The sequence below is a fragment of the Chelonia mydas genome, chromosome 7 (genome assembly GCF_015237465.2).
Source record: "Chelonia mydas isolate rCheMyd1 chromosome 7, rCheMyd1.pri.v2, whole genome shotgun sequence".
In the NCBI taxonomy this organism is placed as follows: Eukaryota; Metazoa; Chordata; order Testudines; family Cheloniidae; genus Chelonia; species Chelonia mydas.
The window spans coordinates 107,805,730-107,877,818 of record NC_057853.1 but is presented as its reverse complement, the minus strand read 5'-3'; the positions used below and the strand labels follow the sequence as shown (position 1 = coordinate 107,877,818).

At 40.2% G+C, this 72,089-nt stretch overlaps 1 protein-coding gene across 3 annotated transcripts; it reads right to left on the bottom strand.

Moving 5' to 3' along the window:
- Positions 1–24,589: 24,589 nt before the first annotated feature.
- FAM204A (family with sequence similarity 204 member A) lies at positions 24,590–51,826 on the bottom strand. Of its 3 annotated transcripts, none has more exons than XM_037904090.2 (8): positions 51,757–51,826; positions 49,361–49,629; positions 48,253–48,343; positions 47,585–47,621; positions 46,867–46,966; positions 43,582–43,671; positions 27,880–27,986; positions 24,590–27,536 (listed from the first exon to the last, which is right to left on the bottom strand). In XM_037904090.2, exons 2-8 carry the CDS (start codon positions 49,619–49,621, stop codon positions 27,485–27,487), a joined length of 738 nt encoding a protein of 245 aa, XP_037760018.1. In that variant the 5' UTR covers positions 49,622–49,629; positions 51,757–51,826; the 3' UTR covers positions 24,590–27,484. The 3 variants fall into 3 exon arrangements, with proteins under 3 accessions (XP_037760018.1, XP_043406947.1, XP_037760019.1); XM_043551012.1 differs by having other exon boundaries at positions 51,770–51,807; XM_037904091.2 differs by having other exon boundaries at positions 51,625–51,757.
- Positions 51,827–72,089: the final 20,263 nt, after the last annotated feature.

Below are 72,089 nucleotides of genomic sequence, written 5' to 3'. Positions count from 1 at the left end.
GTTATGCTATCTGGTTAATTAATTCCTGAATGAGGGGAGACTTGTGCATTGTAGGCCTTTGGAAGAAGTCCAAAGAAATGACTTGAAGGTCACGGAGGATTACTTCTTCTCATGGATGCCATCCCAAATGTATAACTGAAAGTTTATCTTTCTTTCCTCCTCTTTCATTGTTGGAAACACAACTCTCCTCCAGTGCTTGCAACTTCGGTATCACTTTTTACGTTGTTGTCAGTCTCTCTCATGCTGTCCATCATGTACAGAAGCAAAACCTCATAAAAATCTGCAAAGCCAGCACATTGTCCTCCTTCCAATCTCTGTGACCGCTGCTTATCATGCTGATCATCTTCATGTTACTGTTACTTTGTGCTCCCTGCATCTGTTTGTTGAATCCACCTTTTGACTTATCTTAAACTTAGGCTGTAAGCTTTTAGGGACAAGGACCAGGATGCTCTTTTTGTTTTATGTTTATTCAGTGCCTAGCACAACAGGGCGATATAAATCCTAATAATGAGCTTTGGCCCCTCCTTCACTACACCCCACCCCTTTGGCACTAACTACTGTAATTTCTTCTTACATAATAAACATTTATTCTTTCCTCTCCATTTCTACTGGTAAAACCCTTATCCACACCTTAGTCATTTTTCACCTTGACTACCATGATCTCCTCGGCTCTGGTCTTCCTGCCTCTGTGCCCACAGCACCTCCTCCTGGAATCCTTTCATTGGCTTCCTTCTCTTTTCCCCACATCCAATTTAAAATCCGCCTCCTCATGGTCACAGCCCTACATAAACATGCTCCCATCTACATCTTATGTTGGCTCCTTTTATTCCCACTTTTTCACCCCGCAAATCTCTCCTGTTGCCACCCTTATCTCCTTCCCTCCATCTGCTTTGCATCTTCTACCATGCAACTCCCTACACTGGAAGTAGCATCTCACTGTTTACCACACACTCACTAATCCATAAACCTCCCTTTTCCAGAGTCCTTTCTCCTGGCTTTCCTCTCCAGGAATCTTTCCATACCCACCCTCCCCTGAATGATTGTCCTGCTTCTCATCTCCAATTATCATTTCTGTCTTAGATTGTAAAGTCTTCAGAGCCGAGAACACAGGTTAATCTACGTCCCTGTAAAGCTTCGTGTAAATTTTCAACACTCTGAGTGTGCAAGAGGGGAGGGCAATAGGCAGAAGAAAACAGCCTGCTCTAGGTAGAGGGAACAATGTGATAGAAGGGACAAGGCTGATATGGAGGCAGTTAAAAGATTTGGGAAGAGCAGCAGGAGGAGAAGAAATGGGAAATAGCAGCAGAGTGTAAAGGATTTGAACCCTTGCATTTAATGTGGTAAGAGAAGGGACAACAACAGAACAAATGGAAAATTGAATGAAACCTTTCTCTGTGAAAAAATGGCCTTTTTTTTCAAATTTGGACATTTTAATTTTTTTTAAAACGTTTCACTTTTTTTAAGTGAAACTTGAAAATAAAAAAATGTCGATTTTTTTTCCTCTTTTTTCAGTTTCTTTTTTTCCTCCCCAGCCTTTTCTCTGCCTTCTTCCCCACCCTCACAAACACACACTTTTTCACTACCAAAATGAAAAAAAAAGGCAGGGGAAAGGGAGGAGAGGGAAAGAGCAGGGGACACCGAACTTTTCAAATAAGAAAAATTAGAAAGTAAACAATGGCAACAACAATTTCTGTGAAAAATGCTGAATATACCAAAAATAATCAGTCTTTTACAACCCCGGTGGAATGAAAACAAACTGACATTTTTGGCAATTTTTTTCTTTCCAATTTCTGAAAAAAATCTCAGTTTTAGTAACTTTCTTAAATGGTGCACAGGACAGAGCAACCTTCTGGATTCAGTTCCTGAATATGCCATCAACTTCCCCTGTGACCTTGGCCATCATTAATTTTGCTAACCCTCAGTCTTATTTATTTACATCACTCACTCTTTGAAGTGATGACTCTCTCTCATCATGTACAGTGCCTAGTGTAATGGAACCCAGATCTTCGCTGGAGACTCTCAGTGCTACCATATACAAATTAATAACGATAATCACCAATTTGCTACTTCCAATGCACTGTCTGCAAGAATTGTGCACACCTGTATATTCTAGAAAGTTAAATTCTCTCAAGGGAAATAAATGGATTGGGATTCTCAGACTTCATTGCACCGCGACCTCCTTCTGACAACAAAAATTACCACATGACCCCAAGAGCAGGGACTAAAGCCTGAGCCTTCCCAAGCCCCATCGCTGCTGGCAGGGGGCGGGGGCTGGAGGGGAGAAAGCCCTGAGCCCCACTGCCTGAGGTGGTGGGGCTCGGGCTTCGACCCTGGGCCTCAGCAAGTCTAACACCAGCCCTGATGACCCCATTAAAATGCGACCCACTTTGGGGTGCCAACCCATAGTTTGAGAACCACTGGGTTAGAGCAGACCCTTCCTTTTTCACATTCGTGCTCTTTATATTGTATAAGTGCTTTTCAGGAATCACTTGTCTGTAACTCTTGTTATCTTTTTCTGCAAAAAAGTGAAAACTTCAACAAATAAAAACAAGGATTCTCTATGGCCTGTCTCTTCCCTCCCATCAGGTATTGCCACTCGGAATTGCAGCAAAATGTATCTACTGTAGTTATTTTCACAGCAATTTGTACACATGCCCGCTTCTGGCCATATGCTTAATCTACGAGGAATTATCTATGTTCTGTGCTGTCTGTGAATGTTTGTCTGTTTATGTATTTATGCTTTATTATGGCATATTATAAATCTAGCTAGCTTCACTTTTAGTTAGGATCCAAATCCTCTGGTTTTTTGTAGACCTTTGTGGAAAAATCCTATAGAAATTAATGGAATGAAACCGATAAGACTCTATAGGAATTACTCTAAAAACCTACAGCATTTTACTGAGAATGATATTCTTCCTATAGAGTTTTTAAAAAATATCCTATAGGATTTTATGACTGAGAGATAATCCTAGGCACTATAACAACACAGGTACCAGACAATAATAATTATAATTCTCTATTAAATTCCATAGGAAGGTCCAAAATTTCTGTCTGCTTAGTTATTTACCTGACTCCCACCACAGTCATAGTTGAGTGTCTCACAAACATTAAAGAATTTATACATTTCTCACCACCCTTGTGAGTTAGCAAATTATTTTTCACATTTACAATGAAGAAAGGCAGAGAATGATTAAGTGACTTGCCCATAGTCATAGAAGAAATTTGTGGCAGAGCTGAGAATTGAAACCCAGTTGCCCAACTCTCACACCAGAGCCTCAGCCACAAGGCTATAGTTTTTCTGTTGTAGTTGTAGACGTTTCCACATGAATAAAGTCAGATTTTATCATGTACCTCTGCACATACCCCTGTTACAATGATACACACTGCAGGACAGCTAGGCTTTAAATATTTTGGCAGCAGTGAATCCATGCCATGAAAACATTTTAAAATGCATTCTACGTACCAGGCTTGTTTTTCAGAGTGAAGGTACATTTCTCTTGGGGCTGAAGATTGTTTCCTTTGGATTCAACTTAAACATTCCCATGTGGTCAAATGAAGTGGGAGGATCCAGTGAGAGAAGTGCTCTTTTCTCATTTAATTTACTGCCTAATACTCAGCAGCCCAAGATTTATAAGACGCTACAGAACTGTCTACATGTTTTCCCTTGTGGCAGATAGCAGATAAGTGTTAATAGACTTGCTTATAAAGTTTATTTAAAGGGAGAACATAACTGTATTATTTTTCATGGAGGTGTGAACATTACTTAAGGAGCTTAAGTGTCTGTGTATAAGTATTATCAGATAGGTTCTCAAGGATCCTAATATACATTAATAGGAAACCCAGAAACCAGCTTTCACTGGGATATGTAGATAGGTCCATTTTGTAAATAATGCCCTTTCTGATATAGCTGAGTTCTGGGATTGCTGAATGTATAATTATTTCCAAGTATAAGAATATTAACATGTAATACACACCCTCCCCAGCCTCTTTCCTCCTCTCGTGTAAAATCAACAACAAAGTCACTGTGGTGGAAACCTATCTCCTCTGCAGTTGTATCTGGCTCCTTTATTTCTCTTCAGCCACCCTATATAGAACCATGCCCATGCTGTACAGATGTGAAGATGCTGGAGGGGCTTTCAAAGTAGTCTCATTTTTCACCTGTCAAAATGTTCCCAGACAAATTCAAATCCTGAAATGGTCCAAACTGAAACGGAGGCCCTGATTCTGCTCCCTTTGAAGTCAACGGCAAGGATCTCTGAGCGAAACAGAGATCCGATTGGGCCTTTCAATTGCGCTACATTTCAGTATAAGGCTTTGATCCTACAAGCTCTGAAAACCCCTTTGGCACCCACTCCCTTCAGTGGGAGTTGAAGGTACACAGCACATCACTATGCTGCTCAGCCACTTGAAGGACTGACCCTGAACTGCGCACATACTGTTAGGTTGGAAATATATTTAAAGGGATACACATTACATTATGCCCAGATACTATAGGGCTTGGGGGAGAAAGGTTATTAAAAAGCCCGATGTCAAGAGAAATGTTTTAACAAAATAAAGAAATCAGTGTCAACATATTTTTTTCTTTTTTGGTTTAGATTTAAGCATTCATCTAGTGCTTTTCAAACTGGGGTACATGTATCCCTAGGGGTATGCAAACTCTCATCAGGGGGCACAAGAAAAACCCTAGAATGACAGACAATATCCCTTACAGACCTTCTCCCCCGCCTCCGTTTTCATAGGTATATTATGACCCTATCTCAGGTGGGGATATGCGGTAGACCAGTAGTTCTCAACCAGGGGTACGCATATCCCTGGGGCTATGGAGAGGTCTTCCAGTGGCTACAGCAACTCATCTAGATATTTGCCTAGCTTTACAACAGGCTACAGAAAAAGCACTACTAAAGTCAGTACAAACTAAAATGTCATGCAGACAATGACTAGTTTATACTGCTCTATATGCTATACACTGAAATGTAAGTGCAATATTTATATTCCAATTGATTTATTTTATAATTATATGGTAAAAATAAGAACGCAAGCACATTTTCAGGAATAGTATCCTGTGACACTTTTGTATTTTTATGTCTGATTTTGCAAGCAAGTAGTTTTTAAGTGAGGTGAAACTTGGGAGTACACAAGACAAATCAGACACCTGAAAGGGGTACAGTAGTCCAGAAAGGTTGAGAGCCACTGCGGTTGACTACATCAATGGTTCTCAAAGCCGGTCCGCCACTTGTTCAGGGAAAGCCCCTGGCGGGCCAGACCAGTGTGTTTACCTGCTGCGTTCGCAGGTTTGGCCGATTGTGGCTCCCACCAGCCATGGTTCGCCGCTCCAGGCCAATGGGGGCTGCGGGAAGGGTGGCCAGCACGTCCCTTGGCCAGCGCCGCTTCCCACAACCCCATTGGCCTGGAGCGGTGAACCGCGGCCGGTGGGAGCCGCGATCGGCTGAACCTGCAGACGCAGCAGGTAAACAAACTGGTCCGGCCTGCCAAGGGCTTTCCCTGAACAAGCAGTGGACCAGCTTTGAGAACCACTGGACTACATTATTTGGAAAAGGATACGCAGCCTAAAAAGTTTGAAAACCACTGCTCTGGAGTGTTTACAGCCTAAAGCACAGCAGTATTGGGATGGCTAATAGGATCCAGACAAGGAAGAAAAATGAAATAGACTGTTATAGTTTCACCAGCCAAACTGAAGGGCAGTCAATGGTGAGAAAAATATTAGATGTTAAAAATTATTTCATTTTAAAAAATCTTAAGTTTGTTAATAACCCAGGTTAAAATAAAAACTAATTTCTTTAAAATAGATTTAATCTGAGAGCTCCCCATTAATTAAGGAGCAATTAAGATTTTACTGTGCCTCCACATACAAAGCATTAATAACACAGGAAAGCAGCAAAAGAAATCTGTGTGTGTTTCATGGCAGGGTGCAATAAATGATTTTCTGTTTAAATTCATAGAAAGTAGCTATACAAATATATAATATTGAGCAGAAGTATTATATGCCTTCTCCTTCCCCTCAACAGCATTACATTACTTAGGTAAAAAGTACATGTGAATGTAGGATTTCCTAGCTACCATGTTGAATATTCACTTCTAAACAAAGACAAACTTGGGAAATTACTCATATCTTAAAATGATAATTAACAGCAATTAAAAGGCCAGTGAATAAGCTTTGATGAATTCCAGTTTGTAGAATATGACAAATTAATTCAGATAGCATGTACGGCTATAACAGAATTACAGTATCCAAACCATACTCAAGTTGCTGGGGCAGAGGTGGTCATGCCATATTTCCTGTTCTCACAGCTGCTGGTCAGAAATAAATGCTGGGGGATGGAGTATTGAGAAAACATTTAATGCATGCTAGCACTTTTGGGGGCACAGCAATAACTTTAGGGGTGCGGTAGGCCAAAATTTTCATTTCTAATTTCAGTACTGAGATCAAGGCAATTTTTTAAGCAGAGTTTGGGCTTCATATATGTCCGCCCACCCTCATTAAAATCTACTGAACAATTGTGCCATACATCTACGTCAATTTTTTTACTATTTTACAATTTTATGACACTTTGTTCCTCTAAAAGAAAAACTTTCAGCTAAGGCTAGGACAGATCAACCTGAATTGTTCCCCTACCTATCCTCTCCACAAAGGGGTTATAACTTCATAGGTCTGGCCTAAAGCCCTCTCCCCCTTTATCCATCCTTGAAAATACTCCTTTCTAGGCATTATCTTTCTCTCAAGCCCTATCTGCTTGGTCCTGGCAATTCTAAGTGAAGATCCACAGTGTGGATAAGAGAACATTGCCCTGTAGATTTGTTCTGCGGCAGACACTGGAGAACTGGGTGGGATCAGCAATGGAAAATACAGCTTCAGTAATAAAGGATTTGTCCAAATTCCCACAAGTCTACAGCAGAGCTGCAAATAGAACCCAAATATCCTGATGTTTAGCCATGTGCTTTAACAACTAGCAGAACCAGCCTTAATATTTTGCGGCATGTCCCCTGGTATAACATGATCCAAAGACTGGAAATTGAAGCTAGACAAAATCAGACTGGAAATGAGGTATAATTTTTTAACGGTGAGAGTAATTAACCATTGGAACAATTTATCAATGGTCATAGTAGATTCTCCATCACTGATCGTTTTCAAATCAAGATGGGTGTTTTTTTCTGAAAGATATGCTACATGAATTTCTTCGGGGGAAGTTCTGTGTCGTACAGGAGGTCAGACTAGATGACCACATTGGTCCCTTCTGGCCTTGGAATCTATGAAACATACCATGTGAAGCAGTATTTTTGCAGAAAACCTTTATTCTTAGTCCCTTTGATTTGAAAGGTGGGAAGGATGTAAGCAAGGCAAAAGGATATTTTAGAAAATGGTGCAATTTGTGTATTTCACAGGCCCTGATATTGCTTCTCTGAAGTATTTTTATGAGGCTTAGGAATTATGGGCATTTCTGGTAAGGAAGTATTATCCAGAGAGCAGAATTCTAGCAGGGTGGACAAAATCATCCCAAGCCTTCCTTCAGCTTGGGTGAGGAATATTACCAAGGGGCTTCTAGTACCTCCCACCAGATCTACAATTCTAGTTCTTCTCACTTCACCATAATGGGAAAAGGTTCAGTAAAAAGGAGAGCTGCTTAGTGTTCTTTCTGTTTTACTTCCTTCTTAAACAGACGAACACCTAGAGTATTGCTTACTCTTAGCTTTAGACACATCTTTGCCTCAGATGCTTTATTCTCTTACATTAAACTATTTGAATGTATATCTTTATGTGCATAAAATAATTTCATTTTCATGCTTATCATGCAGCGTAACTACATAGTGTCAGTAATCTTTTTTAGACAAAGTTGTCTCCCAGGCTCAGAAGGAATAGCTAGAAAAAGCTGTACTTAAAGGATTACACTTTACAACCTTCATCTACTATATAATTATTTGCAGTTTGCATTATGCAGCATACCTAAAATAGTTCTGTTATAGTATGGCATGTTGTAGGTAGTAAAAATATTTGCAGGCATTTATTTCTATCTATTACAGCTGTGGTTTACGAATACTATGTAGATAATATGTAAAAGCCTCATATCCAAAATCCACAGAAGTCAGGAGGGACCTTTACATTGAGGTCCATGGGCTTTGGTCCAGGTCCTAGATTTGTCAGTTCCTATTATTGTAAAAACACAAAAAAAGTATAAAACGTCAGGTAAAACTAGCCTTTTCTAATGTCAATCTGTATTCCTGGTATCTCCAGCGAATATCTTCATATCTGGCAGCTTAGTTGCCTCAACAATGCCAGTGTAAAACTGAAAACCAGAACACAATGTATCTTGGAAATGTGCCTGAAAGGACTAGTGTTTAATAATCTTCCATCTTTTAACCTTACTCCAGTCCTCTTCAGTGATCTCTCCTAAATGATTACATCTCAGAAAAAAGTTCTTTTATTCTCACCCAAATGAGAGAAGCCAATGTTTTTATTCATGTTCCAAATTCAAAATAAAGAAAAGTTGGAGATTCAAGACTTATTGTACATTTGTTACCACTGTTAAATCTCTTCCTAAAAAAAGAAAGAATTCAGAGTGTTTAGTGCCCCTCTGTCTTTGCCTTCCTTCATAACAAAGATTGACTCTGTCCTTTTGCCTTTCAGATTCTGCACCGATTTGTCTTTACCATAGACTGTCTCTTAAATTCATGGTATAATCCATCACAAACTGCATCTGCCCTTTTAGCCTTATGCCCTCCTTTGATATTTACAACATACTAGACTGAGATGAGTAGCAACCCAGCATTTGTGGTGGAAAAAACAGAATTAAGCCTACTTACCAGCTAAAAGAATAGAGATGTAGCAAACAGCAGTCAGTTACAAAATGGCCACTTTAGGGCTGTAGCAATTTGGTTCTGCAAGATTTAAAGGGCCAGCCTCAGAAAGGCATTGTGGGAAAATGTCCCTATAAGAAGGCATCCAAAGGGAGAGATGGATTAGAAAGAACTAGGGTCAGATTTTAAAGCTATTTAGGTAGCTAAATATGCAGAGAGGCACCTAGTAGTGTTTTCAGAAGTACCTAGGTGTCTAACTCCTATTGAAATCAATGGGAGTTAGACACCTAGGATGGGATTCATGGCTGCTGCAATACCTAGTGGAATTCACAACCCTGAGTTAGGTGTCTAGGCTCCCTATGCAATGCATGGGCATGGTTGGAGGACTGAGAACCGGATTCACAAAAACCAGCTTGCTGAGCAGGGAACTATCTAAGGTAGCCAATCAGAAATACAGAGAAGAGCTTTGTGGCTTAAGCCCTGCCCTCTAAAAGGAATTATGTGCGTAAGTCTGGGCCAGACAGACATGTTGCTATCCGCTCAGGATTCACAGCCATGAACCCTCTCCTGGAGTTAGTTGCCTAAGCCAGGTCAACCCTTTCTCAAGAAAAGCTGAGGTGGCAGCATTCCCCCTCATAAAATTTAGCCCAGTGGTTAGAGCATTCACCCAGGATGTGAGAGGCCCAGGTTCAAATCCCCCTTCTGCGTGATGCGGAGCAGGGACTGGAGTCTCCCACCTGACAGGGGAATGCCTTAATCCGTTGGCCTAGGAGATATTCTAGGGTGAGGGGTTATCTCAATTTCTCCTATTGAGGCTCTTCCATTGTGTATAACTAATTAAATATTAATTAGCACAGGGGGACCAGAAGCTGAGTCTCCTTTGTCAGGGCCCGAATCCCTGGACTACAGAGTCATTCTCACACTCTCTGCCTCAGTGAATACATAAGTAGTTATACAGGGGAACAGCTTCAACATGAGAGATCTGCCCCAAAATACTCAGAGCCCAGTGGTTAGGGCATTCTCCTGAGAGGCGGGAGACCCAAGTTCCGAACCCTATAGTAGGCAGAGTGGGTAATTAAACTCAAGCCTCCCACATCCTGGGTGAATATTCAAACCACTGGGTTGAAGCCTATACGGAAGTACCATCACCACCATTTGCGTGGGGTTAGGCCTGCTCAGAGCACACCTGCCAGCAAGGTAGGCAGGGGAACACCTAACTTGTGAATCTTGCTGGAGTTTAGACATGATTTAGGTGCTGAACTGCTGGGCAGCTGTGTGCATGCCCAGTCACTAAAATTTATGGGTGTTTAATGGAGAAAACACAGACACCTGCAGGGTCAGGCAGCAGCTGAGCAATGGTTTTGTGAATGTCAGTGGTGCCTAAATGTTGAACTCAGGTGTCTAAAGTGGTAGTTTGGTGTCTAAGTCCCATTTGTGAATCTCATCTCTAAGGGCTTTTGAAAATCCCAATAGGCACTTATCTGCATCTTTAGGTGCCTAGTTACCATTAAAAATCCCACTCTAAGTGCCTTTTCTGTGGTCATACAGGGAATCTGTGATACAGCTGGGTATGGAATCCTTATCTTCTGAGTCCCAATCCATACCTTAACCACGAGACCTTTCTTTCTCTTAGTATACATAAGAGGTATTTCTTTTTTCTGATTGTTCTTTTTCCTTTTGTGAAGGTGGATTTTATTGTTAACAAGGCTGAATTTCTAGATGAAGAAAATTCTGCTCTTCACAAGTCTTCCTTGATCTTACTGTCACAAACTGTATATGTAATATGTTCCTTGAGTGCCACTTCTGTGTTCTCCTGCTCTTCGATCAGAGGTAAATGAACCAAATACAGCATGATGCCTGTTATCTAAAAAGATTCAGGTAGAACAAGTATTGTAGCACAATCATGGTACTTGGAAAATTGTATTCCCCAAAAAGGACTTTTTCCTAACCTTCTTGGATCATACACAGAGGAAGTCCATGGTCTAGCGGGAGAAAAATCTCTCAGTAACAGAATGTTTGAACATTCAAACAGGATTAATTACTTTGTTTTATTTTTCTTTAATTGTAAGTGCTTGTATTGATTTTGAAAATGAAGGACTAAAGACTCTGATCTCAGCCAGGCACAGTCCAAGCAAGGGGTGTATAAGTTTCCCCTATCTTTAGGAATTTCAGAGTGTACTACAAAGTGGGCCAAATCCTTTCCCTATGATAAACATGTGCAATTCCACTGAAGTTAACAGACCGCTCATTTCAATGGAGTCACACCAACTTAACCCAGGGGATATTTATGCAGTTAGTCTATTATTAGATGGGTGTTATCATCATAAAGAAGTCTATATGATTTAAGTGTCATGCAGTCACCTATAATCCACATTTTCCTAGCATAAATCAAAGTGGAATTAAATCTTTAAATGATGGGTTACACTGTGGAAATGGAATAGTGCATTTACATTTGCAATGCAAGTATTTTAGATGCTGATGGGAGTTTTCACATGTAATGTACCAGGTAATAGAATGGCTTCTTGTAGGAAGCTCTTTGTCCGATTTAGCACACTGAAGGTCTTCTGAGAGGCCAGCATAGCCTATGGCATATTGCACTAGGAAATCATCATCAATATGGTTAACAATCTTCTGATTATTCAGCAGCTCAATCCAACAGAGGCCACAATGGTAATTATTTAACTTTTTATTTACAGCAATAATTTGTTGGATAAAAATATTCACCCTGGGACAGAGATGAAGCCTGGAAAAGTGGCAACCTTAAAGGTTATGAAAACTGAGGCTTATAATAAAAATTGTTTTTACCTAGTAAAGGTTGCTATCAGGTGCTCAGTATATGAAAACAACAATAGCTAGAACAAAGAACTAGCAGTCAGAAAGTTCTATTCTTGGCTCTGCTAGACACATCATATGTCACCTTTAGAAAGTCATTTAACTATTTTGTGTTTTAATGGGGAAGCCACTTATCGAATTACTCTAATTCTTGAAGCTTTGAGAAGCTTACGTCCTGAATATGAGATCTTCAGATGAAAGATGCTATAGGAGTGCATTATACTAAAAGGCAACAGGAATGAATTCACACAGTCCTAGGAACAGACACTTTGGTCATGCTTTTTTGTGTTTGTACTGGCAGAGGGTATACTATCTACACTAGGGGAGATCAGGCAAGGAGAGTACAGATTTATACTGTAACATTATTTTCCACATTCCATACTAATAGGAGATATTTTCAAGACATTTAGGATTCCAAGAACATTTCCCTACTGGATTATATCAATAAATGAACGAATTAATTTGTATATTCTGAACTTTTTACATCTCTCTCCAAACCAAACAAAGGTGTATGTGTCCTCCAAGCAGCCCCCAGAGTTGTCCCTTAAATGTCTATCCCTGCTACTTCTCCCAGTCTGCACAACACCCCCTGCCCAAACAGCAACGAAGATGTTATGCCAGGGTCTAGCTCCCACTCTAGGTACCACTGTGATGATAATGAAAGGGATATGCCAGCTATGATATATTTAAATAAATCAAGGCAGAATATGCCCTGGGAAGGCCATTTTTTGCTGTTGCAACATTAGTCATGTTGAATTTACATGGTTCAAGTGCTGAAACATAGACAATGTCTATCTGACATTGGAGGGTATTGTTTAGCACCTCCCTGTATCTAAACAAAGTGTGCAATTAACTTTAAAGATGTGTAAATAATTTTTTGAATTAAAATAAAACTGTTCCAATATATTTACAGAGATTCTGGGACAGATCCTAAGCTGGGGAAAATTCTCATGGCTCCCTTGCCATCAAAGGAGCTATAACAATTTCCACCAGCTAAGCCTCTGCCTCCTTCTGCCTCTGTCTCTCTCCTTCTGGCTTTTTCTGCTCCTGATTCCTTTTCTGAGATTTTTTCCAACTTTTAATATTCTGTTTTCCTCCCACCACGGAAATCAGATCTGCAGCATGGATGCTTTACAATATTCTATTTTAGCTGTGAGTTCAAAACTCCTTACCAAATATCTATACTGGATATACTGGCAGTACGTAAGCCAATATTCCTGGAACGTTTTATGAACTAAGGCCCAGATCCTCAAAGAAATTAAGGCTTCTAACTTTCATTGATTTGCGTGGGTGAAGAATCAGAGGTTTTCAAGAAAATTAGAGAGGCTATAAAGAACTAACACAAGTCTGAATTGTGGTGGTGGAGAAGAGACCTTCATCACTTCACTCATCACATTAAGGATAGTCAAATTTTGGATTCAGAAGCCAGAAATTTCAAATTTATTAAAACCCCAGGCAATTTCATATATTTCTTGCCTTCTCCACTACTGCTAATTCCCAAGTTATGCTTGCAAACCGAAGTTGTCTTTGTTACATTTAGCCATCTCAGCCCAAACATCTAAGTCATTTAGAGTATGTCTATATTGCACAGTAAACCTGGGCTCTGACTCAGGTTTAAATGCAGCCCTCCACCCCCCTCTACACAAACGCACCGCCCGTCCCCTTTTCTGCTAGCCTGGAACAGAAGTTCTCACCTCCACAGGGGCCTTCATAAGAATAAATAAATAAATTGTTGAGATTTATATTTGATTTTAATTTATTTTGGTATCTTAACCATAAGAACATAAGAATGGCCTTATTGCATCAGACGAAAGGTCCATCTAGCCCAGTATCCTGTCTTCTGAGAGTGGCCAGTGCCAGGTGCCCCAGAAGGAATGAACAGAACAGGTAATCAAGTGATCTATCCCCTGTCGCTCATTCCCAAATGTCCTACCATAATGTCTTGCCTTGAAAGATGACTTGCTGAAGCTTCTGAATCAGCCATGAATAAAGTATAAATAAAATAAAAATACGTGATAAAAAGTATCATCCTGTAACCCTGAAGTGACATAGCCCCCGGAAAAGGATAGAAATCTCTTTTTTCCTGATGGTCAGACAATTGTGCTCTTTCATTTTTCTTAGCAGGCCCTCCCACTTCTGCTGGGCACAGACTAGGAAACAGGGGGAGTGGACTGTCAACTAACATGTGAGAATGAAGAAGTCAGGGACAAAATGATGCGGGATATCAGCCAAGGCTGATGAACAGCTTGATTACCAAGGAGAGATGGAGGAGAGGAGGTCATAGAGGGAGAATGAAACTGCTCAGCATGAGAACAGAATGGTCACACAGTTCCTGGAGCATGACAGGAGGTTGAGGAAGCACTGTGTAGCACAGCAGAAGGAGCTTTTCTCTCACTCTCATGACCACCAGGCTGCAGGCTCCCACGCCACATGCTGAGTCCCCTGCATGCTACCATGTCCTGCAGTCTATGCAGCCATTTGACAAGTCTGAGGTTGACTGTGGAGGTACATGAATAGTTTTCATAAAATTCCTAAACTGCATTAGCCTCAGAAATTGCTTGATAAATGTGGGATAATTTAAGTGCAACATAACTATATTATGTCATTCTTCCACATCCACATCACCCTGCAAATCCATTCTATGGGTGCACAAGGCATCCCTGATGCCCCAGTAATGTGCTTTTTGGTTGCATGCACCGTTCCTGTAATCCAGTGTTGTCTTGAATCCACTCCTGGTGAAATGGTTCACCTTTTGTCTCGCAGACATTGTGCAGTGCACAATAGTGCATATGGAAAAATGGACAGCATTGGCAATGGGGCATCCAAATGGTTCTGAAGGCAGTGTCATCTGGACTTCAACCTGCCAAATGTGCATTCCACCACCATCCTAGAGCTTCTGAGTGTGTAGCTGAACTTTCTTTTGCCAGGGTCTCTAAAATCAGGGTCCAAGTGTCATGACAGAACAGGGCATGCAGGGTCCCCTAGAATAGCAGTGGGGCCTCCACTTATAACAATAACACATGGAGAGAATAATGCCCCAGCTTGGCCATGAAGGTAAAATCCTGATCTCCAAGAAATCCTGGGATCATGCACCTTGCCAGTGTATCCCATGTTGTTGGCATACATGAACTTGCCTCTGTGGTCAACCAAGGCCTGCAGAATGATGGTATAGTATTCTTTGTGGTTCACGTGCTCATGTGCTCCTTGTGGAGATCAAATTACGAGCCATTGAGAGCCCTAGTGCAGGTTGGGAACCCCATTCTCTCCAAGACAGCAATTATTTCAGGAACATTGTTTATGCCAACCACCTTTGGGTAATCACAGTCCTGATAGCTTCAAATACCTCCACAACCTCCACAGTTGACTTACCAACACGATACTGGTTTGCCACAGACCTGTAACAGACTTGGGTAGCCAGCTTCCAGATAGCTATGGCGACCCACTTCTTGGAGTGGCATGGCCTCCCTCATGCATATGTCCTGTCATTGTAGCCAAGCTCCACGAACGTCTGCTTCTTCATGCAAAATTATTTTTGAGTGCACTTTTGGCCCTGCTCCAGAAGTGCCAGTCCGCCTATGGGGAATCTGCAGTGATGGCAACAGGCATGAGCTGCACCAACTGGGTCACAGATGCCAGGGCTGTACCCCCCTCTGAAAGACACCTTCAATATGACAAATACTGCCTCCAAAATATCCACCAGTGTCTCACCAGTGCTCTACCTGATGCCTGAAACAGCAGTGAAAGTGAGAACAGGTCTTCCACCAGTTGCAGAGAGCAGGTACATCGAAAAACAGCTCAACTTGATGTGTTGGTATTCTAAGAGCATTGCCAGTCAAGTGCCACAGACAAGTTCTCCCACAATACATCATGAACCAAGCCCTAGAGTGGCTACAGCTAGCAAGGATGCTAAGAATCCTGGATTACACACATAGAAATCACAGCATCTGACTCATATTTATGTACCACAGTATGGACATGCCAACACAGATCTGAGGCTCATGTAGCAATGCAGCATAGATGCTCACGTGCAAGCTTGGAAAGAACAGGTCTGCAGTTGTGGGTCACATGGACCCAGGTTTACTATGCAGTGCAGACATACCTTTAAGCTTTGCAATGCTGAGTAGACCAATGCCTAAATACCTTTAAAAATCTGGGCCCTTGTCTCCTGTCTTATTCTTTTAAAGCCAAATTTTGTCATCCTTGGCAATTCCAATGGGACTACTCAGAAGTAAGGGACTACTCAACATGAGTAAGAGCAGAAAAATCTGGCACTAAGTGATTTCACAAAGGCTAGATTATGGCATCACAGTCACTTTCATGGTGATGTATTCAGGCACCTAATGTGTCAGACAAATACGTTTTTTTAAAAAATATTTTTGTGTTTATCCATAATTAGTTACTGATCATTAATGCTGGTAATGTAGGGTAGGATTTTCAAAAGTGTCCAGCATTAGCTTCACCCTGCTCCTAATAAAGTCAGTGGAAGTTGACTTCCATGGGAGCAGAGTCAGACCAACACCGAGCTTTCTTGAAAATCCCACTCATAATACAGGAGAAGAACATAGCAGTATAATGGGATTTAGAAAAACATTTTTTAGCCATATGTGGCTAAATCCTTTATATGGGCTGCCCTTTAAAAAAATCGAACAGTGACCTAAAGCAAAGCTTAATGAAAATTTATCAAAATAAACACACTTAAAAATCATAGTAAAAAAACAAAGAAGCAGAAGTTGTATTTTTTTCCTCAACAAAAATGGAATGTCTGCGATGTCATGTCTATATTTCGGCAAGAAGCATCCCTGGCAGTGCCCTGGTAGGTGCAGAGGACATTTTATGAACATATTTCAGTGAAGAAAACAGAGTATTCACATTGGGAATGCCTGTTTTCTTGTGTGCTCCTCCAGTACATAACACAGAGAACACTTGCTAACAAGCTGCTTTTCAACATTCTGTCATTAACTCTGGGAAAAATGAAAGCTCCATGCTAAATTATTTGATGGTAATTAAAAACTGAATAATTCAATATGCCAATATTCTAATTTTCTGTGGATATTCACAGTTGTATATGGCATATTAGACCTACTTATTTCAAGGTTTTCTTGGAAACTTGTACCATTACAGAAAGAGAAGCTTCAGGAGCTGATTGTGATGCTACACCCCATATTCTTCATAAAAATATTATGATATGAATATAGCATAACTAAGATGTGTTTTATGCAAGATGGGTCATGTAAAGCATCATTGGAAAGGTTATGTTTTACTGAATATGATTATCCTATTTGTATACATATATCATTTCTGTATCTGAAGTTAGGAATATTGACTATGTAACAATTACAACTATGATTACACCTGTGAAACGCCACTAGACAGTATGCAATCAGCCTGGATGGGCCAGTAGGAAAGACAATGGGTCTTTGAAGATGCTGATCTCTCATCTTCCTGGAGTTCCTTCCTGTGGACGTTACAAATAAACTTTGTCTCATGGTTTCTTTAACACTGCAAGGTCACGTGATGATGTCACCTGGTACAGAGTACCACGTTGGACACTGCTGGTATTTTTCCACTGGAAACAGAGGATTCCTGCCTTATGTAAATCCTATTTAAGATTGGGAAATGAGTTAATCTTGGCTCTTCTCCACTGCTTCCCAGCCCAAGAAGGAAGACTGATGGAAACACCTGAAGAAACAAAGGAACTAAGCTGGGGAAAGGCAAGGGCTGAGTCCAGGCTGAGGCAATGGTCTAGCCTGTGAAGAGAAATAACTGGAACTCTGAGCTTCAAAAACTCTGCAACCTGCCTAAAACAACATTTATAGTGAGAAGTTATGATTTGTAACCTTTAGTGTATTAAGCTTTCTTTGTGTGGTTTGTTTTATTTGCTCAGTAGTCTGCTTTGTTCTGTTTGCTATCCCTTATAAACACTTAAAATTTACTTTTTGTAATTGTTAAACTTATTTTTTGTTTATTCCAAAACCCAGTTTGTGCAATTCATAACTGGGGGAGCGGGGACAAAGAGCTGTGCATATTGTCCTCCACATTGAGGGAGGGGGCAATTTTTATGAGCTTATGCTGTATAGATCTCTATATGGTACAAGACAATATAATTCTGGGTTTACATTCTAGAGGGTGTGTGCACATGAATGCTGGGCATTGCCCTAGCTGAGTCCTCCCACAGAGAGCTGATCGCAGACTGTGAGATTCTACAGCTAGGTGTCCCCCTACCTGTGGGCTTGAGAGCATGTCACAGCAGCACAGAATAAGGGAAACCCAGGCTGGTAGGACAGGCAGGCTCAGTGGGACCCCAGCATATCTGGTGGCACCCCAAAAGGAAGGGGGGTCCAACCTGTCACATGGATAACTTCTCCTTCTTCCCCTTTTACCAGCTAGGTTGGGTTGGATGACTGGATCAGTCTTTTCTAGGCCTGGTGGTACAACACTTGTTCCATATCCACTCCCCCACTCCATCCTCTTGTTCGCCGTCTATTCATCATTTTCTTGGCTGTACTCTTGTTCTTTGCCTGCAAACTTGAGTCTCAAATGACTCTCTAACAGAATCCCCTTCATCAATCTGTCGAACATGACCATACCATCTTGGACTTTTCTCTTGCAACTTCTCTCTGATACCACAGACCTTGTTCTTACTTTTGATTACATCATTCCACATGTGGTCTAGCAAAGTCATCCCCTCAGTACCCTAAACATCTCATTTCAATGGTTTCAACTCTTCTCAATTGCTTCTCTTTGGTTGCCCATGTCTCTGACCTGTACAGAAGTGGTCTTCATATGGTTTTGTATAGTTGTCTCTTAAGTAATCTGGACATCTGTTTACCATAAACCACTGCACCTGCCTTGTGCCAGACTTCCCCCACTCAGCAGCCTTGCTTGCAGTTCTCTGTTGATTTCTCCATTTGCTGCTAACCAGCCCCTAAGGCCCTTAAACATAGAAACCTGGTTTAGGAGCTGGCCCTTGATGTTGATGTTCATCTGTCTTGGCTCCATGCAAGTCACTCACATGACTTCAGTCTTTTCTTTACTTGTTTTGAGGCCACAGTTTGTTAGTTCCCTTCTGGAGTTGGTAACACACCTGGAATATCATTGTGAAAAAGGTAATTTAATTAGTTGCATAGGAGGGGAATAAGTGTAACATTCAAGTGAATTCATTGCTCTGGTTACCATAGGAATGTTTTCAGTTCACAAGAGGCATCAGGAATGTTGAGTTAGCAACTGATTATTGGTTCTCCAAAATCTTTCTAAAGTTCAGGTTAGTCTCAATAATCCAACAGGTGACAAAATTCCTAAAACAACTACAAAAATGTTCTCAAGCTCTTAAAATGAAGAACTTTTGTTTGCAATAACCCAAAGCAAAAAAGGGGACAATCTTCAATGGCAGCTGGATCTTCCTTGTTCAGCTGAGTAGTTCAAGTGGAGTCACATGGCTGGGGGTTAGCGGCTAGTGTTAGCAGCTAGTCGTTTGCCCTGGCGAGGGTCCACTAACATTTAGGGGCCAAGCATGGCTACACCTCCTCTCTGGGTCAGCAGCTAGTCCCCTAAATGAAAAGCCTGTTAAACTCTAATTGTAAATACCTTCTAGAATTAAAGATATCCCACAACTCCAACCCTGGGTAGAGAAGCTGTGTGTACTGAGGTTGTGTAAAATAGACTGCCAAAAAGGAAGAATGAAGATTCCTTATATTTTGCCATCACAGCTTGTTTTAAGAACTGATAAGAATCAAATGAATAAGCTGATTATTCTCACTAATTTTTCTGTCCTTCCACGTTATCCATGCAGTTACAGATAACATTGGGTTGTAGAAGAGTAGTTCACAATCTAATGCACATACTGCAGCAGTGTAAAAGAACATGGGGTTTCTGGGTAGAAGAGAAAAAGATAATTTCAGTGTACAATCATGTTACATTGGCCGAAGAGCTGGCCATTCTTGTAAGCTAAGCACTACCAGGCCTAGCCAGGAGACCTCCTAGGGAAATACACTTGCTGAAGAAGCAGATGATGAGTCAATACAGAACTAAACCAACATCCTGGTATCATGTTGCCTTCCTCAAAGAGTCTTCTCACTGTTAAAAGTGTAAAAACATCCCGGAGAAAGGTGACTGGAGAACCTGCATGATGAAGATATATGTAAAACCTGAGCCACTGACAAAGGTGGATTTTTTTATTCATTATTTAGCTGTTTGTTTTTGTTAGTATCTGTTTGACTCAGCAGAACAAACAGCTCGGGGAAACACTGATAGATGCAGGACTCTGGGAAAGCTCTAGTTCTCTGCAATTCCAAGGAAGCCTCCAGAAAATAGGGAAAATAAAACCTGAAAGTTGAAAAACAAGGTAAAATGTTAACATGTAACAATTTTGACCTTCTCAATGCATCATAAAGGGGCACAGCCGTCTGCCTTGTCTGGAAGGAAACTGGGACTTATGTTTTCTCCTGTCATCCTTGGAACGTTTCTTTTCAATTTCTAAGTTTTTAAGGCATTTTCAGCAAAAACAAAGATTTTCAAAACCAGAGATGGCAATTAGGCTCCTAACTCCCCATGACCTAAGTGCCATTTGTGTCTTTGAATATCTTTTATCAATGTAATTTCCGAATAAACAGTAGCATAGTCTATCGGTTAGAGTACAGGCCTTGGAGCTTGAAGACATAGGTGCTATTCTATGTGCTCTGTGGCTTGCTTGCTGTTTGACCTTGTGTAAATCACTTAATCTCTGTTTGCCTCTTTTCAGTCTCCCCATCTGTTAAATGAAGACAACCACTTCCTATTTCACAGCGGTGTTTGAGGTTTAATTGTTTGTGAGTGCTTTGAACACCTTGCACATAAAGTCCTATGTAAGTATAAAGTATACTATTATGTAGCGACAGATGCAGAGGTATCTGAAAAACAGTAGATTTACCGGTGAGTTATCTGTACATGTGTCATTTCAAGTGAGAACGTATTCTGGTTTTGCTTTGGTCATTCAGGACAGTACACTTCCCATCAAGTTAATAGTTTTGAATTTGAGGAATGCTCTGAGATTAAGCAATACATTAAAATTTCCTGATCAAATACCAAAAACCATACGTGAATAGGAAATAGATATCAGTAATTACAGTTCAGACTTCATCTATTTCAAAACCCCTTGCTTCAAAGAACAAGTATTAACTGAACAGACACTCCTTCACAAATTAGAGGTTGCAAAGGCTTATTAGACACCATATATATCTTTGAAATTTATCCAACAGAATCAAACCAAAAAAAGTTGCACTTTCTAATTTGAAAAAAATGTTACACATTATAGTCGCAGGCAAGAAACTATTAAATCTATTACATCTCTATATGCATTTTTTTTTAAATCTAACTGTCCCTGCAGCCACTAACTGAGTTTAGGAGCACAGGAATGTAGTGTTTTGAAATATTGCTATCTGTAGTAGTATGATGTTTAAGCTGATAAAATGCACCCTCTTTGAAGTCGCACTATTACTGGAATCAGGAAACAAAATTTTGTTCTTAATTATTAGACATCAGAACACAATGGAGATGAGATACATGGGTTTGGACTACTGCCAGGTGTATTTTGTGGGAGAAAATGGGTGGAGGAAGGACAATGATTTCCAAGGGGATGAGAAATTTATAAGGTGAGATGTGATTGAGGAGCCAATTGCAAAATCTCAGTACATTGGGAGTGAAGTAGTTGGAAAGGGGTCACACGTAGAGGGTCACCAGATCCCATCTTTAAGGTTGAGATACCCACAAGAGGTGAATGATTGAGAGGCTTCTTATCCTACAGTGTAAAATCTTTGGAGCAGGAATTAGCTATTGGGTATGTGCTTGCACAGTGATTAGCACAACAGTGCTATGATCCATGACTGGGTGCCCTGAGGCCTTACTGTAACACTAATAATGGTTCTAGTTTATCTGTGGAAGACTATTTCTATTTTCAAAATGATCTTTGCTGTTTATGCTGGACAGCCACACTTGGGAATGCAGCTACACCTTTTCAAATGACTCTCAGGGTATCAAAGAGGGCTTAGAGTCACTGTTGCAACTTAGGGATATGGAGTTTTGGTAGGGAAAAGGGTGCAAAATTGCTTCAGGGGCTTGGGTCCTTCAATACTTCTTGGGGTAAGTTGATTAGGGAGGAAGAGTTTGCTTCCTGCATGTTGGCCAGGCTCGAGGTATTTAGCACCAGTTCCTTTGGTTGCCCCTGAAGTATTACCTATACTATTATCTCTTACTGTCTATACAACAAAAATGGCACCAGTTTAATTCAAGATTTGAATATGACCCAATATAGTTAAACTAGTGCAAAAGGCTGTGCAGACACTTCTTTTTCAATTTCAGAGCAGCTTATTACAATTTAGCTCACTGATTAGGAAGAGGTATAAGCCAGATGGAAATAAGAATGTCCAAACAGCTTTGTACACCAATTTAACTAGCAGATTAAAAATTAATGTAAGTAAAACCAGTGGAGCTTTCTTATAGACAAGCCCTTGGAAGCACAGCGTTTCAGAGGTCAGGAACTCTTTGCTTCATGCTGTTTACTACAAGGTCAGTGGCTAAGAAGCTTAACAATCCATGTTTTTCCTAGCTGTTTCCAGATGCCCAGGTAGCAGCCAGCCAGAGCAACAACTACTTCTTTTCATCTGCGTGCACAGATGGTTGGGACCTTTTATTGTTGCTGCAGACCTCAGTACCATTAGCCACACTTTTGTAACCTTGACACTGGAGTCCTGCTATGCTCTGTGAGGGGTTACAGAAGACAACTCAAAAAGTTCAACTAGTGAAGTGTTTTGTGAATCACACATCTAGTGGCACATCATGCAGGAAACATTATACCAGTGCTCCAACCTTTGCACTGATAGCTAGTATGTTTGGGAAAGAATTAAAGGTGTTGGTTAGGATTTATAACTCTTTACATAACTTGGTCTCTGGCTATGACATCAACTCTCTTCCCCATCTGATATCACTACAATAGATAATACCTGAGCTGGTAGTCTCCTAAAGTAACTGAGAAGGAGCTGCTGGTTGGATGCTTTCAGCGAAGGGCCCTCAATTTTGAAATTCACATTGGTTCAACAAGAGCTCATTTGTTCTTCACATGGTATGTTTCATAGATTCCAAGGCCAGAAAGGACCAATGTGATCATCTAGTCTGACCTCCTGTACGACACAGAACTTCCCCCAAAGAAATTCATGTAGCATATCTTTCAGAAAAACACACCCATCTTGATTTGAAAACGATCAGTGATGGAGAATCTACTATGACCATTGATAAATTGTTCCAATAGTTAATTACTCTCACCGTTAAAAAATTATACCTTATTTCCAGTCTGATTTTGTCTAGCTTCAATTTCCAGTCTTTTGATCATGTTATACCAGGGGTTCCCAAACTTGTTCACTGCTTGTTCAGGGTAAGCCCCTGGAGGGCCATGAGACGCTTTGTTTAAGTGAGCATCCACAGGCACAGCCGCTCACAGCTCCCAGTGGCCGCAGTTCGCTGTTCCGCAGCTCCTACTAACCGGGGAAGCAGTGGCCTGGCCTGCGCCCCTTCCCGCAGCTCCCATGGGCCAGGAACAGTGAACCATGGCCACTGGGAGCTGCAAGTGGCCATGCCTGTGGACACTCAGGTAAACAAAGCATCTTGTGGCCCACCAGAGGCTTACCCTGGACAAGCCGCGAACCAAGTTTGGGAACCCTCGTGTTATACCTTTCTCTGCTAGACTGAAGAGACCATTATTAAATATTTGTTCCCTATGTAGGGACTTAAAGACTGTAATCAAGTCACCCCTTAACATTCTCTTTGTTAAGCTAAACAGATTGAGCTCCCTGAGTCCATCACAATAAGGCATGTAATGGTCACCTGTTTTCCCAGGCTTCTGAAAAGGTCAAAGGGCAGATGGATCTGGGATGTTTGGATATTAATAGTCCTGGTGGTTTTATTAGGGTGATTGACGAAATGATGGGCAACACACTTTTTTCTACTAATCTAACCTTAAATGAAACACACATTTTTTGTACATACACTTCATTTTAACAAGAGCAGGATTAAGGGTCTACATAAAAATGCTGCTCTACGTGTTTCTTCAGAGTCCTCCTATTATATTTGCTGCTGTATCCCAGGCTGATAGTGGTTGAAAACAAGACTTCAGAAATGTACAAGCAGTAAAGTGTTGCTCAAAACACAGAGTTTGTTTGGGAAAGGGAGTAAGAGAAAATGAACAGTGGAGAATGCAGTTTTGCCTGTTTGGCCAAAACACCGAGCTATATTGACAAAAAGACAAGGTGGGTAAAGTAATATCTTTTATTGGACCAGACAAGCTTTCAGGCTTCACAGAAGACTTGAAGAGCTCTGGGTGGCTCAAGAGCTCGCCTCTTCCACCAACAGAAGCTGGCCCAATAAAAGATATTACCTCACATGACTTGTGTGTCTCATATCCTAGGAACAACACTGGGAAAGAAAGTCAGCAATGTAAAATGCCTATGACTCACACCAGACATTTAGGAGGTTTTTTCCCCCCCATGAAAAAAAAGGTGCAATTCCCTGCTGAAGAGGATAGAGATCTGAATAAATACAATCTTGCGGTATGACGCTTTTCATATTTTTTCACTGTGTTCATTAAATCTTTAACATCTTTTTGAACAGAGTTTAATTCTGCTAATTTACAGACACTAATAAGCGAAGGCTTTAGGAACACCAAAATACTTAGAATGTGATTTTTAATTCATCACACGAGTAAGTTAAAGGAAATGTTCTGCATACTTCCTAAATAATTAATTACATTATTAATGGTCTAAAATAAAACTAATTAGTTATTTTAAAAGTGAAAAATATTACATGCAGAGAGCACTGTTGAGATGAATATAAAACAGTGATTTGTCAAACACAAAAACCCCCCTTACCTTTTATTTTTTGACTATTATATTTTCAGATCAAATAAGAGTACTGCTCCTTCTGGTGTGATGCACATATATCAACCATTTATTAACTAGATCAGTTACTATTAAGTGGACGTTTACACCATTTCTTTTTCAGTTATTAAAACAGAGGTAATTTTATTAAAGTACCAAAAATTGTAACATATTAATCTGTTTTCAGGGCACAGAATAATTAGCATCATTTGGCTTTTTCAGTGTATAGCACATAAAAAGGCCATCTTTTTCCTAACATTTATTTACCATCCGTTTAAAAAAATAAACAAGCTGTCAAGGTTTCTTCCCCTCTGAACTCTAGGGTACAGACGTGGGGACCTGCATGAAAAAACCCCTAAGCTTATTTTTACCAGCTTAGGTTAAAACTTACCCAAGGTACAAACTATTTTACCTTTTGTCCCTGGACTTTATTGCTGCCACCACCAAGCATCTAACAAAATATAACCGGGAAAGAGCCCGAAACGTCTTTCCCCACAAAATCCCCCCAAGCCCTACACCCCTTTTCCTGGGGAAGGCTTGATAAAAATCCTCACCAATTTGCATAGGTGAACACAGACCCAAACCCTTGGATCTTAAGAACAAGGAAAAAGCAATCAGGTTCTTAAAGGAAGAATTTTAATAGAAGAAAAAGTAAAAGAATCACCTCTGTAAAATCAGGATGGTAAATACCTTACAGGGTAATCAGATTCAAAACATAGAGAATCCCTCTAGGCAAAACTTTAAGTTACAAAAAGACACAAAAACCGGAATATACATTCCATTCAGCACAACTTATTTTATCAGCCATTTAAACAAAACAGAATCTAATGCATATCTAACTAGATTGCTTTCCCCCGCTCCAGCTTTGAAAGTATCTTGTCTCCTCATTGGTCATTTTGGTCAGGTGCCAGCGAGGTTATCTTTAGCTTCTTAACCCTTTACAGGTGAAAGGGTTTTTCCTCTGGCCAGGAGGGATTTAAAGGTGGTTAGCCTTCCCATTATATTTATGACACAAGCTATACACAGTAAAAATAATTTCACTTGAATTTTTAGATAGGAATTTTTATAGAATTCTGGTACATTTGAAATTCTTCATATAGTATTTTTCTAGGTTTGCCAAGGAACCACTAAGGCATTTTCCCATTTTCATAAGCCATAATGTCTTAAATATAATGTTATTCCATGTGGGAAAAATACAGATACATACACAAACTATACATTATGTATTTGTAAATTTAATGCATATATAAAATAAATAATATGAGGACTACATACCACTTGCTTCCTTTCCCCATGCCAATGGCTCTTCCAAAAAAAGGTACAGGTATTTAAAATACAGTTTGAATTTTATGATGTTCTGTTTCAGAATCCTGTTTACCCACTGGTTTACAGTCTTGGCAGTTGTCTTTAACTCTGTCATCATAACTAATTACAGCTAACTCTATGATTACAATATTGCAAACTCTCATCTTTATGAAAAGTACAATGTTCTGCTAGGGGAAAAAAAGAAGAAAAAAAAAAGATATATTCCACATCCCGAGGGCTACCAACAAACGCCCTATTCCTTAGGTCTTACAATTGGTGCCGTAAACCTTCAAAGTACTACTCTTTGGCAAGTTGTTTTAGCCTGAAGTGCTTAAATAGTAAATCACCATTATGTTAATACCAAACCTTTGGCCTGAAACATATTAATCTTGTTTAACAACAACTGACGTTTACATTCCCAATTCATTTCAGGCATTTTGGTGACTAAACATATAGGCAAAAACTTCAGGGAAAAAAGTTATTGCTAATCTTGAATGTGTCCTTACTTTTCACTGTGAATGATTTTAGAAAAACATTATTAACAGTGCTTGTTACTTACAACATAAGCATTCAAAGCATAATTCTTTTATAAAACATCTGGCACCGAATACGGTTTGCATTTGATATTCAAGTGTAAGTTGATCAACTCCACAACATAACAGATTTTAGATATTTTCAAAATTCATATTTCTACATTTTGTCCCATTGACAAGATAGGGATTTTAAAACTTGAACACATGTGAAGTAAGTGGGGAAGGATAAACTGGAAGGGTCTTCAAGATGCTGGTTCCAGGACATGGGGCATACTAGATCCACCCAATGAATCTAAGCATTGCGCTTCATGGACTCTCAGACTAAAATTTTCTGTTGCGATTTATCTAGCCACATAAATAAATAATACAAAGATAAGATTCTTTTAGTAGTATAGAGAATAGCTTAATTTAAAATTATTTTCATACTTAATACTACTAAATAAAAGGAGCATTGGGTTACGTCACAAAAGTCAATATTCTGGTATTCTTCAGGCATTTCATGATATACCTTGAACTCAACCAACTGATCTCTTGTGTCCAAATGATTCAAAGAGCAGCCTCAAAACAATACTGTGATAAGATCTGTACTACTTAGTAGATCAGATGTATAATTGATAAGATACTGATTTTTTTTAAACGAAGAACCTGTCCCTTTACCCACACCCATGTGTCACTGACATGAATATTTTATCGTTATAAAAGCCGTGGCCACCTAACAGAACCTTACTGCACTGAAAATTTGGGTCCAGATTTATGGGAATCTTGACCAGGCTCCACAATTCTTCAGAACTGAGATGTGTTATACAGAATTTTGTCCATCTGGAGAATGAGTGGAATGTTAAGTTTCTGTGTGCATTAAAAATAATCAAATATCTATTCCCACTACAATTTTAACAGGAATTTGAAACAAGATATAGAAATCTAAGAGCATTACGGGAAATAAGTAAACAAACAGTTTTTGCTTAGTTTTTTTAAACTACTATTAACCTTGCTTAGTTGTTCAAGATTTAGTTATGCAAGCATAAAAGAGGCAGCACATACTGCATTAAACCCACAATAATTATATTTTAAACAGCTTTACTTTCAGATGAGATCAAGACAGAACTACATGTATCCCATGTTGCTTTTTGTTTCCCATCTTTTCTTTGCTTCAAATCTGAAATGAAGCACAAAAACATGTTAGGTTCCACTACAGTGATATTTGGGAGTTTTCAAGAGAAGACATTTAACTTCAGTGAAAAAAAAAAATCAGAATTTGGTTTTTAGTAACCTACTAATTACAAAAAGGCAATATAAACATTAGAATAAGTTATCAGTTGTGGTACCAACTATATATTTAGTGTGATTCACTATTCAGGAAAAAAAAATCAAGTCAAACTAAACAAACAAGGATCAGCACAAGTCTATTTGAAGTAAGGAAACATTTAACTGAGATTCTATTGAATCCATTTAAAGCCAACAAAACCACAAATACTGAATATTGTACTCAAATGACGCACCCCCAGGCAAGCTTCTTTTTCTTTCGAGCTTCTTGGGAAGCCTCCGTATCTTGCTTGGCTTTTACAAAGTTGCGACAAGCAACAGCTTTAGCAATTTTCACGCCGAGCTAAGAAGGGGTGAGAAGGAACAGAAAGAAAAGTCAACAGAAGCAAATGGTTTACATCAAACATGAGGCCTACCAATGAGTTATTTAGTTTGATACTCTTTCCCATGGGCTAACATGAGTTACGATATCTTTTGAAAAATCAGATGGACCGATGTACGCATAGGACTGAACCGGACCAGATTTTCTATGGGAGAGACAGATGATCCATTTTACCCTGTGTGCTTTGGACCAAAAAGACAGCTAGAACTGAAGGAGCAATGATTCTGATCTGTTCCCACCTCCACACCTCATCAGCCAGAAAGATGGCAGTGTTAAGAATGATGGGCAAGAACAGTAGAGGTCCTCAAGGCTCTGAGTAATCCCACCCATCCAACGGATGGTATACCTGTACATTCAAAAAATTAACATTTCTTCACATACAGTACCTTTCATATATGGAATTTAAAGCACTTTAGAACTGGTGCAGGCTGGATTTTAATTGGCTAATCTCAATAACATGAGACAAGTGCAAGAGGAAAGATCTTATGTGTTGGGCATTAGTAGAGCATCAGCTACCCTCTTTGGTCTAGTTTTTTGTCTAATACATCATGTTAAAGAATGAAAATTATTTATATAATCACATGAACTAAGATGACAAGAAAGTTTTACATGTGTAAAGTTTGTAGCCAACCAACCTATACAGTTTTTTTTAAGTAATAAAAACTTGGCATGTCAGCCATTGCTTTGAGTGTTTCAGTATTCAGTAAAAAGAAAAGGAGTACTTGTGGCACCTTAGAGACTAACCAATTTATTTGAGCATGAGCTTTCGTGAGCTACAGCTCACTTGCATCGGATGCAAGTGAGCTGTAGCTCACGAAAGCTCATGCTCAAATAAATTGGTTAGTCTCTAAGGTGCCACAAGTACTCCTTTTCTTTTTGCGAATACAGACTAACACGGCTGTTACTCTGAAATCAGTATTCAGTGTATATTTCAAACTAAGGGCCAAATTCAGTAGTGATGGAAGTACCAGAAACATGTTAGATATATAAGTTGATCAGGAGAGAATAACTGACAACACTGTAATATGCACAAGTTTGGTATCCTACTATAAATGTGTCCAATTTCCAGTGACTCAATGGGAATTATTTCCACTAATCCTAGGGATGAATTTGGCTCAAGTGGTGTTTAAGATGGTGCAGGTGAAAGAGAAAGAAAGGAGCTGCTTTATTTTACAACTTGAGCTGGTCACAGAATGACAACTGCATTTCATGATAATTTGAGGTTTCAAAATGTGTTGTTTTTTTTTTACTCACTGGAACAAAATCTTTTGAACATTTTGCAAAATGGAACTGTGTTGAATCATCGGCTTCTGGATCAAGAAAATCAGGTATTTGGTTCATGTGTCTCCCTCTCTTGCCTACTGTGAACCTCAGAAGCCTCATTGTTTAACTTGATAAACAGCACTTTTTGATGAAAAAATGTTTTGAAAATGTTCTAACCAACTCTACTTTCATCTTGTTAGTTGCTTTCGTGACATACTCTGAGTCAGTAAAGACAAAAGAAAATTTCTTTCCGTGAACATATTGTGTTGTGCAGATCACGATTTTCAGAACGCATAGTATTATAGAAATCAACTTCAGAAACAGTTAGAGTGTGTAATTTGATCTTCAATAGATTTATCAGAACCAAACAATGTATTCCCATAACCCCTCAAGCTGATCTTCTCAGATAAGTAGTGTCAGGCCTTACCAATATCAAGTAGAAGACCTCCAGGGAAAACCCAGCATGCTGCAGGAAGTAGTAGTGATATGTTTCAGTAATCCCCTTTTTAGAACATTACTGAACCAGTGCTCCAGCTTGGCTCTAACTCTTGACCATGTGTGGAGATTAAAAACTTCCATAGAACTTTTTACAGGAAGGGAGGTAGTGAGGATATTACCAGCGTCCTGGCCAAAATATTAATTTAGAAAATTGTATCTGCCTACAGATCCAATTGTTGAAGTGTTCTTCACTTCCATCCTAAACTATCTAGAGCTACTACACACTGTTAAATGGTTGCCATGTTCTACTGAGAAGTTGACTGAAATAATGTATTTAGAGATCATTTGCAATAGGTTAAAATGATCTTCATATTATCAGACTCTAGATTATCATTGTTTAGGTAATAAACATGCATGTTATTCAAATAAGCTTTTCACAGGATGTAAATTGGATGCCATTTTATTTATGTATTTACAAACTTTTTCACCCAAGGGAAATTGAACTGATACCATGATATATGTCAGAGAAAAGACCAGATGGAATAATGCCACACAACAATTTTGAAATTGCCAATTTCAAAGATTTCCATTACTGAACATTACTAACTTTCTGCTCATTTTAATTGAATTTTGTGATATCTGTGCATGATGTTAAATACTGCCAGCAAAAATATAATGTCTTGAAAGAATTTCTTCTCAAAATTACTCCTATTCTTCCTGACAACCAGAAAACTCATTTGGCCAAGACTGGTAGAACACGTTAGAACAAGTTGCTGCTTCTTGCAGCAATAACTCACTCAAGGCGCTATTCAAAGCCTGAAGTCAATGATCATCTTTCCAGTTGAAGACTGCCTTACGCAACCCAGACTGCAAACAAAAGAATCCAAAAAAATACCAAGGTGCAAGGCCGAGGTAACAGAACAAGGGTCTCAGACTACTGAAAACATGACTGGAAATTGCATTCGTCATGGCAACACATATAGAGATCAGGTGAAAGAGAAAGAAAGGAGCTGCTTTATTTTACAACTTCAGCTGGTCAAAGAATGACAACTGCATTTCATGATAATTTGAGGTTTCAAAATTTGTCCCTATGCAGGTAGGGCTGCAATTTACTTCTGTGAAAATTGTACTTCTTAAGGCCATGGATCAAACCCCCAGAATGCAGCATTTTTAATGTAATCTGAAAAGGAAGGCTGACTGTGGCATACTGATCTTGTTTCACCAGTGAAATACTGGTATCTGTATGTTATAAAGACTTCATACAAAACACTAACAGCTAAGCAGCTGGTGAGTTGAATCTATTGCCTATTACTCAAGACATGTTTCTTTTATTTTTATCTTGTTTCCCACTCTCGCACCCACCCCGTTTCTCTGTTTCAATCACCCACCTGTTGTGTCTTCTCCTTAACCTAAATGGTGAGCTCTTTGAGGCAGGGACAGCCTGGTTATTTGTTTGTACAATGGGGTTCTTGATAATTGACTGAAGCCCTAGGCATTTCTATTATGGTTTTCAAGGTCAGGCTTGACAAAGCCCTGGCTGGGATGATTTAGTTGGGGATCGGTCCTGCTCTGAGCAGGGGGTTGGACTAGATGACCTCCTGAGGTCCCTTCCAACCCTGATATTCTATGATTCTACAAATAATAAATAGCTAAAATGTGAGCATTGATTATTACATTAATTCCTTAAAAAGGCTAAAGCTAAACATTTCTCTAATCTATCTTTTGTACCTTTTATGGGTCACAAATATGTCCTTAAGGAGTCCTCCTGATGCACCAAATCAATCATTTGATCAGCCAATATTTCTAAGTTTTACATCATTAGCCAAATAATGATGTTTTGATTATTAACAAAAATTAACATAATCCAGTAATTCCATAGACTGACATCTGAACTATAAAAACTGAAGTTAGTCACAAAGCATATCACATGAAAACTAACTAAAGCAGACCGTCCTGCCTGAGCTCCTGGCCCAGGAGGCTGTCTGCTGTCCCCCCTCCCCGACAGCCATGCTGCCATGTGGCACAACGCTCTGGGCGGCGGGGCTGCAGAGCCCGGCCTGACCCAGTGCTCTGTGCTGCGCGGCACAGCTGCCTGTCCTGGTGCAGCCGCGCTGCCAGCCACCGGTGCTCCAGGCAGCGCAGTAAGGGAGCAGGGAGCGGGGTGTGTGTGTTTTGGATAGAGGGCAGGGGAGTTCAGGGGGTGATCAGGGGCGTGGATAGGGGTCGGGGAGTTCAGAACGCGCGCGGAACGGGGGTTGAATAGGGGCAGAGGTCCTGGGAGGGTGGCAGTCAGGAAGGAGAGGAGGGGTTGGATGGGGCAGCGGGAAGCGGTCAGGGGACAGGGAGCAGAGGGGGTGGATGGGGCAGGGGTCCCGGAGGGGGCTGAATGGAGTGTGTGTGGGGGAATTGGGGGCAGTTAGGGGCAACGGGTCCAGGGGCGGTCAGGGAGAAAGGGTGGTTGGATGGGGCAGAGGTCCCGGGGGGCAGTCAGAAAGGGGGGGGGTGGTTGGATGGGGGCAGCGGGGGGCAGTTAGGGGCGGGGGGTCCGGGGACTGAGAGCAGGGGGTGGCGGATGGAGCAGGGGTCCCTGGGGGGTCGGGTGGGAGTGGGGGCCCGGCCATTCCTGGCTGTTTGGGGAGGCACAGCCTCCCCTAACTGGCCCTCCATACAATTTCAGAAACCCAATGTGGCCCTCAGGCCAAAAAGTTTGCCCGCTCCTGAACTAAAGTATAACATTCTGTTACTGACATACAGCCTTTTAATATTTAAGTGTATTTACAAGCATTATATTTTTTGCTATAAAAATTAAATTCCTTAAAATCCCAGCAACATTTAGAAATAATCCAGATTTAACGAATTACAAATTCCTGAAGTTACAGTAAAACTTAAAGGAATACAGTAGATTTTAATGCACTAAATGAGTATTTATGTGACAAAGCACAATAATTTTATTAACTTAATCAATAGAGCAATCAGAGGCCTAAGTGGACAATGAATTCACAGCATTCATATGTCATTTTTTGATTGAATTTTACATCCTGGTACAATGAATTAACTAATAGTTATTCCTTAAGTATATATTTGAAATATATTCTCGCAGGCCTATTTAACATCAGTATACACACAATCTTACATAACTGATGTCTATAAATGTACCGAAAAATATTTTAGTCTGTTTCTGTGAAGGCGGAATGAATACTTCCATCTTTGAAAGTATGGAAATAAAATGGGATAATAAGATCCTCTGTAGTATATGTGGAAAGAAGGGGAAATAAATGTTCTGCAGTATTAATGCTATCACTTTAGGGCTACATAAAACCTAGTCTGCAAAAAACAAATATGTTGTGTTTAAACATACACAAACATTCTATTCCAACTAAGCATCTTCTGCACCCATCCACACCCAGACATACATCTTCACTTCCCCTTCCAGAAGAAATCCTTAAAAGCTTGGTCAATGGATTTTACATTTAAAGGGGCGGGGGAGGGAGCACATTTCGGGTCATCAGATAACTCAACAAAATACAGTGTTGTAAGAAGTAAGAAAACATGAATAAAAATATATACAACAATTTCTTGTGTAGCCAAAGTATCAGCATTTTCCATATAGAACATCCAATATTTTGCTGCATTTTAATTAAGGTGTCTAAACATTATCACAAAGAACTGCAAATTGGTCAGAGCACGCAGTAAGGAAAATTAAGCTCTAAAGGCTTTTTATCACCATATTTCAGGAACCAAGGGTGTAAAATGTTCTAATTTGGGATATATTAAAAGCCATAAAAGGTCTTTCAAAAAGATTAATGGTACTTTGCTTGGATTTAAGATAAGGGCTTTAGCTGGTTGGAAAAGCAGGGCCCTGGCTAGACCCTTGAGGCATTCATCTTTACAGCCACTTGGAAGATTTGTAAAAGCGTCTGCATAACCTCAAGCAAACGCACTGCGACATTTTTTTTAAATTCCTTTCAATTTTACAGGTTTAAAGTGTGTAAATCATGTTGGGTAGTAAAGCAGCTATAATGGCTCATCCTTGTAACACAGTATAGGTTTTTTTGAGACAAACTTTTTAATCAACTCAGTTTCCATGAGGCAAAATCTTTCCATATTAAAGTTCACCGTTAATCATTTCAGATATCTTACTCTATCAGCTTAATGCAGCATACATGCAAACTTCTTTCCATCATTTTTCATAACATTTTACTCATCTGAAATTGTTACCTTCTAACAAATTTCTAAAGGTTTCAGAGTAGCAGCCGTGTTAGTCTGTATTCGCAAAAAGAACAGGAGAACTTGTGGCACCTTAGAGACTAACAAATTTATTTGAGCATAAGCTTTCGTGAGCTACAGCTTTCCCTCTTTTTGAATAATTTCAAGGCACTTATTTAAAAATACCAATTATCATACTTTAACTTTGTATGGAATAACAGGTTTCTATGAAAAATATTGATGCCATTCTCTTTTGTTCTTTAATTAAATGAAAACAGATGTTTTCTGAAGTAAAGCGGAACCATTACTGGAGTACTTAAAGTGTTAAGGTCTTTAATTTTTATATCAGTTTGGTCTACAATTCCTGATTGTCTTTACTCAAGCTCAACATTAATGTCAAGCAAGTTACCTAGGAGACGAAAGAGATCAAAGAGACAAAAAACCCTCAAATGTCTGATTAATCAAGCCTGCAAACAGCTTATTTCTTTTAGCCTGCATGCAAGTATGAAAATGAGATTCTGGGAGCCGTACATTGTGCAGATTTGTTCATTCTTATCAGAACAAAGCCAGCGGCAGCTTATTTCATGGATCATTGGCACTGTCATCAGTGCTACACAGAACGGGTGACAGCTCCTCATTTTGAGGCTTGAACAAAATTAGCAAAAAGTCGGCACAAATTAGCCTCTCATCTTTTTAGTAATATGACATTATTCATTTACTTTTTACTCAATTTTTAATTTTTTTCCTTGTCAGCTATCCCTTTCTAGTGTTTCTTGCACAGCATCATAAAACACTTTTAAAACAAGCAAAGAAATGGCTGAAGTTGAAATCATATGTAAAGTTCAGGCGGCAAGACAGAAAACATTTTTATTGAGTTGCAACAGACATTTACTGTAATTTACAGAAAACTTTCCAGAAAATCTTGAGATATTTAATTTGGAATATTATTCAGCAGAGACCTTGCATTAAATGAGAAGTCATGTTTAAAATACAAACTCTCTATGATACGAGTAATGAGATAGCAGATTCAAGAACTGCTCCAGAAATGTCATATTTAGGTGTGATCTACAAAATGCTAAACCCACAGAGGCTTTTACAAAACATCTTTATTCAAACAGGTCCTGAAGCATCCTATGGTCATACCAGAGAAGCCAAACAGCCTTTTAATACAGTATTACAGTTTCTCATCAAATATGAATCTAGTTATTTCAGGCTTTGCCTTTAGCAATGATTTTCTCCTTTTATGTTATGGAATGTTATCCATTGCTGACGTATATAAAATATATAAAGCAAACAAGAATATTGAGTGGATTTTGCAGTGAAAATTGTCTCCTTTCAAGGATGTGCTCAACTTTCACTGTAAAATAGTTTGTAATATCTTTGTTGTTTTTTTATGCTGGATATTAAAACTTCAAATTATATTTCAATGACACTAATGTAGCAAGGACAGAAAAATGTTCTAATATTTAAGCTCTCTTCTAGATTTAAACATTTATATGCAAGTAACTTCTTCCATTCATGAGAAAACAGCATTAAAAATTAACTATAAGCTGTTAGATGCTTTACACAGTCCCCTTATAAGAAAGGCAGTTAGAAAAAAAAACTGTAGTACTGTTTTCAGCAATTTCTTTATCTCTGTTCTTCTAAGTAAGAAAGCTTATTAACAAGCTTTGAACTTAAAATCACATTTACAATAATGTGCCATCAACAGTTTTATAAGCTAATTAGAAAAAAAAGATTAATTAATGACTGGCTGCTAATAAAATGGCAATCATGAAGAAAGAAACCAAGGGTGCTAAGCTTCAACTACCACCAATTAAGAGCTAATTACAAACAAATTATATATGTGTTTTGCTGTGGGCTTTAATTTACTAAAATGGTTTTAATTAAAAGAGAAAACATGCTGATTAATTGAACTGCAGAAAAAATCTACACTATAAACTCAGCTTTGTCTGTCTCTTTAATTAGACTTGTAACATCTGAAATCTTTTTTTAAGGTTTGTTAAAGAAAAGATATACATAATTAGAGGAGCATAAGAATGTAATTCTAGGTGATAACCCTGTCATATAGCAAAGGTTAAAGGAAAACAATCTTAATGAAGAAAGATATTTGGAAGCACCTCCACTAAACGTTCGGGGGGGGGGGGGGAACCTATCACCAAGACAAAATAAAATCTACTCTTCCTTTTTCCAGTCTTTTAATATAAATGAAGCCTAAGTTAACTGCTGTGCAATTATAGTCGTTAAATTTGTTGCAACCACTTTGGGTATCTACACATATTATAGTAAATTTTGAATAGGGTAGATAAATTTAGAAATACAACTCCATTCATAGTAGTGGTAGTAGAGTAGCCATTTCCCCATGCAATTAATTTACCCTGTGTATATCTAACAGAGGGGACGTTTGTATGACTTGGCAACCACAAGCTATATACTATTTCTTTAAAAATAGGGTCAAATTTTAAAATACAGAGATAGTTTTAGGAACCTAGCTCATATGGTCCCCAATCTAAATTATCCAGCTAGAATTTGCTTCCAAATGAGGACAATTTCATCAACAATTATTAGCAAGTGGTCAAAAAATGATGTAACAGCATCAGAGTCGATAGAAAGCTCAACAGAGTAGCTCTGTTGGGAGATGAGAATGGTATCCCAATGACTGGTTAATTAATTTGATTATAAAGCATATATTTCATTTAAGCTTTATTACAATAATGCAGAGTTTACTTGTAAATTAGAGCTTTTGAAAATTCTCACCAAAATGCCAGAAACCTCTAAGCTAAACACATAGGAATAGTGCTGTCAAAACAGGTTATTTAAAGACTGACAACTGCTTCAGTAATGTAGTACTCTAAATTACATAATATTTTTAAGGTTTCTTTTGACAGGTAAATCTAATGTGGTCAAGATAATTTTATTGTGTTCAAGTTACTGCCCTCAGGCTAACGCACTCTTAGACAATGTGGCACCTATGCAGCAATAATAGCTACACAATAATCACAAGTGAAATGAAAAGTTTGAATTTTAGCCAGAATAATTCTCAGGACTATTAGAGCCATACAGAAATCTGCATTCTGTTTCCAGAGACAGAACAAAACATTCGAGCATGACAGCATTAAAGAAAAATACGGTTCACTCGAAGAACAATGTAAAGTATTTTCAGGGTGAAGTATTGAAAAGATCTCTTTTCAGGTCACGCAAAATCAATTTTAGAACAAGTTTACAAAGAATTAAATAGCCACAGCCTTACATTTATATTCACATCTCAAAATATATAAGCATGTAAAGGAAATGTGAACATCTTTAACAGATTATGTAGTTTACACTGATGTGATATTACTAAGTAATTTGAGTCATAACTCTTACATAGAATGTACATTTACTGTTATGCAGAGTCAATATAGTGTTCTAAGTTCTCAATATTAACTTATTTAAAGGAGTGCCTAAAAAGTCCAACAAGTACAGTAAGTGAACCATTCACACTGCAATTTAAGGTAATAGCCTATGTTACAATGAAGTCTACTTCATTAAAAAAATGTCTATTGATTAGAAGGATTCTCAGTCATATTAGGTATGTGTTCAAAGCTTGCTACCAAAGCAAGCATGGTTAGCATATTGGATATACCACCACCAAACAACATGGTTTACGAAATCCAGGGCATCTCACTACAAACACTGCAAAGCTGACCATGCTAACTTCATTCTTTCAACAATATCCATTCTAAAAAAGATTCAAGGCTCCTTGGATAACTCCTATATAAATATTCAATACTTTTCTTGATAACTCTCAGGTTAAACAAGTTATCATTAAATACACGATGTTGCAACCATGGCCTTAGGTACTCATTTCTACATTCAAGCAGCAGAGCTTTAAAACATGGAGCACTTTGCTAATGCTTAGGGTCTTAGATTAGGATATGATAAAGATAGCACTTGGATTGCAATAAAATACACTTTAACTGTGAATATTTATACTGTGCAAATTGTAAGAAAATTAAAACAATCCATTCTTAACATAGTAATTAAAGTAAATTTCTTGGAAGATGCATGCTTTGAAATGTTTTCCAGTACTATATAGAGTGTTTAAAAACCCTAGATAAACTTTGTGTTCTTTTTTAGATTTAGAAGTATATAACCCACACAGATGAGGTTGAGCCTCTGCAGTAGTATATTCTATGAAGTATACTCTCTCAGAATGAAATTAATTCAGTAGTGGAGAACTTGCCCAAGAAGCACTGAACCACTAAAGCGCCATGGTGATCAAAATAATCAGAAAGAGGACTTGCTGAATGCAGGGCCCATGGATTCTACACTTACAGATATCCACTAGCCCCCAAACTCTCAAAGTATGTGCAAAGGAACTGCCATCACTATTCCAGCCTATAAAGTGGTAAAATGACCATAAAGTTAGTGTGTTCATTACTCCAAACCATACAGAGATTCTACAGTTTCTTTGTAGAAATCTTTGTGCTGGGATTGGGGTGAATTTCACCAGCCACATATACGCTACATTTCTGTTAATAATGAATTTCATCTAGCTGCATCAAGGGAGGTTATACATGTAGTCCACAATCTTACAATCAGATCCATGCATAGTCACTTGTGAGTGAACATCAGTGGGTCTGTCTGTGAGGAGATGCATGTGTTTCTGTGCACACTAACTGCAGAATTGGAGTTAATGTGTTCACTTCCATACTTCCTCCCCACACACTTTAAAAAAATAGTTTATATTATTTTTAATCAAAAAGAGTTAGACATACCATTTTTACTTTCTCTTGCTTATTTTCCTAGCACACGCACTAGCGTACCAAATTCCAAGCTCAGAACACCTTACCTTAACATGATTCACTCTACAATTGCCACAATACACATGCTAATTTTGATGTAGAAAAATCTTGTCATGCACACTGTAGAACTACAAAAAGTTTACTAAAATAAAATTTTTGATATTTTAAACAATTCTACATTTTAGCACTGAAAATTAGAATGTATAAGGTCCATGCTTGGAAAAGATCTGAATCTGTTTTGACTTACAGTAACAGAGAGACCCTGGAGAATTTTTGCCCCATGATGAAAGCAATCAGATTGTATTTGTTCCACATTCATTCAATTGCTAGCCCACAACAATCCAGTAACCAGGCTTAAGAGCACAAAGAAAATTGTGTGCACAGTGCTATGAAAAATCTCTCTTGAAACAGCAATCCATTCCTTGACAGGTGTATTTTCATCAAAGAAATATAGACAATATACAGCTTCCAAACTTACTCCTTATACTACAACATGACAATGTGTGCCCCCAAATACCCTGAAACAAGTGTTACATGGCAAAAAAAAACAAAAAAAAAACCACCTTTGGGTTTCAGGGATGTGAATTTCAGTGATCTACCCAGCCAGTCTCCAGATTATGCACATTCTGTAAGTCATCACTCGGATTCTAAGGGAATCAGGTTTCACAAAAATCATCCCTCACTGTGTCATAATGATAGCACATCGACAGCATGATTTTGGCATTCCCTAGCTTTTTTATGGCATGTTTTCATTGCCTATTCCCAGACATCTCTTTATTTTTGGCTTCATTTTTCTAAAAACTGATGCTACCCTATCAGTTTCACAGGCTTATAAATGTTATACATCAAAAATTAGTTTCACTTATTAAAGCAGGAAACAGCTTTAAGAACTCTGGGATCTGTGCCTCAAAGCAAAGGCTTTATCAGCAGGTTCCAGTCACTGCTTCTTGAGAAAGAAAATGGTGGTGATTAAAAATCTGTACACCTGATTTCCAAAAGAACACCCACCCACTGAATACACATTCCACAGGGCTGCAAGGGGGCTGTACCCCAAATAGAATCAGCTTATTTTTGATATCCTCATACAACTCTGCTCAGGAATAATAATTCAGAGAAATAAAATGTAAAATAATGCAGTTTGTATATAAGAAACAGCAACTCAACTTGTTTTTTTGCCCACCTTCATGGGTGCCATACCGTACACAGTCAATATCTTTCTCCGTGTTTGGCTCAAACCATTTCCTGATGCTTACAACTTTTGGAGGTGAAAAGAAAAGTAACATTAACAGCTTAACTTGTGTAGACTGAAAAAATTGGGTAGTTTTTTAGAATTAATTCACTTTCTACAAAAAAAAAGTAGCATTTCAAAAAAAAAATTCTTGTTTTTGTAAGTTCAGAATGGAATGGGAGAAGATCACATGGATGTTTGCATCAATATTTAAAAATGTGAAAGTAATTTTGTTTTATTAGTCTGTACCTGGTCTATAAGACAATAATGTTCTGACTCAGCTGCTCCCATAACTGCACCCTTTGTTTGGCTCTTTAGGCAATCAGTTACTTACATGAATGATTTCACCAGAACAAAAGATAGGCCTTCCCCCGGCTCCCACAATTATGGAGACCCACCTTAACCTATGCAGACTCTTCTTTTAAGTCACAAAAGAAGAACCAATCTTGCAATGAGTTTTGCATGGGCAATTCCCTGTACCTGTGTAAAGTCCCACTGAAGTTACTGGGAAACTGCCCACACGAAATGCATTGGAAAATCAGGGCCATGGTCATTTGCGTTTTCCTTCTCTCACAATGTATTATTTTTTCAGACTAACCACCTTAACCAAAATGGAATGAAGGTTGTGAACACTAACATTGTTTCAAACGTATTCTTATTTTTCGAACCTGCTAATACTTCAAAATCAAGAATCTGGAGTTAAGGTTCCACAAATAATATATAACAATAGCACCTGTAATATGCTAGGTGTTGTACAATACCATGTCTACCCAATTCAGAGAATGATCATCTTCTTTCTTGTCATTTCTCAATTTGGGGTCAGCGACTTTCATAGCCTTCTTCCAAAACTCAACATTGTATGCCAGGCTTTTATACAGATTGGTCCTCTCTGAGGTCCACGGATATCTGGCTCATGAATCTTTGGTCTCTTCCTTGGTCATCTTCCATCCACAATCACTGCAAGAGCCATCCTACTGATATAACTCTCAAGTCGCCACTTGATATGCCCATACCAACATAGCCTAGCCTCTCTCAACTTGGGTTCAATTACACCAACCTGCATTAGGCCCCTTACAACATCATTTCATTTCCTATCATGGAATGTCCTACCATTTGACCACCTCAACATCTTCATTTCTGTGGTGGAGAGCATATTGATTTTCTTTGTTGTGGTTGGCCAAGTCTCTACTCCATACATTAAGATGGGCCCAATTCCAGTTTTACACATTCATCTTTTAACTTTATTGGCATCTTTTCGTCACACAGAACTGGGGTCGGCTCTTACCATTTGCAAGAAGCAGCTTTAGTATGATGCTGGGCATCACTCAGCAGGGCATCATCATCAGCAACATTGACCCTAGGTATTTAAATTCTTTCATACTTCTTAGCTCTCTGCCTTTATGAAGTATCCTCCTCCTTCAGTTAACATAGCGTTGGTCTTGCCAGCATTCACTCTAAATCCACCCTGCTCAAAAGTACATTACCACTGTTCAAAACTGGCGTGCAGAGCCTCACAATCTTCCACACATGTCACTAAGGCATCAGCGAACAGCATGTTCCAAGATAGCTGCCTTCATATATTCTCACTTATCATATCCATGACAACCACAAACAAAAATGGGTTCAACTGACACTGATCCTAATGCTAGCCAATATTTACTGGAAATTTTCCACTGCACCCCATTTAGTTTTGACTCAGTAGTCACTCCATATTCTGGCCTCACATAGCTCCAAACTTCTTCCAGTCATCATTTCTACGTTCAAATTTGCAAATCTCAGATTACATACTGACTTCTTTAACTTTAGTGGCCCTTGCCCCGTTACAACAGTTATTCAATTCAGATAATAGTATATCATAAATGGTACAAAAACTTGTAACTTTTCATATTAATTTATATTTTAAGTCAAAAAATTTGCCCAGAAATCTCAGCATGTTTTATTGATTGTTGTACTCTAATTTAGAGTAGATGAGGAAATGGTGAATTACAGGTCTGTTCTTGGGAGGAGATATATTAGGAGTGTTTTTATACTGTACTTGAAAGGAGAGGTGAGATGTTGGCATATTTCATTCTGAGCAGGTGGGTGACCTCAAAAAGGGAGATATATGGCCAATAGCAAACATTCTTGGGTTTGTAATTATACTACGTGAAGTGACGGTTTTCCAGTCACTAGTGGAAATGTAGATAGTGTATGGTAGTTACGTACAAAGTACTCTCAGTGGCTGAGTAAGGCAGTATCCAGCGAATATGCAGAGGACAGGTACTGAGGCAGAGTAAGAATTTAACTAAGTTATTTATGGGACCTTAAGTACAAATTTCCTAGCCTCCAAAACTCTGCTTTTTAATGAGTAACTAGAATGATATACTGTACCATGTTAAATTTAACTGATTAGCAATTGCAGCTTTAATTCTATTTTTAAAAAAGTTTGGCTGGAAATTTTAAAATATTTTAAAAACATTTATGTGAAAATCTGAAGTAGATTGTGGCGTTTTCCTTCTCCATTTTTAAACTTTCAAAAACCCTTTGAATTCTAGTAACTTAGCCAACAGACCTGAAATTTCCAACCCGTGTGTGTGAATGGGAAGATAAACAGGAGGTAGGAGATATGTTCTAACAGGAAAATGGAAAACCTTCTAATAATAAATAGGAGGAAACACACAAACCATTTCCTCTATTTAGAGCCACATTTGACTGTTCTCCCTTCCTTGGCTTCTGAGCTGTTCTCCAATATTTTCTTTCTTCACATTTTCACCACCCTCCCTCTGCCTTCATGGAAGCTGGAGCCCAGCTGCCTATGCTGGACTCCAGTGATGCACTGCTGATGCCATACACACATTTATTTGTGTGGTTTCTAATTCTAAATCCAAATTCACAAAGGCATCTAACAGGTTAACTACCCGAATTGAAAAGTTATGTCAGCATTTTACAAACCTTTTGAAGGATCAACGTTTCATAAGTTAATTCTACAAATAGCCACCCACTTGCCACAATTACTCAGACACACTAGCTACCACTGCAGATAATGTAATAAAAGATGTGAAGTTTCTGGACCAACCTAATTTTGAGATATGTTCTTAAAAACAGAAATAATTAAAATTATTCCAAAACCAAAAAACCCCTTTTCATTACATAACTATATCTCTGAGCTCTCTCATCCAGTTTGCTCGAGGATAAATTTTGTTGAGGTGGGAAAGAGAGGCAAAGTCTGAGGTACAGAATATTAATAAGAAAGCTACTTTCCATCTGAAATTTCTTGAGAAACTGATGTGGAAGAAGGTTCAAATTTTAGGATTATTACAGAAAGTTATTTATAGTCATAACTATGAAGTTACTAATGTGGCTCCACAATAACTTGTTTGTCTGAGATCAATTCTTTTGGGGGTTATGTGTTCAGGTCTTCTTGTGATAGATATTACTCGAGCCATTGAAAATACAGATATAATTGTCCAAACAGTCCTAAAGTTACACATGTGGCTATAATAGGTCGTGGCTGAAAGAAGCCTATATAAGCAGCAGCAAAAGGAAAAGATGCCAGGAACAATCTTTAACAGTATTTGGTTAAATTATAATGATTTATGACTAGATACACAAAGTTAAGAGTTTTAAGAGGTAGTATTTAACTAGGTCAACTTACCTCACGAGTGGCTAATCTATTACTCAGTTCCTCAGCTCTCTCAACATCCCCTTCAGTCAAAGACTTGTCTATGCTGACTTCAAGACCAGACTGGAAAAAAAAAAATGGCAAACATCTTCAGGCCAAAATGAATGATGAAATAGGATTTATAGAGAGAACTCCTCATGTACATTTTAAACATCTGTTTAACAGAATTATATTTATTTCACACATCTGTAATTTCCATGTAAAACAAATCACATTTGTCTAAGCGTTGTAATGGATAGTATCATTAAGTAGTCACTGAAAGGCTGACTGAGCACAAATCATTGTATTAGCCCACCTTATGTGTAGGGTAAATACTGTAGTTAAAAAAAAATATTACATGGACTAGCTTAGACCTGTCACAAGAAAGTTTCATCTCAAGATATGGTTTGGCTTATCTATTCCATCCCTGGAGCTTTCCTAAATAAAATGTGAAGTGTATATGTCAGGTAACATGAAGAATGGCAATCATCACTGTATCTTTGCCGTTCTTAGATCTTATCTTTATCTCAAAACTGAATTCTGGCACCATGCCACTTTGCTGTACTACTAAATCCAAGTCTTCAAATAATCATGGTATGAAAGGGGAAAAAAAAAGTTTTACATTTTTAAAATTTCTGAATACAAGAAAAAAAGTGTCCTAATAACAGAGGCAAATTCTAACTTGTCTAAAGTTAATGTCTTCAAATTAAGGATGACTAATGAAAGTTTTATAAAAATACATATGTGCTCTTTAAAAAATTGTAGGTTTGTATTTGCTGAAGATTCCAATTGTAATATTTCTGAGGGAATATATGAGTGGAACTGAGGTTGTGCCAGAGTGGGAATTTTCTGTAATATTTTGTATGACTAGTGTGTGTGCCTCAGTTTCCCCTATATGCTGTATTGTTAACTAGGTGGCAGGAGAAGGTTGCTTATTCTATGCAGAGACCCAGAGATACAGGTGTGACTGACACCTAGCTGTCTAGGGCAAGGTCCGCTGGTATATGGGGAGTCCAAGATGACAATGGCCACTCCAGTTGCCAGGACATTTGGTACCTAGCAACTAACAACCATGGACTGCCCACCCCTCTACAGAACGCCAGCCATGTTTGCCAAAGGAACAAGAAAAAAGGACTGAGGAGTGGCCGGGGCAGGGACAAGGGGGGGGGGGGGCGGGCGTTGTTAAGAGTTGGTTGCTGGAAGCTTGAGACTCTCTTGAACAGGGGCAAAAGAGGGGTCACAGGGCTCTGGGCTGACCATGATGGACCATGCTGTAACTTTTCATTCTCTGTGCTGACCAAGGACTTTCTATGCTGTGTTCCAGACATCTAATAAACCTTACTGGTTTTGAAACACTGGCTGAGAGTCACTGCAGATGCCGAAGGTGTGGATGCATTGCTCCCTTTAGGTGTACAAGTTTCTCTGCGGTTTCCAGCTCAGGCGGACACACTGAAGGGAGCTCACCGCATGAATTAAGGGTGCTGAAGGCTCTGAGGTTCAGTCTAAGGAGGCAGTAAAGCTAAATGACTTACACTAATAAAGAACTGAATCCCTAAAGGGATGGAGAGGGGAGAACCTGGCCCACTGAAAGGGGTCCTCCCAAGGACGGTTCCAGAGCATCAGATCTGTGGATCCGTGACAGATATCCACAAGCAGATTTTGTTCAAAAATTTCACCAAAAACCCCTTTTTTTAAATCAAAAAGGAGACTTCCATTTCTTGACTGGATTTAAATATTGTTAAAGTACAATATGTCACAGCTGGTCAACTAACCTACTTTGTTTTAAAGATGTAATGGTAAATGAAAATATAACATCTGCTACTACTGAGAAATACTGTTAAGAGGATTTTTCTTTTCATTTTCATACATCGAAAATGTCAGTCAGAGAAGAACAAAAATTTAATAAAATAATAATTCAAAGTTGTGATGGCAGTCAATTCTGTTTGATGCCTTATGAAATTAATAGATATAATTAACAGTTTGCCAGCACTAACAAAAGCAATTCATCTAATCATCTCGGCTGGAGAGATTCCACATTTTACTGGCCGAGGCTCCTCCATTACCCAGGTCTAACCTGAGGAATTCAGTGCAAGCCTGTGGTTTCAGTTAGGGAGAATTATGAGCAGATGTTTGCCTAGAATTAGGACTCAGAAAACAGTGGTCAAAGTTACTTTCCTTGGGATATGTAACCTAGAAAATGTGATGTGGTTTCATAAAAATTTCTTGAATGTTGGCTAGAAACATCACTGACCAAATAATGCCATAAAGCAGTGGTTCTCAACCAGGGGTACATGTAGAGGGGTATATGCAGGTCTTCAACTCATCTAGATATTTGCCTAGTTTTACAACAGGCTACATAAAAATACAAAAGTGTCACAGCATGCTATTACTGAAAAATTACTTTCTTTATACGGTAAAAATGAGAATTATAAAATAAATCAACTGGAATATAAATATTGTGCTTTTTCAGTGTACAGTGCTTTTTCAGTGTACAGTATATACAGAAGTATAAAGTAATTGAGTATATGAAATTTTAGTTTGTACTGACTTCGTTAGTGCTTTTTAGGTCGGATTTTGTAGGCAAGAAGTTTTTAAGTGAGGTGAAACTTGGGAGTACGCAAGACAAATCAGTCTCCTGAGGGGTACAACAGTCTGGAAAGATTGAGAGCCACTGCTATAAAGAACATAATTTACAAAGATAAATGAGCTTTGAAAATGAGACTACTGATGATAATCAATAATAATTAGTGCCAGAAATTGCTAAGAGAATTATTGGCCATGTTAATACATTTTAATAACATAAATGTCTTAATAATCCAAAAGACTACTTCAAATGAAGTATCACTTTTAGATAACTAACCCCTATACCTCCAAGACAATTCCACTGTTTTCAGTTAAAAGTATCAGCTGAAGTATTTTAAAATTAAAAGAAATTCACCCTAGCCAAATCAGATGTGTACTTCTCCCTATGCATACCACAGAGAGAAGGAAAAAAAAAAAAAGAGAGAGAGAGAAATGGAAGGCAATACCCAGGGATATTGTAGCAACAGAAAGTGTAGCAATTCTTCAATATAATATCTATACATTGCATGTGATATCTAACTAGTAGATCATATTACAAGTGTTACATAGAATTCTCTCTCTAATAGAAGTATATGATTATTTACTCACCTTCAACCAACTTTCTGGCTTATTTTTATTTCAGTTATAGCTGGATTTTAGTTTTGTCATAATATATCATTGTCATCGTACTTCTAAGAAACTATGAATAGCAATCACCTTTTGGGCAGCCCTGTTGCTCACAAGAGATTCAAACCTATCATTAATTCCGAAGTATTGCGTGAGTTCCTTCCATTGATCTTCATTTGAAGATTGCTGACTGAAAAACAGACAAACACAACTTTGTACTAAGCACACTCAGAATAAATTAAACTGATTATTCAATTAAAATATGAATAGCAGTTAACATTATCAGCTATGTATTTTTAAACTCTCCATTGTTTGTAATAACCTTTTATATGCCAGAAGAAAAAAAAAAGAATGTTTTGTTCTCCCATTTGGAAAAAGTTACCCCCTACTCAACTTTCTAATGGCCAACAAAATTAACAGTTCCTTTTGTTTACTTCACAATATCTGTACTTGAATCGAGTAAGGCCCCAATCCTGCAGTTACATGCGAAGTTAACTACACATACAGGTAGTGCAATTGAGGGCAAGCCGACATAGCTATGGGTTAAGGAATAATAAGTTAGGTCCCTCCTCTCCTATTTTAATTTCGACCCAAGTCAATATTTGCTAAATCAAGAAATTTCCCCATCAAATAATTTTAGGAGTCAAATACAGCTGTTGACTGCCCGAGACTCTGACTGACTTGGAAACTGCTTACAGATATCCAAAGATAGTATGTGGCCCTAAGGTTAGTCAAATTTTGTACTCATTCTTTCTGACAATGTCCATTTACAAACACACTTCACATAATTATATTGATTTTTTTATACCTTTCAATCACTTCTTTTTTGCTCTTTTTCAGTTTTTCTGAAAAGAAAAAATAAAGAAAGCAAATATATTTTAAAGACATTCACAAACTTCTGGTACAAATCATTAAAAGAGACTAGTTCAAGATTAATGTGTATGGTATTATTGAGTAATCTTTAAGGCCTGAGGTGCCAAGAGATCCTCCCACACAGAGCTCCAATAGGTCAATGGAACCCCATTTAGGCAGACCCCGTTAGCAGGATTGGTCCCATAGTGCTTACTTTTTAAAATGTTTTTAAAGCGATAGGATTATGCTCAGTAGTAAGGGTTTTCATAATAAGAACTTTATATAGTATCTGTAATAGAGAATTGTATTTAGAAAGCTAAAGCAAGAGTGAGTCATTGGATTACTAAAATATATTTTAGCTAACTGGTAATCCTGATAAATCAACATTAATTGAAGAACGTTTACAAGTTGAATTTCCTTGCAAGTAGCACAAATATAAATCTATACTGTTTCCATAACATAGTCACACAACAAAAGTCTCTGGTTCACAGGCACAGAACGCTGGCATCAATGGTGCTCTCCAGCCCGGTCTTTCACTGTATTTCTTGAAAAAATATAGTTTTTCCAACCCACTTTAGTAAATCAAAATGCATTTGGTATTAATTCTATAATTAAATGAAATACCTTTTCTGTAACGTTTTCTCTTTTTCCCCCTGTTTCCCTGATTTGTTTGGACTTTCATTTCACAGTTTTTCTTCTGAAGCTCCTGAAATTTCTACAGGAGAAGGAAAAAGCAAACTCCGAATTTTTTTAAGTCAAAAAGTGTACTGAAAACATTACCCAAAATTCTAATTCTTACTATACGAAGGTTCTTATATAGTGCAAGTTCAATTCTACTGGTAATAAGTTGCAAAAGTTACACACAACAGACTCTGATCTTCATACCACATAATATTATCTCTGATTTTCTGCCCCTACCCCTTCTTTTAGTCCCCATGATTCTTCAGAACTGCATCCCAATCTTCATTATAAGGTACGCAACTAACGTGAAGCACATTAAGGGCGCAACATTGAGCATGTTCATAAAGTTCTCTGAGGTCAATTTAGATGATGGGTGAATGTTCAAGGAAGACTGGAAGTAGACCTCTTACATAACTGGCTATCTAGGCTATGGAGAAAGATGAGAGACTACTTTTTTGCAATCCTTATTCAGAATTAGAGGCCCACTGTGAAATATCAGTGTAGACTGGTCAACTCATAAGTATGAATTCTCCAATTTTTTCTTTCCCCATATGAAACATGTACAGATCAAAGAAAATGAATACGGTCTTGTAACCCAACTTGATACTGAATGGCAGGGTTTACAGGAAACTGAAGGACACATTTTTTGTTGACTACATCTTAAATATTCAATTGATTGGATAATATGCTAAATTACAAATCTTTAACCATTCAGAAGCCATTGCAAAGAAGTTCAGGTGCTCAGGCCCTGAAGTGAACAGAAAACTTCATAAGAAGGAGTGGTTGTGCTATATTATTTTTCTCCCCTGGGCTTTACCAGTCTTGAAAGAAAGCAAAAGTAAAATTTACATTAAAAAAAAATCCCTCTTAGCAGCTTGTTAGGTTAACATTGGTTCCAATGGGTCATGGCAGACTACATTTTATTCAAATTGCTTTATTTTATCCTACACATCGTATGCCCCTTCACTTAAATAAAGATTAGCCATACAACATTGAACATGTATGTTAAAATTTTGTACTGGTAATTTGCAGACAAACTAATAATACCCACATTCCATATTTTTAAAGAAACTCCAGAAGGGCATTCTTGATATTCGTTTTCTCCATCTGCCACTGCTATAGGAATGGATTTACTTCCAGTGATACTCTCAGGTCTATTTGTCTGAAAATCAGAAACCTGAACTCCTTTGACATCCTCATCTACTTTATCTTCTGCGGAGCAAGATATAGGACCATCCGCTGGGTCTCCATCATCAGAACTCAAGTCAACATCACTGTCATTCACACCAGGAGGCAACAGCCCACTCCACATCTTCCAGTCTAAAAAACAGAGCAAAACAGCAAAAAATCTTTGTGAAGACACACACTTCATATGAATTTACCCAGATTCTATTTTCTCTGTGGATGCAGAGAATTAGAAATAATGAAATACAGCATTACAAATATTTTAAATGCTCTTGACAAGAGGAAAAAGCAAAAAATAATCTTACTTCCATTAGATGTTTTAAGTGGTTTAGACAAGCTTATCAGAATTAATGCAGAACGTCTTAACACTTGTAGAGAGGGCAGTTTACACAATGGTCCTTTTGCTCTCCTATAATTTTAAAACTCAGTTTTTAATATAAAGTATAGAAAAATTGTAACTCAAGATTTTTTTTAAATGCAGTAAGTCATACTGCCTGAATCTAGAGAACAATTATCAAAGGGTTGTGAAAGTGCACGAATGAGTATTTTAAAAAAACACTTGGAAGACACACGTTAGGGGCTAGATGCTTTTGAAGTGTGTACAGTCAGATTTGTGTGTACCCTGGAACTGTAAGTCAAGTGTCTCCAAAAGTGCTTGTTTGGTTTTGCACACACCCTTTCGAAAATTTGGTCCTAAGTGTTTTACTGAATCATGCAACACAAAAACATAAGTCACGAGTGGTACAAGACCAGATTCTATTTTGCTGCACAATTGTAAAACTTGACTATAATAGAGTTATTTTAGATTTACACTAGTATAACTTAGAGCAAAATCTGCATCAGACAATTTCAAATTTATCTTAAAACTAATTAAGTGACTTCCTCCCAACGGAGAGACTTGGTCTGAAAAAAAAATAAATAAAAGTAAAGGGGGGGAAAAAATTGTGCCTCACCATGACAGATAGGAGAAAGAAAGAAGTCACTGTTTTAGCCACCTGCTATATGATCAGAAATGGACAATTCTGACAAATGTCCACAAGGGATCAAAACCCAAAGGCAGCAAGTGCACAGGCAATCCTAGGCAGATGTTACCTACTTCTAAAATACCTTGGGTGTGGTTGACGTATTTGCTTTTAAACACAGTTTGGCAACGTTTGTACAGCTTATGTCAGCATTGAATCGGACTGAAAATATAACATTGTGCTGTTTTCTTTTGAATCTAACAATGGTTTGTAAACCATTTTACAAAGCCAAACCCGACTTAAATAGATATTTATAGGTACAAGTTAACATGATTCCCAGCAGGAGAGTGGGGTGGGAGGAGGTATTGTTTCATGGTCTCTGTGTATATAATGTCTTCTGCAGTTTCCACAGTATGCATCCGATGAAGTGAGCGGTAGCTCACGAAAGCTTATGCTCAAATAAATTGGTTAGTCTCTAAGGTGCCACAAGTACTCCTTTTCTTTTTGCGAATACAGACTAACACGGCTGCTACTCTGAAACCAATGATTCCCCTAGAGTCTCTCAATGAAGAGTAGGATAAGCTTATTATTCTCAGCCTCACTACTTTCCATCTCCTCCTCCAACTGCTACCTGGGACAGCACCACCCAGGCCCCACTCTCAAAAGTTGTTTGGATTTGATTTACAGTCCAAATCAGGCTCACTTTGGAGGAGGTAAGTAGGAAAAGAGGGAAGACAGAGGCCTCCTTTTTTCTGGATTCATTTCAGGCAGGTTCCCCCTCCAGAAGCGAAAGAGGGCTCATGCTAGGTGGGGTTTTGGGAGAAGTGTACAGAACCTCTTGACATTTACCACGTGTCCCAGTACTTTGAGATGCAACCATGAACCTCACATCCAGGACCCGCATGAAACCCGAGCCCTGCCCTCCCCTAACCTCCTACCTAACCCGCTGTGCCCACCCAAAGACAAAGTCACCTCCACCCTTCTCCTGTCCCTTCCCCCTCCACCGCCCATTATCCCTCCTCCCCGCACTTCTTAAAACCTCCACCCTGCCGGAGAGCAAAAACACCCCCTGCCCCTCCCCCCAAAGATCAGCCCAGCCCCCTCTGACGGCTCCCGCCGCGCCGCCCCTCACCCAGCGGCCCCCACCCCAGCTGCCACCGCGCTGCACCTCCTGACTCCCTCCTCCGCCAGGTGCCGCCCGTGTGCAATGAACGGACGCTCCCTCCCGCCGCGAACCACCCCCCCGCGCCGGCTCCCTGCGGCCCCTCAGGCCCCGGCAGCCAGCGCGGGAGCCACTCACCGGCCGTGTTTACCTAGCCGCCATCTTGACGCTTCATTAACATCGTTCCCTGCTATTGGGCACTTTTCCCCCAGCCAATCAGCGGCCGCTTTGCTGCTGGCCTGCCCCCTCCTCCCGCCGCTCGCCGCGGTCTCCATGCCAACCGGCGGGGGCCTGGTTTGGGCTGAGCTGCAGAGCGAGCCGCGAGAGGCCGGCCCCGTCGGTGGGGAGGGGGAGGGGAGAGATTCCACTCTCGTGGGGACGGACGAGGGAACAGTCCCCTGTTGGAGGAGCAGGGTGGTGTGTGAGAGACCCCCACAGGGGAAGGGGAGACGGGCTTCGGGCCGGGGGGGGGGGGGGGGTGTCTGCACCATTGCCAGGAAGGGTTGGGGCTGAGACACGCCTTTATTGGGGGGGCGCCTTGGAGGAGAGAGGCTCCCATTTGGGGGGAAGACACCCCCCCCCCCCGTGGCTGGGGTCAGGGTGCGTAGGGGATGAGAGGCTGCCCACTTGGGAAGTTCGTATTTTAGGGAGAGGAGAGGACTTTAGGGCGAGGCTCCCCCATTTTGGGGATCCCTTGTGATCTACCGCAGCATGGCACGGGAAGATTTGGAGAGAAGGGCAGTTGACAGGCAAGGATGGCAAATGTGGGTAGCCCAATGTGCAGTAAAGCATGGGATGGACTAAGGTCTAAGGCAGGGGTGGGCAAACTTTTTGGCCCAAGGGCCACATCGGGCTGCAAAACTGTATGGAGGGCTGGGTACGGAAGGCTGTGCCTCCCCAAACAGCCTGGCCCCTGCCCGCTATCCGACCCCTCCCACTTTCCACCCCCTGTCTGCCCCCCTCTGAACTCCTGACCCATTCAACCCCCCTGTTCCTTGTCCCCTGACCGCCCCTTCCCAGGGATCCCACCCCCATCCAACCCTCCCTGTCCCCGGACTGCCCCGACCCCTACCCACACTCCCGCTCCTAACTGCCCCCCGGAGACCCCATCTCCTATCCAACCCCCCCTATTCCCTGTCTCCTGACTGCCCTGACCCCTATCCACACCCCTGCCCACTGAGAGGCCCCCCAGGACTCCCCCGCCTATCCAACCTCCCCCCGTTCCCCATCCCCTGATTGCCCCCCCCCCCCCGAACCTCTGCCCCATCCAACTTTTCCATGTTCCCTGACTGCCCCCCGGGACCTCCTGCCCCTTATCCAACCCCCCACTCCCACACTTCCTGCCCCCTTACCATGCTGCTCAGAATGGCAGGACTGGCTTATTGGAAAGCCTGGGAGGTGGGCAGGCGCAAGCCGTGCTGCCTGTGTGGCAGCATGGCTGCAGGGGAGGAGGGACAGCAGGAGAGGGGCCAGGGGCTAGCCTCTCCGGCCGGGAGCTCAAGGGCCAGGCAGGATGGGCCCGCGGGCCGAAGTTTGCCCACCTCTGGTCTAAGGGGTGATTAAAGACTCCCTTCGGATGACGAGAGTCCAGCATGCACAAAATTGCCCCCCATAAGGTCCCTGCTACACAGCACCCTAATTGGGACACACTTCTCTGCTCCAAGGAAGTAATAGGGAGGTGTGTTACCAGTGAGAACAGTGGGTATGGGGAGATTTGCTTTGTGAAGTTATCAGCATCACTGCCTGCATCACTCCTGGAGAGGTTTCAGGATGTTTTATGCCAGGGGTCAGCAACCTTTTAGAAGTGGTTTGCCGAGTGTTAATTTATTCACTTTCATTTAAGGTTTCGCTTGACAATACTACATTTTAACGTTTTTTACAAGGTCTCTCTCTATAAGTCTATATATTATGCAACTAAACTATTGTCGTATGTAAACAAGGTTTTCAAAATGTTTAAGAAGCTTCATTTAAAATTAAATTAAAATGCTGATCTTACACTGCCAGCCCGCTGCCGGCTTGGGGTTTCATTCAGCCCACTGCTGGTCTGGGGTTCCGTCTGACGGCTCCTGACAGCCAGGTCCCGGCTGCCGGTCCTGCTCAGCCCGCTGCCGGTCTGGGGTCCTGGCCCTGTCCACATAGAGTGGGTACCTACTTCCTCCCTGGTTCTGGCCAATTCTCTTCCTCTCTCTGCACTGAGATGAGGGTGGGAGTGCACTGAGAACAGGGCTGGGGGTGAAGGAGCAGGCTGGGGTGCAAGGTCTGGCCAGGATCTAGAATGAGGGAAGGGGCTCAGGGTTGGGGCAGGAGGTTTGGGTGTGGAGGGCTTACCTGGGCAGCTCCCATTTGGTGGGAGGGGTGCAGGTGGGAATGTGGGTGTGTGTGCAGGAGCTCCTGTTTGGTGCTCAGGGTGAGGGTGGGGATGTGGATGTGGGGGGTGCAAGAATCAGGGCATGGGGTGTGTGTGTGGGGGGGGGGGCTGGGTATGTGTCGGGGGTGCAGGAATCAGGGCTGGGGGCGTGTGAGGAGGGTGCAGAAGTCAGGGCAGGGGGCTGGGGGGGTCTGGGTATATGTGGGGGTGCCGAAGTCAGGGCTGGGGTTGTGGGGGGGTGCAGGGGTCAGGGCATGGGGCTGGGGTGGGGGAGTCCAGGGGTGAGGGCAGAGGCTGGGGGTGTGTGTGAGGGAGGTGCAGGGGTCGGGGCAGAGGGCTGGGGGGTGGTGGGGGTGCTCCCAGCCCCCTCCCCGAGCGGCTCACGGCACGGGGCTGGAGGGGATATGCTGATTCCACCCCCTTCCCCAAGGTCCCCGGAGCAGAGCTCGCTGCAGCTCCACTTTTCCCTCTCCCCCTCCATAGCAAGGGCTGTCAGCAGATCAGCCGCAGGGAGGGAGAGAAGGAGGGGCAGGAACCCTGCATGCTGGGGGAAGAGGCGGGGGGAAGGGGAAACTTGCCTGCCCTGCAAGGAGAGAGCGGTGGGCAGGAGTGGAGAAGAGTGGGCCGGGCTGGGTAGGATTTTTAATTGCACACTGCTGTCCCCAGCAGACAGCAGCATGCCATTAAAAATTGGCTCGCGTGCGGTCTTTGGCACATGTGCCATAGGTTGCTGACCCTTGTTTTATGCCTTGTAAGATGGACTCCGTCAGAGTCATGACTGTCCCTCCAGGCAAAAACATCCCAGGATCTTGGTTACTGTAGACAAACATTAAATAAGCATCCATCCCAAACTCTAGGTGTCTTTCCATTAATTAAAATTGCACAATATTAAAATATTCAAATATTTCCATGAAGAAATATTTGCCTAATCATCTCAAAGGAATTGTACTTTACTTCTCAAGGCTGGAAAAAAAAAATCCTTTTAAAACATAAAGAAGCAGCCACCATCAACAAATCATGCAGAAAGAGGAAATCTCAAAGAATTTAGGCCCTAATCCTGCAATATGTTCTGCACGGAACAAGCTGCAGATCAGATCCCTAGCTAGCTCCAAAAAAGTCTGTAGACGTGACCTTTTCTGAGGAGCAAATCTAGAATTCTGATCCAGGAAACTGAATCTGCCAGATGTTTGAAAGGTAAACGATAAAAGATACATGACGCACATTGTATTCACTAAGGTACATACTCGCTTGGAAAGTTTTGTTACACTTTATTTTAACTTTTTCTTACTCTTTAGTTTTTGTGGGTGACAGCAGGAGTGGGTGTTTAGGAGGAATTTGAATATGGCTTGGTGAAGAGGTTCAGGCAAGGTATTTCCTGAGAAGGGAGCAGCATGGGAGAAGGCAAAGAGGGAGGAAGAGATAAAAGGGATATTAAGGCTGCCATCACTGTTAGAACAATGTGATTAAAAGATGGAAACGGAATGTGGTTGAAGTGACATAAGATTTGGCAGCAACATTTTCTACAGATTGGATGGTTGCACACTTGATCTCAAATTGACTTATGAGGTGGGAATCGCTATAGTGAGGGCAGATCCAAAAAGGTATTTAGGTTCCTAACATCCTGTGAAATTCACATTTCAATGGATGTTAGGAGCCTAAATACCATTTTTTAAAAATCTTCACCGAGATATTCACAAACAATTTAGTTATTGGGACAATGTGACCCAAGGACCTCTTGATGCCAACTGGCAGAGGGTACAGGGGTGCATAAGGGTTACAGGGATTCCTTGGGTGTGATATTTATATTCTAGCTCACCAAAGAGTGTCATGTTAGGTTTCTGTTGAAAGCCTGTATCACACTGATCATCATAATCTTTGTGAAATATATATGCATATAATATGTAAGGAGATATGTTTATATAGGAAATTATGTTCCTAAGGCCTTGTAGTTAAAAATAGCTCAACCAAAGGTAGCATGCCTTAAGTCAGGTTCCACCAGACAGAAGATCAGAGATGCTTATCTCTGTGGTTGACTATTGTGTCTTACAATGAGAGTATATTTGAATACTGAGTCAAATGCTAATAAGACATTGGGGGTGTCAAAAGCAAAATTAACAGGAAGAGATAAATGGGTGGGGGACTCTGTGTTAGAGGTGAAGAACAAAGGACAGGACTGGTATATCCGGGTGTGCGGAAAGATGCCTTCACATCCTTCACTGGGGGAGGCAAGCTGCCAGCATGCTTGGCCTTAGAAAGAAGGGTCTCACCCATCCTGGTTCAAAAACATTGTGAGAAGGACTTGGAGTAAGCAGTACTTTGTTAGACAAGAGGGCATCTTGTTAGTTGACTTTAAGCTCTAGATTGTGTGATATGCTTTTATTTGATATGTAACCCTTAGTTTCCAGTATTTCTGTTTGCTATCATATGAATCTCTGTTTATTAAATAAACTTATACTTGCATTCGCTATAAACAAATATACGTATTGTGTGTTAAGCGGTGCTGTGTTCTAAGGTGTACTTAGTAAGCAGCAGTGCATGGGTCTGGTAATTCTGTGAGTGTCCAGTGGATAAAAGACTGGACGCTGCAGGGGTATGCTCTGAGAACTTGGGGGTTGGAGTGTGCCTATCACTAATCTGCACAAGGTAGAGTGGAGCCCGTGTAGGCTGAGAGGGGAGTGCTTGTGTTGCCTGTGGCTGAAAGAGTCAGGGCAGGTTCTTCAAGAAGACAAGGCTTCTTCACACTAAGGGTAAATGGTAGTGAGGTGTCTCACAACCATGGGTAATCCTGGGAAGCACCAGAGACAGAAAAGGAGGAGCAGATTTTTTTAAAATACCGTGTGGGGGGAAAAAAGAATAGTGCAACGTAAATGCTAATAAGAACCTGATATTGCAAACCCTGACATGTGAGTAGTCGTTACCTCATTGACTTAATGGGGCTACTCGTTTTTGCAAGGATTACTTATGTGAGTCAGGTTTGCAGGACCAGGCCCTTATCTGAAGGGCATACCAACATGCTCTATATAGAGATATAAACCAAATATTCATGTTTCTTATTTTCCTTTGTGCCCTCACTTTGCACCTCAGATACAAAGTATTTAACTGTGTAAACAATCACTTTTTCATGAACTACATGTAAATTTCACACTCATTTTGTGAATACCTTTTTCTCTCATCTGGGAAAATCATTTTTAAGAGTTATATTTCATTTACATTTACTAATTGAATCTAATTGTTTATACAGGTAAACAGTTATAAATGAATTTATTGATATTGCCTATTCATTGCCTTTTATTCTTGACAGATGTGGTAGGCCACCATCCTATATTCTTTCCTAATACCCTCTAATGTGAGAAAACTTCTAAGAGCTACACACGTGACACTGTTATAGCCTGCTAGATTCATATGGTTGACACTTTAGGGGTAAGTTTTCAGAGGGATAGCCTCTCGTTTCTCAGCACAATTTGTATCTGCAGAATTAGAGTCCCCACTTTTGTACCCACAATTCAGTTTCAGGTACAAGTCTGAATAGTTGCACTAATTGCAGGCATCTGCAATTCATTTTGTGGTTGCAAATTAATTCTATCTACAAATAAGGTAGCCAACATTCAGGCCAGCTCTAAATACACCTTCACCTCACTGGAACAAATTAAGGCCACCTTTTACACATACTTGTGAGGGAAAAGCCATAGCTAGGCAGACTGCAACTACTGCACCTTATTCCAGCTTTTACCCATCCTTCACCCTCTCCAAACCTGCAGAATTTATGTTCCACAGGTCATTGACTGTTAGAGCTACAAGAGGATTATTTGCAGAAAGCTTCCCTTCTTGGCTTCTTCATGTGTCCTGCAAGTTATTTCTGCCCTTCTTCTGATATGGGAAGAAAGGCCAGGGAGCACAACCATGCCACATTAATACTGCTATTATATGCCTGTTTATGCCTATCTGTACTTTAAAATCAAAGTGGGCTGGTGTTTTGTCCAAAACTTGCTTCAGATTCCAATTCCTCTGGAATTTTCTCTCCTACCAGTTTTCTAGTCCCTGTCAACCAAATGTTCAAGTCATCTGATTTATTTCCTTTTAGTCAACTGATCTAACTTTCTTTGTCACTTAAATTCCTGTCCTGGAGACCTGCCAAACAATGCCTTTTATGAATGCCTGTGAGATTCCCATGGAACATAAAACTACTAAAACACCAGTAATTAAACTCTAGTCTAAACAATGTTTTGATGCTATTGTTTCAAAAATTAATCTAATGAACTGCAGAAGGAAGGTCTAGAGCAATTGCAATGTGCTGCATAATGCATAATTTCAGGCCCCTCATTTAAATTTGCAGGTGTCACGGCAACTTCTCTTTATCTTTGTTCCCTTTGTTTTCCTTACCTGCTGGTGGTAATATTTTCAGATGCAATGTTAGTCTTAGAACCAGTTGTGATTGTTTAATAATGTCATAAAAAAGGGATTATTCTTTCCATCGAAGAAAATACTACTATGTAATAACATTAATATGTGATTCATCATATAAGAAACTATACTGATAAATACAAAAAACATGTACAGGAGACAGGATCATTGGTTTTATTTTATAAAGTCAAACTAGTTTATGACAGCAGCCTGAGCAGTCCATCTTTCCCGTTGGACAGTCTTTATTGGATTATTTAGCTATATATTCTAGTGTATTATAAAATATTTGTAATTTGGTGCTACCGTACATTAGTCCACCCTATGATTTTGATGGCTTAAAATGGTCTCACAACTTCTATTTGATTGCTTGAGAAGAGGATCTGACTGCTGTTGCTACATTGCATACTCTGCTTTTGGATGTAAATGTTTAACCGCTTAACAGATAAGTACATTCTTATCGGTTTTGGTTAATGATTAAACTCCTCTGCCCCCCACACATGGGGTCCCAGCAGCTGGGACCCCGGGGGCGGGGCTGGCAGCCAGAGTCCCGGCTGTTGGGCCAGTGGCAGCGGAGTGCTGGTCCCCGGGCCAGCATGCCGGCAGCGGGGACCCCAGGCATGGGGCGGTAGTGGAGTCCTGGGGCTGGTGGCCAGGATACCAGGCCCAGGGAGGCAGCAGAGCCCAGCGGCCCGGACCCCAGGTGCGGGGAGGCAGCAGAGCGCCCCATACACCACCCCTAGTTCCCAGCCTATGTGAACTCCTTAATGGTTAACCATTTAACCAATAGAATTGTAATCAGTTAAAAGGTTTCCATTTAAAAACCCTACTTACATCCCTACACCCTACCAGGATGGATTATTCATATAGATGTCCAGTTTGTAGTTCAAAATGCCCTTTGCATTGCTTCAGATATAACACAGGTGGAATGGCATACCAGCTCTGTGGCCCGCACTGCTTCCCGCAGCTCCCCTTGGCTGGGAACAGTGAACCGCGGCCACTGGGAGCTGCGGGCTGCCGTGCCTGTGGACAGCCAATGTAAACACTGTCTCGTGGATTACCCTGACAGGCCACGTGCAGCTCATGGGCCACAGGTTGCCCACCACTGCCCCAGAAGGTGGTACCTCTCTGACAGTGTTTACAACCTGAGTGATTCACCTTAATCGCCCCCCCCCCCCCCCCGCACTGTTCTTAGTTCCTGGAGGAGCTGGGGCAACCCTTCCTGCAGTAGCTGCACACAGTGTGTGGCCCGCAGTGACCTACAAACCCAATATATTATGGTCCCCAAAGATACTGCATGGGACAGCAGTAGCTGTCACACTTTTCTTAAACATTTGCTCAAAACAGTAGTTACATGGTAAGAGGGTTTATTAGCATTGGGGCAATATCATTTTTTTTTCAAATTATTTGAAAAATGCATAAAGAGTCCATTTGCAAGGAAATATTTTTATGGTCACAAATATATAGCCAGGTGGTTTTGATTGTTTTACAAAAGGTACGTAGAGTTATATAGAAGTAAATGTTCCTGATTGATCCCATATACAACTTATTTCCACAAAAGATGTCTAATTATATATACAAAAAAGGTGTATGTGTAATATAAATTACATATTACTAGCTGTTGTTGTTGACGATAGGAAATGGGGAATGGATCTAAGAAACTTTTCACAAATATGGAAACAGTACATTTTCTCTTTTGTAGACGGTATTTTGGAAATAAGTTGAAATAATCAAGAACTGAATTTTTGTTCAAACATATTGGGAAGAAACCCTATTGTATTAGTAGATTACAGTCATTGTGAGAATATAGTATTTACCTTGTTTTCATTTTTGTTGACCTAATGGGAAATTTTCTAACATGATTATGTTTTAATACAATAAAATACTGTGAAAAGGAATAGTAGTTTGATTTTAAAGAAAGATGCAAAGTCAATTAAATGACTTCTAATTTTTTTCTGCACTTTTTCTACATACAGCTTTTAAAAAAACTTTTTATTAATTCTTTAAAATAATTACACTCAAATAGGCATTTAAAAGCAGTGAAAAGGGATTACAGGTTTTTTCACATACAGAGCAATATAAGAAACAAAATTCATTTCTTGCTAAACAAAGACCCTAGGAACCATTATAGGGACAATAAATGGAAATCTCACAAGAACATTATCTAGGGCAGCACATGAAAGTAAATATTGAATAATATATTTTCTAATAGTAATGATGTCTTGTAATGTGAGTCCTCTCTACAGCACTGATAGTAAGGCTTTGATCCTGCAAGCCCTTGCATGGGTCCTGGTCCAAAGCCTATAGAAGTCAATGGAAAGACTCCCATGGTTTTCAGTGAGTTTTGGATTAGGCCCATAGTGTGCGGTAGTGAACACAAGGTTGTTGCCCTCCAGCACAAGTGTGCGCCAAGATTACATGTGGTTGTAATTAAATTATGCACTAGACACTGTCTTTTGCACTGAACAAAAGCAAGTCAGTCTAAATCCCCTTGCATGCCTGCTTCCATCTTCTCAGAGACTTAGGGCGAAAAAGGGGTGATATAACAGAGAACAGACATTCTGAGAAAACATGCGCTTAAATATAATCCTCAGCATGAGATGCTTTGCTATTTGCCTTTAGCCCTTAAGGAGCATGGATCAGCATTCATGTCGTGCTCCCCATCAGCACCCGGCCTTGGCCAGAGAAGCGAATGATCCAACCAGGGTTACTAACTTTCTAATCGCACAAAACCGAATGCCCTTGTCTCGCCCCTTCCCCGAGGCCCTGCCCCCTGCTCTACACTCCCCCTCCCTTGGTGGCTCGCTCTCCCCCACCCTCAACTCACTTTCACTGGGCTGGGGCAGGGGGTTGGGGTGTGGAAGGGGGTGAGGGCTCCAGCTGTGGGGTGGGTCTGGGGATGAGGGGTTTGGGGTGAAGGAGGGGACTCCAGGCTGGTTGGTGAGGCTGAGGGATTCGGAGTGTGGGAGGGGGCTGCAGGTTGAGACAGGTGGTTGGGGTGCGGGAGGAGGTATGGGCTCTGGGTTGGGGGTGTTCAGGCTCTGGGGTGGGGCCAAGGATGAGGGCTTCAGGGTGTGGGAGGGGTCTCTGGGCTGGGGCAGGGGGTTGGGGCCCGGGCTTACTTCGGGCAGCTCCCAGTCAGTGGTGCAGCAGGGCTAAGGCAGGCTCCCTGCCTGTCCTGGCTCCGTGGTGCCCTCCGGAAATGGCCAGCAGGTCCAGCTCCTATGTGAGGGGGTCAGGAGGCTCGGCGCGCTGCAATCGCATGCGGGCACTGTCCCCCCCAGCTCCCATTGGTTCCCAGCCAATAGGAGTGCGGAGCTGGTGCTTGGGGTGGTGGCAGCATGTGGAGCTCCGTGGGCCCCTACCTAGGAGCTGGACCAGCTGGCCACTTCTGAGACGCAGCGTGGTGCCAGGACAGGTAAGGACTAGCCTGCCTTAGTCCTGTAGCACCGCTGACCAGACTTTTAACACCCTGGTCGGCGGTGTTGACTGGAGCTGCCAGGGTCCCTTTTTGACCGGGCGTTCCGGTCGAAATCTGGACACCTGCAACTCTAACCAGCGGACCAAATTCGGTGATAAATTCTGGTCATGTGCCACCTGAGGCACGTTGCACATACACTAAGAAGAAGCACTTACTCTCGCTACTAGGCAAGAGTAACTTTGTGACCTCTTAGTAGGGGTCTGTATAATTCAGGATCAGGTTTGCTTATGCACTCTGTTCTGCTAATCACTTTGTAACTTGTGCTTATTCTCAGAGCACTCTGCAACTGAGCTGTTCAGAATCAAGCCTTAAATCTTTGCGGAGAAGATTATCTAAATCTTCATTTAATGTCTACTAGTTCCTCAGAAATTTGTATTTTATTGTTCATTCTTTCCCTATCATCTGTATTTTTAAGAAGTGGCACTTGAGTAAGATTGTTTTATCCAGTCCTGAATAGGCAGGCCTCTCAAAAGTATTAGCACACCATTGACACCCAGAAAGGAAGAATGATTTTGTGGTTAAACACTGAACCGGGTCATCTAGATTCAATTATCATTAAGGAGACGATTTGGTCATAGAGGTCACAGATTCCATAATTCCAACAGATCTCTGTGACTTCTTCGACTTCAACTTCAGCCCCTCTCGGCCTTCAGCTTCAGCCCCAGGTGGTAGGGCTCAGGCAGCAAGCCCTAGTTGGCGGGGCTCCACCATGACCATACTCTCATTTTGTACATTTTTACCATGATTGTTCTGTGAATTTTGCTGACAAAATCATATCCATAATTATCATCTTTGCCACAGACTTCCTGTGTGACCTGAACAAGTTACTTAATCTCTTTGTACCTTAGTTCCCTATCTGTAAAATTAGTTTAATAATTCTTTCGCCTGTTTGGAGTGCAAGCTATTTGGGGCAGGAGTTGTCTCTGACCATGTATTAATAAAGCACCTAAACAATGACACTGTGTCAAGGTTCCTTCCCCACTCTGAACTCTAGGGTACAGATATGGGGACCTGCATGAAAAACCCCCTAAGCTTATTTTTACCAGCTTAGGTTAAAACGTACCCAAGGTATAAACTATTTTACCGTTTGTCCCTGGACTTTATTGCTGCCACCACCAAGCGTCTAACAGGGAAAGAGCCCTCTTGGAAACTTCTTTCCCCCCAAAATCCTCCCAAACCGTACACCCCCTTTCCTGGGGAAGGCTTGATAAAAATCCTCACCAATTTGCATAGGTGAACACAGACCCAAACCCTTGGATCTTAAGAACAAGGAAAAAGCAATCAGGTTCTTAAAAGAAGAATTTTAATTGAAGAAAAAGTAAAAGAATCACCTCTGTAAAATCAGGATGCTAAATACCTTAGAGGGTAATTAGATTCAAAACAGAGAATCCCTCTAGGCAAAACCTTAAGTTACAAAAAGATACAAAAACCGGAATATACATTCCATTCAGCACAACTTATTTTATCAGCCATTTAAACAAAACAGAATCTAATGCATATCTAACTAGATTGCTTATTAGCCCTTTACAGGAGTTCTGACCTGCATTCCTGCTCTGGTCCCGGCAAAAGCAACACACAGACAGAGAGAACCTTTGTTTCTTCCCCCCTCCAGCTTTGAAAGTATCTTGTCTCCTCATTGGTCATTTTGGTCAGGTGCCAGCGAGGTTATCCTAGCTTCTTAACCCTTTCCTCTGGCCAGGAGGGATTTAAAGGTGTTTACCCTTCCCTTTATATTTATGACACACTGTAATTGCAATTGGAGCCTTAGGTGCACTTGTAATACAAATAATGAATAACAATAATATAATTAGGTTAGTTAATCTTTCAGGGCTGTATGGGCTAGCTTTTCAAATATATTTAGGAGTCTCAAGTTGCAGATAGGCATCTAGGTGGCTTGTCAAAAGGATCTAAGTAGGTTAGTCCTGTAACTCCTATGACTTTCAATGGAAATTAGGTGCCTGACTTATTTAGGCCCTTTTGTAAATCCCATTTGGCATCTATTGGCATCTTCGGGCATCTAAATACCTGTGGAAAACTGGCCCCATGACACTAAATGTGAGAATGTTCAGCTATTGTAAGACAAATGATAACGTTTCAAATACTGTGTTAAAAATCTTAAGTGTCGATCCATCAATTGATATGTTGGTTGTTAGAGCCAGGAGTCCATGGACCCTATTTGGGTCTGGGAGCGCACTTTGTCCACTCTTGCAGTAGAAGGTAAGCTGACTTCTACCGATAGCCAACTCTATCACTATGTGAAATAATCATAACCTTAGATTGTTTTTACAGAGGAAGAGGCAGAGAGTAGTTTTCTTAACCTTTAATAGAAGAGTTTTTCCTTGTATATTAATCAGCATCGTTTAGAGGAGTAAATAGAGGGACTGGCAACCAAGAATTCCTGGATCTGAGACTGATGATGTGGGGGTTGGGCAAGTCACTTAACCTCTCTCTATTTCAAATTGTGAAACAAATAATATTATTTTACCTACCTTCCAAAGGTGTTATGTGAAATTAATTAGTGTTTGTATTGCACTTTGAAAATATAAGGAGCTGTATAAGTGGAAACATTATTACTAGAAGCTTGATCTTGTTAGCATTATTTTTGTGCTACATTCAGTTTTCTGGGCCAAGTTTGATACCTTGTAAAGTATCTCAAAATGTGCTGCCATGATTTCACTTGTACAAATAGCAGTGGATTTTTCAAGATATTGTAATGAACCTACTTAGTCTCTGCGTGTACCAGTGCCTCTGCTGGTTGGGATCACAGTTGCCCAACTGAGATCCTGTACTGCTGACTAGATTCTCCTTTAGTAGGGAAGACTAGTAGTAGTAGATTATTGTCCTTTAGGATCAGGATCAGGAGTTCGATCCCCACTCTCACTATGAAGTTCCCAGTAGCCGTGCTATAAGCAACCTGACATCCAGATGTGGCCATGGATATGTTACAACATGTGGTAATATGTCTGTTTTGTTTGTTGCCCTTCTGTGTGTGGTGTTTGTTTTAAGTGTCCAGGAGTGTTGGTCCATAGATATTTGCCTTCAGAGAAGGGATACTTAACTGTAAGTCCTTCAATGCAATACAATGTATAGATGTTCATTCAATCCAACCTCCTCTTCTTTAGGAGCTTGTTTGCTCTAACTGCTTGGTTTAGGGCCTACCTCAAAAAGGAATGAGCAGTTATGTGACAGGGTGTGGTATAAATAACCTTGGAGGCACACTAATGAAGTGCCTGAAAGAAAAAGTCTCAACTATCAAGCTATGAATCCACTCTCCTTGTGCCACAAACCAGAGGTCATGTAACTTAGGAATGTGTAGCCAAAGATAATACTACCTTCAGAGAACTCTACTTACAGGTAAGTAACTCTCCTTTAAAAGAGGTATCTTTGTGTGGCAGACTGTTTATGGGAGCAATTTGAATTGAACTTTAAATGAAAAAGGCATATCTCTGTAAGTGGTAATAATTTTAGTCATCTTGCTGTGGCTAGGGGTTGTGGAATTCATTAGCACAGATTAACATATAAAGTGGGTGAGATATCTAATAGCAAACGTAGAGGTTTAGGGACCTTAATTCATCACTGAATGAACAGCGTGTACAGTATTAGGGACTATGAAATTTTTAATTTACACAAAGTGTCCAAGAATATAGGGAATAAATTTAAACCCAAAACAGATAATGGAGCTGTGCCCTGCCTAGCTGGCAAGTTGAATTGTTTTTACACTGAGTGAAGAAAGCTAATTATCCCAAGCACAAGGAGACTGCTAAAAATAATAAGATTATAAAGAATAATTTGCTGATATAATTACAACAAAATTGGGTACACACAATCGTCAGATACATGTATTGCTTGACCTGGGCGAGAAAGTGAAATAAATCCTTCCTCTATAGCCTTCGTAAATTTGTTTTTATCATCTCCAAGTGGTGTTTGCACAGGCAGCACAATTTGCATGTGTAATGTGGCTGTACAAATTGACAACAAGTAAATTATTCAAGGAAATAGGCTGGTCGTGGGTCTGAACTATCTCGCAAAGCCTATTCATTTTGAAGAATCACTGAGACGTGAAGCTCATACATCAACCATTTTCTGACAATCCTCAGACTTATTGTCTCCTAAAATGTCATTATGGCTATTATTTATGAAGCTAATTCATTTATTAATATATATTTAACTCTGACTTGTCATGCACCTTAGCAGGCATTCTGTGCACTGCATATTTTTGAATAGATGAAAGAGTTTTGCAACCTTTAATGATTACTGTAAGCTGCTATAGATTTATAGAATGCAGCTTTATCATCTACTTGCATTAATACCTTTTTATAACTTTTTTTCCTTAAGGCCATCAAATATAAATGGCAAATGACATATCCCAAAGATTGTATAAAAAGAGATTTTTTCGGAGTTTGTTGAATTTTAGAACAAAATGGGTTAGCTAACTGTTAAGGCCTAATTGTTATATACTCTTAAAATGAATTACATTGGATTTTTGTGTATTTTGCTTAAAAATTATAGAATACAAAGTATCCATGTAGACATGTATTAAACTCTTCCCCTGTGGACGGGTGGTTGTCCTTTGATTATGCCCACAGAGAGAGTGCAGTTTAATAGGGGGCAGAGTCAGATGGAAAATAAATCTATCTTGTTACAAACTACAGTAGAGTGTGTGTAATTTCCCTAAGACCATAAGAATGACCATCCTGGGTCAGACCAGTAGTCCGTATAGTCCAGTATCCTGTCTTCCAATAGTGGCCAATTTCAAATGCTTCAAAAGGAATGAACAGAACAGGGCAATCATCAAGTGATCCATCCCCCTTTTCTGGTCCCAGCATCTGGCTGTTCCTTAGGGCAGTGGCCTCTAAAGTGTCATGCACTATGATGGTCTTATAGCAATAATAAATTGATATTCACATTGACCCCATGAAAGGAGTAAATATGATCCTTGCTCTTCTTTATCTTGGTTTATACAGAAACAAAATGGCCCAGGTTTATACACCAGAAAAGTGTGCAGTTTCCAAATGCAATGGCTATGTATTATTACAGTGTGTACTGGGAATTAAACACTCAAAATACGGGCTGTGCACCAGTTCCTGTGTGGGGTTTAGCTAAATCCATTCTTGAGAGTACATTTTAAAATTGTTCAGAGGGATATTACTTTTTAATTGTAAGAGAAAAGCACATATGTACCGAATGATTATTCATTGTTGTTTGAAAAATGGTACTAAGAATGGGTAATTGCCATATGTTATAAGAAACGGTATTACTCAAAGGGAAACACTAAGGTGGGAACAGTCTTTATTCTTTGTATTGATTACACATCAAGAGAAAACGAGATGAAGATTGTAGCTCTTCTCTTCCGCTAAAATTTTGAAACTTCGGTGCCTAAAGTTAGAGGGAGTTTTCAAAGGCACAGTGAGCAAATAGCTTCCCTAACTCCTAGTGAAAGTTAATAGCAGTTGCGTACCTGACTCCCATGTATGTCTTTAAAAAAACAAAACAAAACAAAACAAAAAAAACCAAAAAAGCTTTAATCCATTAAAATAGTTTGAGTAACTGAGATCAATAGTTGCTTGCTTAGCACTTCTGAAAATCAGGAAACTTATTTAGCTGTCCAATATGGATTTAGGTACCTAACTTTAGACACTCCAGTTTTAAAGTGTTGGCCTTATTTCTTGTGACATTGCAGGAGGATGTAAGATATGAAATACTGAATCAGTATGAATTGAATATGGACATAAAAGAATCATTCTGTTCCTAACTTGAGAGACTATTTAAAGCAGCAGTTCTGTTATAGAAGGGGAAAAAAGCTTTATTTCTGTATAAGGAATATATTTGGATTATTTCACTTTTTTTAGAATAAGCACATTCCTGAAGAGACAGTGAATATCAAGAATCCATGTATGTAATAAAACCTTGGTCTACATCATGTAAATTAAAAGGAAGAAATGTAACTCCTTCATCTTGGAAAGTAGCTATGAACTTTTGCAGTAATAATTACAGAGTAAAAAGAAAAAAATACACATTTTTTTACAGCTCTGTATAAATGCATTCTAACATATGTCATGTTAGCTTATGGATGAGACTCTTCAGTTAGTCATAGTAAGTGTGTAAATACTACAGTCTGCTCTATATACTGATCTGGAAGTACATAAATACATCCTGATTGTCACCACAAATATTCTGTATATAGTAATGGGGGAATAATTTCATTTTATATTTTAGGCAAATCAAATTACACCTTCTGTCTATTATATCCACCCATTCTCATTCTGCTACTTGAGGTCTGGAACAACTAGAGAGGGTAAAACTGTATTGTAGAGCTGGACAAAAGTGGGGAAATATTTCTAGAGAAATTTTCCATGTGGCCGTGCTGTACAGATTCAGAATGTTCAGAAAGGGAAGTGCCCCGTCAGAGGCTGCCTCCACAGCTTTTGCTGCTGCTCTTGGTGACACTAATCCATATTCCACTTCAAAGTTGGCTGCTTCAACATCTTTTACTGCTGATCCTGCTTTACATTTTTGGAACAAGCCAGGAACTCTCATTTGCTCTTCTATAACCAGGCGGAGTAGACACAATTTCTAGTTTCATAAAACAAAAATGCTGAAGCATGGGACTACATACTACAACCTCCAGCTGTACAATCTTGTGTTGTGTTTACATAAGGGGCGCAAGCCTGAGTCCTGCTCTGGCATCTTTGTGATGCTCCAGTTGTTCAAAGGGGCAATATGGAGGGCTTAAATAGCTAATCGGAGATTTCCGTAGTACAGGGAAATCACTGAGTAGCATAGCCAGCCCTGCACCGACTCCTTTTTAGCCCCCACCCCAGGGATCATGCCAAGGAGTGTAGGAGGCATGGCTAGAGCGCCATCCCCAGCTGGTGGATGACCCCCTTGGGGCTAATGCATTGAGGGCATCTTTTGGAGTAACTTCAGTGCTGCTCAAACTATGCTGCAGCTGAACCAGCCATGTACTGCCCTGAGGATTGGGGAGCTGCAGCTGGTTCCCTTGAGGCTGCACCTAGTGGATACTACGTGCAGCAGAAGATTGTTTCCCAACCTATGAAGGATCAGTTTTATGTCAGCACTTGGACAGGAGACCTCTTAGGAATACCAAGAAACTGAAGGAAGTGGTATTGATTATTCACTATGTGGCATTTTTCATTCTGAGTCAGCACTGATCCAGTGAAGCATGGTGCTGCCGAAGGATACTGGCCATTAAAGATTCCATGGTGATGTTAATAATAAGAGTAGGTTTTCTAATCTCAGTCTCCTGCCCAAATTCCAAGTTAGGTGTTTATACTTTGCTTACCTTAATTCTCCTTGATTGGATCACTGATTCTTCACTTCTTGTCTTAAACATTTGTGCAGTGTTGTTAGGCACTGAGGTTTCAGAAAGAGATGGCTGAATTTCAGCAGCAGATGCAGTGATCTTGTTCGTTAAATTTGTAAAGCACATAGAGATCATTTGGGATAATAAATGCTGTACACATAGTAAGATCAATTAACTTCATATGTACATTTGTTGCAGTGAAGGTGAGATCCTGCTGAGACTACATTGATAGATAGAGCTGGTTGAAATTTGTTGTTTAATTTTTTTTAAATGAACATTTTTGCAGAAAATACCTGTGAAATTTTCCAGAAAAAGATTTATTTTTATTTCATTTGAAATTTTTGCAGAAAGTATCATTTTCTGCTTTGTGTGGCTTGCAGAGAACAAATTGCAGCAACTGCGAACATTTTTGCTGGAAGTGAACACATCGAAGATGAAGTGGATGTAGAATAACAATGCGCAGAAGGAATCATCACTGTAAATGGGAAAGAAATCTAGGCGGTCGACAAATATATTTACCTGGGTCAGCAGCTGAGCAGAGACAACTCATTCAAAGGGGAATGCAGTAGGAGGCGAAAGGCGGGGTGGGCAAGTTTCAGCAAAATAAAGATGTCTATAATGGATGATGAACTGCCCATTAAGAAAAGGAAAGAACTGTTTAACTCGGTTCTACCAGGAATGATATATGGAGCAGAAAGCTGGTCAATGACAAAAGCAGAGGAAGAAAAATTCACTGTCACCCAGAGAGCAATGGAAAGGTGAATGTGTAAGATATCGCTCCATGATCATATATCGAATGATGAGATCAGAAGGCGTGCAGAGGTGACCAATGTAGTGCAGGCAATGTATGACGCAAAGCGAAGATGGGCGGGTCATGTAGTCTGCAGGCAAGACAATGGGTGGAAAACCCGCATCAGTGACTGGATCCTCAGAGACCACAGGCGACCACTGGGCAGACCAAAAATGCTCTGGGCCAATCCCATGACAAAACTCTTTGGCCCAAAATGGAAAGAACGTGCTTGCAACAAAATAGAATGGTGTGGTGTTGACTTGCATTCGTGGAGGGACAGACGAGGACAAGCCGGACAAAGGTGATCATTTTCTGACCAGCTCTGTTAGTATAGAACAATTGTTAATCTTCTTTGCTAGTACATTAGAAAGTTTGGGACATGTTGTGGGGTGGTGGTGGTATGAAGACATTTCAGAAATTAGTGTAAAGACATGAGGGAGCAATACTGTATTATGTTCTGGCCATGCCACTTCATGCCAAATCAGATCAAGTCCTATCAACGAAAACGTTGCATGAGAAATGACCATTCAACCTATTCACATCCACAGTTGTGCGTGACCCTCTAATAGAAGATATGTTAGGGTTCAATTTTTTGAATGGGCCTTTACAATTGCATCTACTAATTTGACATGTGCAGCCATTTGCATTTGAAAGAGCTACACTTGCATATGCACACTGACATTAATCATGCAAATCACAAATTTGCATGTGCAATTAGATGATTTGCACATGAAAATGTAGGTTTTGTGTGTGGAATTGGATGAATATGCAGAATTTATGGATGTAAATTGAAAGGCCTTTTGGAAAATATTTCCTTTTTTTCTGGTTAAAAGGTGAGATGAGTGCCATCCTGGTCATCATAATTTAACTTCCAAAGTGAATAAAACTAAATCAAATTGAGGCCAATTAAATTCTGAATAAAAGCATCCACACAGGGGTTTAATGTGGTTTAAGTAATCCATTTGAAATTAACACCTGTAGTTAATTTGATTGAATTTTCCTCAATTTCTATGTAGACAGGCCCTTAGACTGACTTGTTTTTCAAAGGAGGAATATGGTTTGTGAGAGGTGAAGTCATACATATCCCTCCTCACCCCTGAAGAACATTCAGTCAGTTGCATTATAAATATTCATTTTTTCTTCTTTTTAATAGGTGGGATTTCAGAGTTCTCAGTATTGGCTTATCTCTGCTCCCATTGAAGTCAATGAGAATTTTATCATTTGACTAGGTGAGCGCTGAGTACTTCTGAAAATTCCACCCAACATTTCAGCTGTACCTGGTTACATATTTTTCATAGTTTCATCATATTTTCCCCCATCCCATATTTTTTGATGACGTCTGAATGGTGCCGGTTCAATGTACAGTCTTCAGATCTTGATAATAGGGCCCAATAGGGTGACTATGACATTCCAGGGTGCAGTCCAGACCCATGAGGGACTGTATCACCACCTGCTCTGCAACCTAGGATGACTCACCATGCCTTCCTGCTGTGACTCCCATCCTGGGCTCCTCATAAACAGCCAAAGAGCAGGTAGGTCACACCCACAGCCCTGGTCCAGCAATTCTGACCCCAGCAGCCTGTCAGCAAACACCAGCCACTGTGTCATCCAGAAGCCTTGATTACTACATGCAGGGTGACCCCAACACACTCCCAAAGTCAGCTTTTCCCCAAAAAAATTTGTTTTGTGCACTGTCCAGCCCTCACCTGGACAGACCAGGTATATTAGTTCTGTTAAATTAGTTTTGATTAAAGAATAAAGCAAGTTTATTTAACTTCAAGGAGATAGGTTTTAAGTGAGTACAAGTACTAAGGCATTAAAGTCAGAAATGGTTACAAGAAAAATAAAGATAAAATGCTTCCTAGTACTAAACTTAAACTAGACTTGGTTCAAGATGAAATTCTTACCACAGGTTTTCAGTAGCATTGCTAACCAAGTTTCAGGTCAGGATCTGCTCCCAAAATCCAATGGCTGTTTCTTTCTTAGGTGAAAAGAGAGAGATGGACAGGAAGAGAACCTGGGTGCTTTTGCCCCTCACTTTTATAGTTCAATCATTCTTTGAAAAGCATTTTCCTGAGAGTGACCCCTAGTTAAAGTTCTTTTCAGCTGA

Excerpts from the sequence above, each read along its gene's own strand:
- FAM204A (XM_037904090.2), bottom strand. The coding sequence starts at position 49,621 with ATGTGGAGTGGGCTGTTGCCTCCTGGTGTGAATGACAGTGATGTTGAC. Across the intron at positions 47,622-48,252 it reads GAGAAAACGTTACAGAAAAG|AAAAACTGAAAAAGAGCAAA; the intron begins GTATTTCATTTA and ends TTTTCTTTTCAG. Across the intron at positions 27,537-27,879 it reads AAAAAGAAGCTTGCCTGGGG|ATTTGAAGCAAAGAAAAGAT; the intron begins GTGCGTCATTTG and ends GCTTCATTTCAG.